Source organism: Carica papaya, chromosome 7 (genome assembly GCF_054855325.1).
Source record: "Carica papaya isolate Zhongbai chromosome 7, ASM5485532v1, whole genome shotgun sequence".
NCBI lineage: Eukaryota > Viridiplantae > Streptophyta > Magnoliopsida > Brassicales > Caricaceae > Carica > Carica papaya.
The window spans coordinates 16,289,847-16,361,935 of NC_142315.1; the positions used below are offsets into that span (position 1 = coordinate 16,289,847).

At 34.5% G+C, this 72,089-nt stretch overlaps 2 protein-coding genes and 1 long non-coding RNA gene across 4 annotated transcripts; 2 read left to right on the forward strand and 1 right to left on the reverse strand.

The window, feature by feature from the left end:
- The first annotated feature begins 2,383 nt into the window (after window positions 1–2,383).
- Window positions 2,384–14,810, forward strand: LOC110811183 (acyl-CoA synthetase family protein). Of its 2 annotated transcripts, none has more exons than XM_022037596.2 (6): window positions 2,384–2,670; window positions 2,764–2,950; window positions 3,155–3,344; window positions 3,619–3,822; window positions 13,310–13,609; window positions 13,713–14,810. In XM_022037596.2, exons 1-6 carry the CDS (start codon window positions 2,458–2,460, stop codon window positions 14,713–14,715), a joined length of 2,097 nt encoding a protein of 698 aa, XP_021893288.1. In that variant the 5' UTR covers window positions 2,384–2,457; the 3' UTR covers window positions 14,716–14,810. The 2 variants fall into 2 exon arrangements, with proteins under 2 accessions (XP_021893288.1, XP_088064143.1); XM_088208017.1 differs by having other exon boundaries at window positions 2,531–2,670; window positions 2,760–2,950.
- Window positions 14,811–15,167: 357 nt separating this feature from the next.
- Window positions 15,168–19,990, reverse strand: LOC110811182 (beta-galactosidase). Its single transcript, XM_022037595.2, has 18 exons — window positions 19,680–19,990; window positions 19,480–19,575; window positions 19,264–19,376; window positions 19,114–19,180; window positions 18,883–18,975; window positions 18,609–18,752; window positions 18,140–18,228; window positions 17,848–17,953; window positions 17,673–17,760; window positions 17,408–17,526; window positions 17,163–17,324; window positions 16,902–17,077; window positions 16,686–16,795; window positions 16,495–16,604; window positions 16,299–16,409; window positions 16,103–16,213; window positions 15,816–16,021; window positions 15,168–15,729 (listed from the first exon to the last, which is right to left on the reverse strand). Exons 1-18 carry the CDS (start codon window positions 19,833–19,835, stop codon window positions 15,621–15,623), a joined length of 2,166 nt encoding a protein of 721 aa, XP_021893287.2. The 5' UTR covers window positions 19,836–19,990; the 3' UTR covers window positions 15,168–15,620.
- Window positions 19,991–41,243: 21,253 nt separating this feature from the next.
- Window positions 41,244–43,377, forward strand: LOC148253006 (uncharacterized). Its single transcript, XR_015813338.1, has 4 exons — window positions 41,244–41,588; window positions 41,798–41,868; window positions 42,091–42,187; window positions 43,156–43,377. It is a non-coding gene; the product is annotated as an uncharacterized LOC148253006 (long non-coding RNA).
- The last annotated feature ends 28,712 nt before the right edge of the window (window positions 43,378–72,089 follow it).

The window sequence follows — 72,089 nt, forward strand, 5'->3', positions numbered from 1 at the left end:
GTCACTTCTTTTACTATGCTATTGGACTCATCAAAGTGTGGGAACAATCATACACTCAAGTTTTGTTGATCCACAGGATCCTCATAAACTTTAGTGGGTAGGTTAACTTGCAGTTCCTCATTTTTTTCCTCATCTGGAGGGGGGGCATGGAAAGAGTGGGTTTCATATGCTCAGTAAAAATAATAATATTTAAATAATATCGTAAGCTTTTAAAGGTGAATTATTCTAACATAAATACTTACTATTTGGTTACTTCGTAGGCCTATCTTATATTATGAAAATAATTTATTTATTAGGAAAACAATATATTAATATAATCAAACAAATATACATCATGCCAAATAATAGAAAAAATTATATAAATCTTGAAATGCTCAGATTTTCGTGTCATGCTTCATGAAGTTGTTATGACTTCTATCTTTGAAGGTAGATACAGATTTCTAACTACTCATATGAAATGACCAAATCATATATAAATAACGGTAATTTACTCAAGCACAATTTCGATTAGCTAAATCATGGTACGATCTACGGCCACGGTCATATCAACCATAGTGGTCTTATCAGATATCTACAGTCACAATAGTACTTAGCCAAAGGAGACCCCTAACAGATATTTGCGTAACCATTCTCGTTAGAGGGTACACCTCATCCACAGATAGCAGTCCTCTTACATCTTTTCAGACCAGATGGGGGAGGAAGAAACAGATACGCTTCAGAGATAAAAAGCTAACGAGACACTTGATGTCTTATGCATGTCAATACAGATATATATTTTAGACCATTCATGCTTCATTCTACTTTTCTCTTTGTCTTTATTTTTTTCAGGTAACAATACCGACTTCATATTATTTTTTTATTACATGAAATTATTAAGTGTCTATAAATCATATAGTATACTTGAAAACAAGAACAGTTCAGCTTATTAGACCTATAAACATAAAAGCATGGAAAACAGAAAAAATCACAATTATCGCATTTAATGATTTTTTTTATTTAAAAATACTCCTAAGATATCGAAAGAAATACTAAATTCCTTACCGAAACTTGATATTTTCTCATTCACCATTTTTCTTTTCTTTCCCTCATTCTCTCTCTCTTTCTCTCTCTAATACTTGAAAAAAGGGAAGAATGGAAGTGTGGAGAAGAATGGGAAGGGAAGACCTATTTATAGAAATCAGGAATCATCATATTCGCCCAAATGGCAAAAATCGATGAAGAAAGAGAAGAAAAAGATGTTCAGCATGAGAAATGAGGGAGAAAAATTTCCTCTGTGTGCAGCGTGCTGCCTGATGCGACGGCGGCGCACTGCTAGAGGCAGCAATATCCCTCCCGACACGCTGTAGGCTAGCGCGTGAACGGCCCACCTATGTGCGATAGGACACGCGCAGGGTCTGACCCCGCGCCGTGCGCGCAAATGGGACGTTCGTACTATGTGTATGTCCCATGCCTGCTATGCTCGCGCGCACAGTGCACAAGCATCCTGCGTGGGCAACTCCCCTTACCCACGAGATTTTTTCGTGGGATTGTTTTCTTGTTTCGCCGTTTGTTTTCTAAAATTTTATTTTATTCTAGTAAAATAAAATAAATAAAATTAATGCAATTAAATTAGAATTAAATAGAAATAATTAAAATTAAATAAAATCAAAATTAATTGAGAATAAGCAAAATTCAGAATTATAATAAATAATATGCAGTGTAAATTAAATGAATTCAATGCAGGCTAAAATCTCAAATAAATAGAATTTTTCAAATTAATTAAGTACAGTGATGGATGGGGTGTTACAATATATATATATATAAGATAAGACTGGTCAAGTATATTACTAAATTTATACTCAGCCCAAAATTCATTTTTGGTTTGGAACCTTTTACCCATACTTGTCTCATAATCCATTAAATTTAGATTTTTGTCTATTCTAAAGATAGATAGCCGGGTAATATATCGGTTCGCCCATTTTTAGGCAAATCATTACTTCAATAAGTAATAAATTTATTTAATGATGACAATTTTTCATCATAAGTGACACGTATATTCTCTTTCTTATGAGTATAGCAATCCTTACTGGCATACAACTATTTCCCTTATCAATAAACTTGTTTATGGTAAGAGAGTATTTTTTTCACAACATTTATAGAATATTCTATATGTCTTGCATAATTCTACTATGCTAATGTGGATAAGAACAATAATTCTCACTGTTACATATTTACCCTGTACACTCTCAAAAACATACCCTGGAAACAATTGATGTCAATGGGCCAAGATTCTATACTCCCAATCCTATCCTAAAATTCAAGCTACTGGGCCTACTTAGGTCAACACAAGCCCACTAAAAATCCTTGGAAACAATTTCTTAAAATGAAAAATTTCCTTAAAAGCAATTTACTTCTGGCGGGAAATCTCGCATCTGTTATATAACCACCCATCAATCAAGCCATCGCCGTCTGACTATCATGACGACCTTACCAGAAATAGCAGATCTCTTCTCTAGGCTTGCTTCCAATCTCCAAACCCTAAAACCCAAATCGATAGTCGATGAAGGGAAAGAAGAAGTATCTCTTAATCTCTCAATTTCAAAGCTCAATCAATCTCTTAACCTTTGCAAAGATTCAAGTGTTAGGGTCTTGGACACTTTACTCTCTCTTATGTGCTTCAAAGCACCCCAGGTCAGTTCTATGATATATTCTTGAAAAGGCTCTATTTTTTCCGAGATATTCTGCTTCTTACCATTTTAATTTTGCAACTTACTTATAAGTTAGGTTTTTGGTTCAACGATTGATTATCTGGTGAAGACGATTGTTACTGTGTTGCATTCTTCCGTTAGCTGCGAGGTGCTCATGTTTGAAAATGAAGAAACTTTACAGATTGGTAGCTCAATTTTGCCTCGTGATTGCCTGAAATTGATAGAAATGTGTAACGCTGTTATACAAAAACTAGAGGGACATGGTGGGTATTTTTTGTGTTCCTTAGAATTTTCATGTAATATTCAATGATATTGAATAGGTTCAAATGAAATCTTTATCATCTGATTCTATTCATTATTTAGCTATTCTTGTCACTTTTCTATTCTGATTTGCTGTTCAAACGCTCTAGTATTGTGTTAAAATGATTGTCTTCATCTTGATTTAATGACTTATATGCGCATTGTAGAGGTACTGGCTAGCTCGCTGTTACATGCTGTTGTAAGAGTAGCAGTTTCCACTTCTTTCTGCCAGTTCTCTTTCCAGTTTCCACCAACTCTTGAAGAAAAAGAAGTTGATGAAAGAAGTGTTGCTTTTTCAAAGCTTCATTGCCATTTGCCAAGAGAATGCTCCCTCCAAAACCATGAAATACCACTGAGGTGTGTGTTGTTAATAACTTCAATAGTTTCCTGTGGAACCTCTGATATATATTTAGCCTTATGTTATGTTGAGTAAAGTAGGAATTGGAAACAAATTCAATAAGAAAGGCCTGTGTGCCTTACCCTTGTTACTCATTCACCAGCACCAGGCCCTTTATTCTAAGATGTATATCTCAGTAATACCCTTCTTCAAGGCATTTCTCAATGGTAAGTTGATTTTATTTCTCTTGTTTCCATAATTTTTAATAATTATTTTTATTTCAATTTTAACCAGGCTGCTGTTCTGGTATCTTGACCCAGCGTCTCTGCAGCATGATATTTCAAAAATTTTGCAAGATGCTGTAACCATGCCTTTCCTTTGCCTGAGTAACGAATTTCACAAGAGGATGGATTGGCGCAACCTGGTTATATGCTTAGCACTTTCTCCTGTTATGTTTATTGAGACCAGAGCTCTCCTACACAACTGGTTTTTGATGACGTGAGTTTCTGTTCCGATTATTTGGATGTTTTAGCTTACTTTTCATTTGATATTATTTATATTGTTTGTCATCATTGTGGGTAATAAAACCACACTTTTATCTGTTTTCCAATACGTGATACCAATTTTTTTTATTAATGCTTGAAAGTTAAAATTTTCTGTTTTTACTTTTACATACATTGGATGTTGACCCACCATGTTATTTATAAATGCTTACTTCCAACAACTTTCATAAATATGCATCTGTATCTCTTTCTCCTAGGAGATACTGCAGCTTGAGTTATTGTTTTATGTTTGTTGCCTTTGTTGATATATAATTACAGTCTTCAAAAAAATTTTCTAGTGTATTTGTCATGTTGCTGATTAGTATATGATTAGTCTGTTATATTTTTTTTTTAAACTTTTTTGCTTCTTTTTTTTCCCTCTTTTTCTTCCTATGGACCATTTACATCATCATATTGTCAACTAATTATTTGCTGCATGTGCCACTATCATATACCTCGTGAATTTAGGCCTTAAACATGAGAACTAGAAGATAAGCATATTGTAGGAATACAACTTCTTGTAGAAGTCCAATTCCTATACAGATTACTCTCTACAGAAAAATTACCTTATAAAGCAGAATTATAGCCGACTTCCATAACTAGAAATTTTACAAGAAAAAAAATAGTTCTTTTGGGGTTCAAAGATCCTACTTTGATACTAGAAAAAATTTTTAATTAAATTTTTCTATTTATTGAATTTTAATTTATGATATTTAATTTACAATAGTTAAAAATATATAAAAGAAGATCAGAGAGAATTTTAGTAGAAACATAAATACAAAAATTACCTTTTTCTCTCTTGCCAATAACAAATATGAAATGATCAACAATAAGAACCAATGACCTCTTTGAAGTCACATCTCAATTTGATGGAATTATTTTCATCAAACAACCCGAATCGAAAGCCACTCAAACTCCAATCACCAGTCACAAGATAAATAAAAGCAACTATATTCATTCATCTTAATTGATCAGGATGTTTATCTGTAGAAGAGAGAGAGAATAATACCTTACTAGAAAAGTCACCTAACCGAGCACTGTAACCCAAAGTTCCAAACTTGGAAGACCGAGAATAATTTGGTCATGTTGTGGCTAATGAACTCCATGAAAAATGTCACCGGTGAGAACTTCTTGTTGTACGGGATAAATATATGAAATTGAGGAAACAACCAATGAGTTTTACTTGAACAAAGAAAACACATCAGAAATTTTTGTCACTAAATCTAGCCTCCACGATTTGTGATAAGGAAATTTATCGATAACATAATACTACAGTATGCTCACCGTTACTGGCAACAACTCAATGTGTTTGAGGCACTTGCATTGACCTATCCAGATGATACAAAATAGAGCAGTGAAATTTTGGAAAAAAAAAAGAACTTTTAAATTTCTCATAGCATTGAATAAAATATAGATGAAATTTAGAAAACAATACTTGAAATGAAACCATTACATACTATCAATGATATAATTTTCAAATTAGAGAAAAAAACAGAAAAATGTGATGTTGGGAGATGGATTCACAAGCTCAACTATTGAGCAAAACTTTACCTTGGCTACTTGGGGCCCTTATCCCAACTCAGACAATCAATGAAGAAAGGGAAGACCTTGGTATGATTATTATAGAAAACCAAGTCACTCTTGAGATAATTGTTGGAAAATTTATGAAAAACAAGCTGATTTGAAGATTACAAAATTAAGTACAGATAAATAAGTATGGGAAATCATGTCTCTATTGATGAAGTTGTCTTCACTAAAGAATCATGCCAATTCAACAAAGAGCAAATAGAAACCCTCCAAAAAATGTTTCTACACCAAACTTCCATCAATAATAACATAGAATTTAGGACAACAGTCTAAGAAAGTAATTTCTTTAATGCTTTTAGTGGTATTTAAGGAAGATAAGATAATTGGATCCATTAACTTAAAGGTATTCGACCACATAACGAGAAATAAAATATTATTCCAAAAATATAATCCATGTAGTGAGAATCTCACCGTAAAATCAGCTAATGGATCTCACTCAACAGTGGGCAGAATAGATAATATTCTCATCTTAAAAGAGTTGACCTTAAAGGGAGTACTTCATATACCTAATTCGGATTGTAACTTCTTATCAGTAAGCAAACTTACTCAAGATCATAACTGTACTACTTAATTTTCCTCAAATTTATGTGAATTTTAAGATTTGGATTTGAGGAAAACGATTAACAATGTTAAGGTGTACTTGGTGTTCTTTCTCTTCAAAGATAATGGATCTTTCAGGATACAATCCCATAATACAATATGTGTTGAATCTCAAGATAGTCCGACTTAGTTAGACGATCGTAATACAATTATGTTATGATATTATTGATTGGACACCCAAATTTTGCATACCTTGAAAAATTGTTTCCTTCTTTATTCAGAAACAAAAATCAGAAAAATTTTCATTGTGATGTATGTAAATTATCAAGGCATACTCGTTTCACATATTTCATGTTACCGAAACAATTTGCTATGATACATAGTGACTTACGGAGATCATCTAGAATCACATTATTACTAGTAATAAATCGTTTATATCTTTTTTAGATGATTATATAAAAATTATATAACTATTCCTCATAAAAGAAAAATCAGAAATTAACCATATATCAGAAAATTCAACATAGTCCAAGCTCAATTGTAAACAAAAAATACAAGTGTTGAAGATAAAAAATGCAAAGAATACTTTCAAAAATAGTCAGTTATGTATCTTAAAAAAGAGAGGATTGTTCATCAAAGTTTATGTGTTGTACCCTTCACAAAATGGGATAGCCAAAAGAAAAAATAAACATCTCTTGGAAGTTGCCCAGTCCTTCATGTTTGCAACTTAAGTTCCAAGATTTTTCTACGAAGAAGTTGTTCTAATTGCAACTTACCTTATCAATAGAATATTTTCTTGGGTCCTTGAGTTTCAAATACCCTACTAAATTATGCTCCAGTATTTTCCTACCACTCGACTTCTGTCTATCATACCTATCAAAGTGTTTGGTTGTTTAGTTTTTATTCACATATACAAGCATCGAGAAGCAAACTAGATCCCAAATCAATAAAATGCATCTTTATTAGATATTCATCAAACCAAAAGGGATATCAGTGTTATTCATTAGTCATTCGAAAGTTCTATAGCTCTATGGATGTTACCGTTCATGAAAATCGATCATACTAAATTGGCATTTAGAGAAAGAAAAATACACAAGAATTCCAATTTTGAGACTCTATACTAAATATAATCATTCTCCTCTAGTTAAACTTATTCAGTCTTCAGAACACATATATCAAGATGAGACACTTGGACTTAAACCTGCTCGCCACACTAAAAAACTTGAACTTCATGTCTACATTCAAAAGGAACAAGAATTAAGAAGAGAAAGAGTCATAACCACCTGATCATAGTTATAAATCCAGAGAAAGAGTCATAACCACTTGATCATAGTTATAAATCCAATTTAGATATAGGATCCAGTATTACCGAATACTTTAGGCAACCCATGTTCAAATCTCTCCCTTGATAATCTGTATAATGATAAACTTATTGCTCTAACAAAGCAATAAAGAGCAATCATTGACCATTCAATTCACAATTTTGTTTCATATAAAGGTTTGTCATCAACTCATTAGGTATTTGTTGGCAATATTGATAAGATACAAATTCTAAGGACGATACTTGGAGCATTAAGAGTACTCAAATGGAAAACTACAATCATGGAGGAAATCCAACTCTTAGAAAAGAATGGGACTTGGAAGCAAAATTACCACATGGGAAATGCTTAGTCAGTTCTAAATGGATGTTTATAATCAAGCATAATGTTGATGGTAGCATCAACAGGTTCAAAGCTCAATTAGTAGTCAAAGACTTTATCAAATCCTATAGAATTGATTATCAGGATTCTTTTGTATTAGTAACAAAACTTAACACATTCTGAATACTAATGTTCTAGCTACCAATTTAGATTGGCTACTATTCCAACTAGATGTGAATAATTCTTTTGTTGATAGAGAACTAGAAGAATAAGCTATATAGAGGTACCACATGGCTTGAAAAGTCAAGTCATTAACAGAAAGGTCTGCATATGCAAAAAATCTCTTTGCAGATTCAAACAATCTTCAAGAGTATAGTTCGACAAATTCACTAAAGTAATCAAGATATTTTAATATAATCAATAACAAATAGATCTTATTATGTTTGTCAAACATGATTCTTTAGAAAAAAGATAATCATTATTATATTAAAGATAATATAATAATTACAGAGGATGACACAAAGGTGATATTCAAATTGAAAAGTCTTAGCTAAAAAATTTGAGATTAAAGACTTACGACATCTCAAATACTTCTTATGGACATAAATTGTTAAGGAAAAAAATCTCAGCTTCTTAGCAACAATGTTTTAGATCCTTTAAAGAGAGTAGAATGTTTGTTTGTAAGCCCGTAAACACACCTATGGATCCCAATAAATTGGGAAGTAAAATTGACAATGCTCTACTTTACAAAGAAATATTTAAAGGTCTAGTGGGAAAATTGATTTACCTCTCACATTTCTTACCAGATATCAAGTTTGTCATTAGTGTGGTAAATTAATTCATAAGTAGCCCAACTAAAGAATTTTGGAGACAGTGTTTTGGCTTCTCAAGTATTTAAAAATGATAATTGGACAATGACTAATTTTCAAGAAAAATATAAACCAAGAAATTGATATATATACTTATGCATATTGGTCTAATTCTATAATTGATATAAGATCCACATATGAATATTGTACATACGTTTGGGTAAACTTAGTTACTTAGAAAAGTAAGAAGCAATTCGTGGTATCAAAGAATAATGTTGAGGCTGATTTTAAAGTTTTAGCACATGGTATCTGTAAAAGAATGCGGCTACATAGGGTATTAGGTGAATTGAGAATTCCCTTTTTAGAGTTTATGAAAGTGTTATGTAACAATCAATCCACAATGAACATAGCAAATAATTCAGTTCATTATTATTTAACTAAGTATTTGGAGATTAATAAACACTTTATTAAAGATAAGATAGAGTGATGTGAGCATGGACATGGAGCATAAAGAGAAGGTCCAATCTAAAGAAATAGGAGGGAATAGGCCAAAAATGAGATCTTATAGTCGGCCCTAAATTTTCATGTCTCCCAATTAATTTGATCATAATTTCTTTTAATTAAAGGGAAAAACTAAATTTATCTTAGTTAGGAAATTAGTTTTTAATTTTTAATTTTTAATTTATTTTATATGTAATTGCAAATCAAATTAAAAAATTTTATTTTCTTTTTATTTACTTAGTTTACCCTATAAATAGGCTACCAAGTCTTCATTGTAAGGTATTCAGAAATTATCTCAATAATATTAAGAGTATTTCTCTTCAAGAGAGATTCTTCTACCATCTTGTTGAGTAAAGAGTAGATCTATTTATTAAGGTACGATCTTGTGACGTTTTTCTATTATATTGTTTTCATTTCCAATGCAAGAACCACCTCTTCATAAGGCAAAAACTCCTTTTATTTTATACTTTTTTTTCAACCAGGTGCATTCACACTTTCACAGTTCATTAAATGTTACACTTTTTTTATATGTAACGCAACGTACATCGGGAATATAATGGTAGGAATATTTTTTGGATTTCCCTTTGGGGCAATACCGAATCTCTACATCTTCTATAAACCGTCAATTTTTTTTTTGTACTCAGTTTTTTTTATTGTTCTAAAGTTCCCTGATACATCTAAGCATCTAAATTGTATCTTAAAGTTTAAGATAATTAATAACACATTACCTCTTCCTTTGCGTGTTACACTCTTACTTCTAGTATCGGTGAGGTATTTGTTATATGGGACTCCTTACGGTGTTTTAAAACAATACTTGAGAATACTTTAATTTAAGAGAATCTATCCGGCACTCAATTTGAAGGTGGGAGATAGAAAGGTAAAAGGTAAAAATGTGTGAAATTATTAGAGAATAAAAGTCAAGTGAGTGAAATAAGAGAGAACTGGTGAAGAATTTTTTTTTTTTTACTAACCCTTTTGCTAGAAATCTTCTTAAAATGTCAAGTGAGCATCAAATCTCCGCCAACATAATGCTCTTAATGGAGGCTATGCATGCAGAATTGGCACGGCTTAATCAAAATGTAGATAACTTGAGTAGTCGTCGAAGTGAAACAAGACACATGACCCCTAATACAAGGCAGTCTAAAACTCAACATCATGAAAATGAGACCGGATCCTATAATGATGAAGAAGATAGGGTGGAGAGGAGAGAAGAAAGGAGGGATGGTAATATCAGCTCCATCAAGATGAAAATACCACCTTTCAATGGTAGGAATGATGTTGAAGCATACTTGGAGTGGGAGAAGAAGGTAGAATTAGTTTTTGATTGTTATAATTACCACGAATAAAAGAAGATCAAACTAGCAGCGGTAGAGTTCACTGACTACGCCTTAGTGTGGTGGGATCAACTATTCCTTAGTGTGGTGGGATCAACTACTCCTCACTAGACGATATAATGTAGAGCAACCAATATCCTCCTGAAGAGAGATGAAAGCAATCATGCGAAAAAGGTTCGTACCATCTTACTACTATAGAGAGATGCATCAAAAGTTACAGCGCTTAATGCAGAGGTGTATGTCCGTTGAGAACTATCACAAGGAGATGGAGATGGCCATGATCAGGGCCAATATAGAAGAAGATCCCAAAGCAACCATGGCGAGATTCCTCAGAGGTCTCAACAGAGACATCGCCAATATGGTAGAATTATAGCACTATATGGAGGTGGAAGACATGGTGCACATGACCATGAAAATCAAGAGACAAATCAAGTCCAAAAAGAGGGGCACATCATATGTCACCCCTACCTACAACTGGGAATGACACAAGAAAAAAGAAAACAAGGGAGCAAACGAGAAGAAGAAAAAGTCAACACCACTTGATACAAAAGGTATGATGCCTAACTCATTTCAAAAGTATAGTACAATTAAATGCTTTAGGTGTCTTGGAACCGGACATCTCGCTTCTAAATGATGTCCTAATAAGAAGATCATGTTATTGAGAGATGATGGTGGAATTGATAGTGCTAGTGATTGCGAGAGCGAAAATAATAATAGCATGCCACCACTAGAGGATGTGAGGAAAGTATTGAATATCCAACTCAGGGGGAAGCTTTAGTTATCAGGAGAGTTTTGAATGTCCAAATCAAACCGGAAGAAAGTAACCAGAGAGAGAATATTTTCCACACTCATTACTTTATAAATGGGAAGGTATGTAGTTTCATTATAGATGGGGGTAGCTGACCAATGTTGCTAGTACTATCCTAGTTGATAAACTTGGGTTGACATGCACGCACCATCCTTACCCTTACAAGTTACAATGGCTGACTGATTGTGGAGAGATGAAAGTGACTAAGCAGGTATTAGTTTCCTTCTCTATTGGGCGATACATTAATAAAATACGTTGTTATTACTCATGCATGCTAGTCACATCCTACTTGGAAGACCCTGCCAGTATGATAAACGTGCAACTTATGATGGCTATAGGACTCGTTATTCCTTTAGCATGAGTGATTAGAATTTTACACTTGCACTGCTATCACTTGAGGAGGTATTCAAATATCAGTAACAGTTCAAAAACTCCATAAAGTTCGGAAGAAATAAAAGATTGAGCAACATGAAAAGAAAATAGTATATGGAACAGGAGCTAAGGAGGTCATCTTTCAAGAAAAAAATTTTAACTCACCTCAAACCTTCTTTTTTTAATAGTGTTGTTTTGTAAGACATTTTCTCAAAAAAAACAGGATTGGTGAAACTCCTGGATAAGAAGTATCCGATTTGAGGACAAATCGTTTTTGAAGGGGGAGGAAATGATGTGAGCATGGACATAGATCATAAAGAGAAGATCCAATCCAAAGAAAGATGAGGGAATAGGCCAAAAAAGAGATCTTATAGTCGGTCCTAAATTTCCATGTCTCCCCATTAATTTGATCACAATCTCTTTTAATTAAAGAGGAATACTAAATTTATCTTAATAAGAAAATTAGTTTTTAATTTTTAATTTTTAATTTATTTTCTATGTAATTGCAAATTAAATTAAAAGATTTTATTTTATTTTTATTTACTTGGCTTAATCTATAAATAGTCTATCAAGTCTTTATTGTAAGGCATTTAGAAATTATCTCAATAATATTAACAGTGTTTCTTTTTAAGAGAGGTTTTTCTACCATCTTATTGAGTAAGAAGTTGATATATTTATTACGATACGATCTTATGGCGTTTTTCTATTCTATTTCTTTCATTTACAATGATCTTAATTTCTATCATTTTTTACAGCGAGTTAAGTAGGAAGGATTTATATAAGATCAATTCTTTTGATGCCTTTAAATGAAATTGTTGAGTTCTTGATCACGTTGGTTGATCTTAGATTCCGCATCATAGAGTCAGGAGTACTATCCTTGTGGCATATTCAATCTTACCATCAAATCGCGGATACTTTCACCAAGGCATTAGATAGGAAGACTTTTAAAGAATGAAATTTCAAGCTTGGTTTGCTCAACATCTTCAAACCAGCTTGAGAGGGAGTATAGGATTCTGATTTCTTAAAGAGAGAAGATAGAGTGAGGAGCACTGTCTTTCTGGCATGTTCAGTCTTGTCATCAAACCGAAGATATTTTCATAAAGGCATTACCTAGAAATATTTTCAGATAATTGAGTTCCAAATTTGGTTTGCTCAACATCTTCAAACTAGCTTGAGGGAGAGTATTGGAATCCGACTTCTTGTAGAAGTCAAATTCCTATACAGCTCGGTATCTTCAAAAAAATCTCCCTATAACGTAAAATCATAGTCAATTTCTATAATTAAATTTTTTTTTGTTTTTATAGGACTAATTTGTATTTAGTTTTCTATTATAACTCTCTCTAATATTCTCTTGTATATATCTTATTATTATAAATTAAGTATTATAGATAAAAGTCAGTAAATAAAAAATTTAATTAGAAATTTTCATGTAATAATAAAATGATATGAAATTCCTACTGAAAAAAGGAACCGGGAACTTCCATATGGTAATAAATTTAGTTTCTTATAGACACTGAGATGTACAAATACCATGTGTGTGCCAGACTTCCTTTTTATTTGGGCTGAAGGGTTTATCCAGTGAGGCATTTATGCCCTTGGATAAAGGGAACTCAACCCCTAGGTCGGTTGAACCTTGGCCTCTCCTCTTAAATGGGGAGACTTTCGCCTGGGTTATCCATGTGTTCCAAAATTTAAAAATTATGGGATTTAAGTTATTTGCGTATCAGATGACTATCAAGTAAATGGAACTTTTTTTACATGGAAATATCAATTACAGATGTGTTGCCACTTAGCATTATGGATAAGCTCCAAGCAATCTTTACTTACTAATAATTTGATTACTTGATAACAGGGGTTTTGCTTTCATACTAGAGTTTCTGGTTGCCTTGATTTCAGTGATACTGGATCTACTTTCAAGACCAACCTGGTGGGGCATACCAATGGATTTGGGATTTAAGCTGCCACTGTCTGATGCATACTTTCCCTGCCAGAGTCATTTGTTGAGGACCTTGGCTGGACCTCTCTTCTCAGAAAAGTTTGTACATTTGGTTCATGTTATTGGCAGTCCCATATCTGGTGCTAGGAAACAATCTGCTTCCAGTTTCAAGCGGACTGGAATAAAGCTCGCAACAATAAATCAGAATTCTTTGTGGTAAAAAATTTCTTGCTTAATGAATCCTGATGAAGATATGTATTTCATCTTCTACCCATTGGCTGCAAGTACTTGAAATTTATTTACAAATATTTTATATCAGGGCTTTGGCAGTCAACTTCCCAGATTGGTTCTATTTTGCATCTATTTTGCTCTTCTCTGGAAAAAGTTTCCAAGATCATTTTCAACCAAAATGCATGATAGGAGCCCCTAAGAATAGAGGACCACATGATTCGGTGCTTCTCTCTCAAGCTGCAGCAAGGTATATTGCTTGGGTCATGAGCCCTTTAAATAAATCCAATCAGGATTTGCTGGTTGGTTGTTTGATTAAGATCTCAGAGGCTTGGACTCGCCAACAGTTTGGCCCAGGTGTACATGATAAGAAAGCTCTCGGTTGTGACAAGCTTAAGAAACACAAATTTCATGGCAGCAAGGACTATAATCTTACAAAAGTAGGTAATTCTAAAATGATTGACCTCTGGCTCAGAGAATTTCAGAGCACATACTTGGATTTTGCTAAAGAAGCTTTTTATGGCTCTGCATCTCGTGAAACAAATGCTTCTTGTGGGCATAGTTTACATGAAGACCTACTGGTAAGGGGAATACCATTAGGTGTCTTGGTTGGATGTCCCAATTCTATAACTGATGATGGATGTGAACTTTTGTTGCATTATGCTGCCACTGGTAGAATTGGTTTAATGGAATCAAAGTTTTCTGGATCAAAGCATGCTGAGCAAATTTCTGAATTCAAGGAAGGGTCAAATACACAAGCAGGCATGTGCAATACTAAAAGGGAGGCTATAGCTGGTGCCTGTCTTGCCTTCAGGTTAACTGATATTGTCCAGAGTATGTCTGCTTCATTCTTTGAGAACCAAGAGATCGGACAGGAGTACATTTACCAGGTGAAACTAAAGGCTAGCAAGTATTTGATCAAGTGTATCAAGAGACTAATCCAGCTGGGTGTGGATGAAGATGGACCCATGCTGCTAATGGGTCTTCATGATAGGTTGCTGCAGTGGAGACATCAAGGGAAAGAAGTAATAGAGGTTAATAAGGATCTGGACGATATCACTAGTGATTTGAGCCACAAATTATCTTTACTGTGAGAATATTTTGAAAATATTTCTTGGTTTCTTCCTTCTCAATTTTTGTAGCATTAACATGTAAGATGAAAGAATATTATTTAATTTTTTTCTCTCAAGCTACAGACAATGAAATTGACTGTTCCATTTTGCAAGTTAAAAATGAAAAATACCAAGTATTTTGACACTTATTTTAGTCTCTCAAATAGCAAGGTCAATCCTTATTTTCAAGAAAAGTAGTAAGGTAAATCCAAACCCACAGGATTCTGTGCAATCATGAAGGGAACTAGGCAGTATCTCAAAGGTACTGGACATCCTTGCACATATCGTAGTCTAAAATTGATGAGTTTTAGATTAAGAAGATTTAGTGATTCAAAGACTAATCAAATTGATCCTTTTAAATTGATAGGAACTCAGCCCTTCAAGACAAGCCAAATTGATAATATAACACGAAGCATGATAGTAAACAAACAAAATGCCATTTAGAAGCTGGTTTTTATTAATAATACTTCCTGATTTGTTCTTACAAATAAGAAGGCATGAGGTTTATTTTCCCTGAATACTTAGATTGGAACCCCAGCTAGCTAGAGGTATGTATATCCTTAATAATTATCAAGATATACTGTGTGTGTGTGTGTGCGTGTGTATATATATTAAAACTATACTCTTCTAGTTGGCCTAATGTATGAGGTATGGAGGTGTAGCAATAGCTTGTCTCTGCACATAAAAATGTTGTGATATTCTACCATATCCATTCCCTTTGGCAATTCTGGGCAATCTGCTTCGTTTAAGCTTGTATCACCCCTAAGGACAAAAAGTCACTTGGATTCTTCCAAACTATTTTCTGTGCTAAATTTGACCTAACTGGGGACTTCATTTATTAGGGTTAAACTATAAACCTTTACCCATTTTAGCTTTCTGAAAACTAACTACACAACTCTTTTCACCAAAGAAATCTTTGTTGGATCACCACCCCATTCTTCAAAAACAACTAATAGGTTCGCAGTTGGGTTGAGCCACGAGCGAGGAACATGGTACCTGAAAATTAGAAAAGCAGCTTTGTTAAACACACAATTTACTAATCATTATGATATTGAAAAACATGAAGCATATCTTTTACGAACCATCTCTGAGAAGCCTTTCCACAGTTACTATGACATTTTTTCTCATCATATATTCCAGCATAGTTGCAAGCACCACAACTTCCACGAGCTTTATATCCAGGCCAGTGGCGTCCAATACTTTGACCATTTATCCATATCTGACCTTTTCCCATACTGTTCATATCTAAAGCTAATGGATCATTACCTACTGGTGCGTTAAAAGTAGTCTGCAAAGCAAAAATATTGGATTCTATTAAATCTTGATTCGATTACAAAATATATATTTTTTGAGATAAGATAATCCTCACCTTGTACCAAATGAGGGGTTGTCTTTGAGCTAGTAATGATCCTTCAACCCACTCAACAGACGAACTGCCACTAACTGTATGAAGGCTCAAGGCTTCGCCTTTCAGACCAATCTGATTAAAAAAATCATCAACTCAATAATAAGCTATTGATCAATGTAGAAGTAAAAAACATAAGGCTGGAGACATAGGACCAGACCTTGTAAGACCATTTCCATTTTGACATATCCCATGTTCCTGAATTCACCCCTTTCAATGTCACTGGACCCAGAACCCCAGCATTCCATGTTTCAAAGTGTAAGCCAACATTCTGAATTCAAAAACATGATGATTCAAACAGGGAAAAAATTTGCAGATTTCCAGAAATTTCATGAAAAAAAGGTCAAGGAACTAACCGGAAGGCCAACAGCGATACTTAGTAAAGAAACCTTGTTGACTCCTGCTCTCAGTTTCACCTTGCCACTAAAGGCTAGTTTGGGATTTTCCAATTGTCCATATACAGTTCCTGAAACAAGAAGTGGGAATTCAGTTATGCTTTAATTCTCTTGTTATTTATGTTAAAAGATTGAGAAACTAGTTGATTTACCTGATAGTTGACCATTCACAAAAACATGCAAAGCATGGCCTGCTGACATGACTGTCAAAATGGGATCTTGCCCATTCTTCAAGAATGCTTCATCAGGACCTATTGTCACACTGAATAGGGAGAAGGTATAACAAGGAATAAGAGAAAAACAATGTAAGTACCATTTGTTTCTTGAAAACTATGTCCAATATAATCCTAGCAATCACAACTACTTACTCTGTCATATACCACAAGTAATCTGTAGCATCTCTGGTGACACTTATCTGTTCCCACAGCCCATCTTTGGTAAATACAGCATCATAATTTGCGGAAGGTGTTTCTTCGTTGTACGACTGCCAAGAGAATGCACTGTTGACAGCAATCATCTTTGCTAGCGAGCCTTGTGAAGCAACCTGTTCATAGATAAAAATCAAACTTTAAACTAAAGATGGGAAATTTTTTGGTAATTCATTGATGAAAAAGAATATTCTCCTTAACCTTTGCAGTGTTGAAAACTACAGTTTTGCAGTCAGGAAGAATGCTGACAGACCAAGGAGGTAGGTCATAAGGCAGGTTTTGAAAGGTGACTCTAACTGAGTACTTCAGATCGTAGTTAGCAAGGAATGCAGCACAAGAGGTTTTTGTCCAAAACACATGAGCCTGGTAATAACAAAATCATTATACAACTGCCATCCAGAAGAAGAAAACTGCAATGTCCATGTAGGTGATTATAAAAATTTTACCTCTTGGTTACTTCCTAACGATGTCACTTTAGGATCAACAGAAACTAAAGATGGTTCACATAATTTGATGGTTTTATGCAAATCCCTCAAGTGCCCCCATTTTGGCTCCCTCCTTAGTCCTACATCAACAAGTGTGTCACATATTTTGCAGAATTCTAGTCTTTTGTCAATTTTATTTTAGTGAAATCGCTTTATTCACTTATCCTATTGAGCAATCATCCCAAATTTTCAGTCAAGATATGTAAATCCTGATCACTATGCATACCATACTCATCAAGAGGGGCATCGTAATCATAGCTAGTAGCAATGAAAGGACCTCCAGCAGTTCTGCCAAAATTTGTTCCTCCATGGTACTAAAGCAAAGGAAATCAAAGCGTTCCATCGTTAAGAAAATAGTTATTATAAGTGATCAGCCAAATAAACAAAGCCAAATTAATCACCATATAATAATTAATGAATGATCCCCTATTCTGAATGAACCTTGCAACGGAGTAAGCCATGTCTTCTGCAGGTCTATAAGGAACTGGACCGCCAAATTCCGTGTACCTGAAGTTTCAGAGATCAAACAACATCAAGAAAAACTTTTCTCAAGGAAAAACTCTAAGATAAAAGGAGAACAATCGCATAATTGGATGTGAAAACGTATGAGAAAAACTTTAAACTTAAATGAGAGAAAACTGTTTAAGGAAAAGAACTAAATCTACTCTACAAAGCAACAGTGGTGTGACTTACCAGCCAGTCCAGGCCTCTGTAAACATTTTTGGTTTGTAGTTGGCGTTTGGCATGAAATTTTCACAATAGAAACCATTGCAAGTGTCAATCTATCACAAGACAAAAGCATGGTCAGACAGAAATTTTTATGCCTAATACCCTGTTACTGAAGTTACTGGTGATTTCTGGAAAATCTGGTGGAAAGAAAATTAAACCCTTTTTTCAATTAACCAGAATCATAGTGATGAAATAATGCAGAGACATTCTCTACGTTACTGAAATGCAAAAACCTAACACCTAAATATTGAAGAAAAGACAACAGAAAACAGATTGCTAGGGTCCCATGAAAACGAATAGGAGAAAATAAGAGCACACCCCAACCCCCAAAATAAGAAAGAAAGAAACATTGAACAAAACCACAAAAATAACCTGCAAATTCTTAAAAAATGAAAAAGAAAAATAGAAAGAAGGAAAATCAAATTTATCTTACAATTGGGTCAGGAGCATCCTCTTGCTTGCACATAATCCATGGGACTCCAGTGCCAAGACCCACTGCCATTTGTGCTGCCCATTTTGTATAAGCTTTCCCCGGTGCTCCAATTTCCCACTCAATAGGTCCATACTCATTCTCTATCTGCACTAAATTCGGAAAATACTCTTTTTAGGGTAGTGGCCCAGAAAATACAGGAAACCAAACCCAAACAAAAATTATTCATAATACAGAAAAAGATGATTAAGACAAGATTGAGTGTTTTTTCAATAACCTGTGACATAATTATTGGACCCCCTTGAGGTTCAAATAACTTTTCTGCCTTCATCATGTTGACTATTTTCTCTGTAAATTTTTGCATTTGTGCCTTCATCACAGTGAAGAGAACCCACCGAGGTTAAATAATCCGTAGAAAAAAATTAAAAGAAAAGGCAGTTAATATAATAAGTAATAAAGACAAAAGGAATATGGAAAAGGGTAATTAAAAAGATTCTAAAAATCCAACCTTGAAAGGTCCATTGTCTGTTCTGAATTGAATACCAGGAACGTATTTGAGCCAAACAGGAAAACCCCTGAACAAAAAACAGAGTATAGAGAAGATTACAAAGCAATTTTTAACAGAGAGAAATGTAAAAGGTTTGAGTTACTGAATTACCCAAAATTCCATTCACCACAAATATAAGGACCTATTCTGAGATGAACATACAGACCAGCTTGATGCACCAACTTGATGAACTTTACAAGATCATACCTGTCTTCAAAATAATACTGCACAACACACATATATATACTATATAAGTGATGAAATGGGTGCGCGAATATTTTCATTTTGGAGACTTGAAAAATGGAAATTAGAATGAATGTGCATTACATTTCCAGGAGAGGGCTCATGTCCGTTCCAAAAAACATAAGTCTGTATGACATCTAACCCTCCTTCTTTAGCATTTTGTATAAGATCAGGCCACATCTGCAACCAGCCAATAAAAAAAAAAACTTAAAAACGAATCTTTTGCAGAGAAAAATTCAAAAGAAAAAAAGAATGCGGAGACTGGGGAAGAAGAGTTTATTTACCTGAGGAGTGCTTCTGGGATAATGAATGGAGCCAGAAATAAGAATCCTTCTGCGGCCATTAATGATTATAGCTTTATGGTCGTAAGACACAGTAGCTTCAACAGACCAAAGCCATGAACAAAACAACAAGAACAAGACCAGGTTTGTCTTCAACATGATAGCAAATGAAAATATCAAATAATTGTTTACTCCTTCAATGCTGTTTAGTAGAAGAGAAGGAAGGAAATTTAGATTTTTGTTAAAGAGGACATTAATGGAGGAGTTGAGTGTGTTTGGTTGAGATCATGGTTGAAGAAGACCAAAACTGCTTCGTATATATATATATAGGATTGAAAACGAAGGACCCAGTATTCCATATAAATAAATATATTACCTTTTATTTTTGTATCATCTTCTAAATTAATAATTTGTTTAAAATTTTTTGAATTTTTTCAAGCCATAATCCATATTCTATAGAGAAAAATATAAAGCACCAATTATCTAATTTTTAAAAAAAGATGATTAATATAATTTTTATTACACTATTAATAGAAATATAATAATATGTATGTATATATATATATATATATATCAAAAACTAATTAGGAAAGTGGCGATAGCAACATGAAATAAACTAATTAGGAGAAGTGGATAAAATTTAAACCGGCGAAATTGCATTTGTCTTTGACCTCCACATCATCTTCTCTTTTGCTACTTCCCCTTTTTAGTTTTTTATGCATAAAAAAAATTGTTCCAATGCAATTAACCTCTCAATATTTTTTAATTAAAGAAAAATGATAATTTATTAGAATTCCAAGGCAACGAAGACAGGTATTAAATAAAATTTTAATTTCTTTTGCCAATTACTTTGAATTTTAGAGAAGAAAAAAACGTGTAGAATAAATAAATTATTAAAGGAAGAGAGAAGATGGTTTCTTTCACTTAAAGGGTATTTCGAATCTCTTGATGGCCACTCACAGACTGCCACGTGTCCAATATATTATTTTTCCAAGCAACCAAGAATGATTAATTTGCTTGTTGTCATAGGAAAGGAAAGGACTATAAACATGATCGTATGAAGATGCAAAATACTAGTATTAACTAAACTATGTAAATTAATTTTATTAATATATATGATTAACAAATCAATTTAAAAAAAAAAAAAAGAAAATTTGTTGAGTGGTAGTTATAATTAGTTGACGTAAGACCTGCCACTCAAATCAAGTTTTAACTAATCAAAATTAGTTTCATCCAATTCAATAATTGATCACCAATTTTACTCAACTATATTATTCTAATTTTATAACTCCTAAGTTGACAATAAGAACCCCACCTCCCCAGTATATACATACGTATGTAAATATTATGAGGAATAATACTTGTACCATTTTAAGTTAAACCCTTTTAAAAAGAATCTCACTTTTATCTTTGAACAAGCTTCGTTTTAATCTTTTATTCAACTTCTCCTACAAATCATGACCCAATTTAAATCTTGCTTAAATAATTAACACCATTTGGTTGTAATGTCTTTACAATACTAATTTTTGTAATTAATATTAATTAAACTTCATTACTTATGTATGCGTAGCTAATTGCGTACATGCACGTTACCCTGTTAAACTTATTTATTTTGTTAATGATTTTCCAGACCAAACTTCAATTATTGATTAATGAATCCACACTTTATATATATATGTTTTAAAGTTCGGAGTCAAAAATAAAAATAAAACACAATTTTTTTTTTTTTTTTTTGTTTATCTTTTCTGTGTTTGAGAATTGGGTCTAATTTTCAAAAGCAGCACAATTAATAACGACATAATTAATTGGATGAATAAATTGTTGGGAGGAAATTCTAAATTTCTAATTTATTATTATCAGCAAGTAAATTTCTAATTCTAGATTTCTTATTTGAAAAAATTTATCTAATTTGCCAATGAGTCAAATTGCTTGAGATAAGAGACCCACTTTAAAATAATAATTTTATTCATCATTTCATATTTATACACATGCACATATTAATATATCCCATCATCATCTCATACTACAATCGTAGGAGACACTCATATATATCAAAGGTGGAGGACAGGGTAGATAAAATCACAATCATAGAAGTGTAAGTGACAAATTTGCATATAACAGCAACCTAACCTTCTCGATTAAAATTGTTTCTCCTAATTCTATCTTTTTTATTTGAAAATATTAGACGATATATCATTACACAAAACCTTAAAAAGGGTCATATCATAATTTCAATATGTAAAAATATATGATTAGGCGTTCTATTATTTTAATTTTGTAGAGGTTTTTTCAATTAACTAGAAAAAATCGAATTTAAATTCTAAAATACAAAACATTATTCATTTTAATTTTATGTCATTGAGTTACAATTTTAAGGGGGAAAAGACAAATGCTTTTAATAATATAACTTAAATGTATAAAAATAGGGTAGTAAGTAGGGGACTTTATGAAAGTGGGGCCCACCGACATATAGGAAGAAAATGTATTACGTGAATAAGTTGGACAATTAAGTGGGTCCCGCAATCTCCATAAAGTTTACAACCACACGTTTTGTTTTATACACGCTACCAAATCCTAATCCAACATTCTAACCCAATCACTTCATATTTGCTCCATAAACTTTCTCAAGCTTGGGCTGTTGATGTGCCATGTTTTTTTAATTGCTTTTAGCTTCTAAACATGTTATTTTAACTCCATACCCCATTCAAACTTAAAATCACATCAAACAAATTAAGCCACTAGACCTCTTAATTCTTTGTCCTCATCTACTATAACTGGGGCCTTTAATTTCATCTACTGCGTCCAACCTAGTAGCCCATACATCCAATAAGACCCCTTCATTATCTCTAAGGAGCACAAGACATACAAGAGTCTCATGCTTAGTAATCATTAGATTTTGTCCCTTCCTTATAAGTTTGTTTATACCTTTACTCTACCACTTATTCACTCAAGTTGTATCTTCTTATCAAAACGTCCTCCACGCTCTAAAATTTTTACTAAATAGTTAGTCTCATCTTTGACCTCACGACTTAAATTTACTCTCTCTACCTCTTATGTAGTTATTATAGTTGTAGTCTTTAATGCTCAAAAAAAGGCTTTAGCGTAAGCCTATCAACCTTTACTTTTTCATAAAGCTTCTAGTCATCAACTCCAAAGGCCTTGCCCAAGCCTCTATAGTAAAAGCCTTATAAGCCCTTGTACAGAGTGTCAAATTTACTCTACTTAGGCCATGCTCCCTAGAACCATTGTCACACATCCCCTTACTACATTTTTATATTACTCTCTTATTCTCATTAACAATAAGATAGAGTTTCTATATGTCATCACAAAAAAGAGACTTTTAGATTTGAAAATGCATGAATTGAAGACCCAACCTGTACACCAATTATCTTTAAGGTTTGTAATCAATATTTTTAAACTCTAAAGTCAATAATTTTGCCAAAAACTTAAACTTACAAGGTGTTCTTTTAAGGAACATTATTCTAATTATTTAGGTACTCTCTAAGCTTCTATAGCCCACACTACAGTTGTTTTAGATGAAATCCAATAACTTTTACCAACCGTTGATAATGTTCGTATAAAAACCTCCATTCAATCTAGATTACAAACTCCTTTAAAGCAAAACAAACTCTATTTGCAATAAAGAGCTAAGGATAAATAGATTAAATAATGAGAATAGAAACACTTCCTATTTCCATCTTAGAGTGACTATTTAGCGAAAGAAAAATCTCGTCTACTTCATCTTTACTGAACAAGGCACTAGAATCATTGACCCTAGTGTCATAGCAGACTATCCAAAACACATTCACTACCATATTCATTATTTTTATACCCACTTTTTCTTCTCCCCTATCTTTATTATACCTAAATTTAATCAATTTTTCCATTAATAAAGCTATCATTATTATTCTAGATGAATTAGAAGTACTCAGTGCCCTCAAGACTATATGACCAAACAAAACTCTTGGATGCAATGATATATCCTCTTTCTTCGACAAATCCTAATTTGGAAAGATCTCATAGCATATATTTAGGAATTTTCTTCACCTTGGTTACCTAGTAAAAGAATTTAACCATAACACTATCACCTTAATCCAAAAAACATCCACATTAGAGAAGTTTTGACATTATAGACTCACCTTTTTATGTAATGTTAGCTATAAATTATTGCCAAAATTCTTGCTAATTGATTTAAACCACATTTAGATCATATTATTTCCTCTTATTAATAAATTTTTATCCTTAATTGATGTATATAAGAGAATATTATTGTCACGTAGGAGCTCTTTCATTCAATGAAAAGGAAAAAATCGATGATTTTCGATTAAATATGATATGAGCAAGACCTATAGAATTGAACAGGTTTTTCTAAACCTAGTACTAACTCTTCTTTGTTTCCCCTAAAAGTCATTCAACTTTTCTCACAGTATTATTCGGCGGTCTCAAATCAAATTCTCATTAATGAACTCCATACTAAAGGTAATTTACCTCAACAAGGATTAAGGCAAGAGATCCATTCTCTTCATATCTCTTTATACTATGCACAGATGTGTTACCTCTAAGGCTCCAAGTTGCTGAGCATCACCAATATATTTAGGGGCTTCGACTCAACAAGGAAGCCCTATTTGTTTCTCATATACTCTATGTAGATGACCTCGTGCTATTTAAATGGCTAATGATTCCAATATCAAACACTTTATTTAATTGCTAAAGACATACTATTTGTGGTAGGAACAAATAATTAACTATAAGAAGTTATATATTTTTTTTGCTGTAATATCACTTATTGTACTCAATGATAATTTATCCTATATGACTGGTATACATAAAAAGAGGAGCCATCTAGGGATCTCACTAGTCCAGATAGGAAATCAACAAAACTTTTCTATTTTCGTTTAGAAAAACTAAGGGCTAAGTTATAAACCTATAAAATAACCTCTTTGTCATATACAATAAGGATAATTTTAACGAAGGCCATATTACTATCTCAACCAATATATATTATGTCTCTATTTAAACTTTTGATATTATTCTTCATAAATTAATTCAAATCGTTCACAATTTTTGATGGGGATATGTGGACACCCAACAATATGGATACTACCTAGTTAGTTGGAGTAATCTTATAATACCTAAAAGTCATAAGGGTTTCACTTTAAAAGATCTTGAGTCCTTTAATCTTGCACTTTTACTAAGTTAACATGGTTATTTCTCCAAAATCCCAACCAATTATAGGTTCATGTTTTATATCAAAAGTATCGATCTTTGTTCCAGTATACCCTAAACCATAAGACTCTGTTTTACAAAGGGATCTTTACTAATAAGGACGTTTTGAATTTTTAGATTTCTAAAGTTAGATGGTCAAGACTTACCTGATGCAGGAGGGTATGGGAAGGATCGAAACTACTACTGAAAACCCACTCAAAATATGCAATATCAAAACAATAACCACCTAGGATAAAACTCATCCCTTTAATTGAATCTACAATCCTAAAAAAAAAAATCGAAAACAAAGACTACGAAAAATAAACAAAGAAAGAAAAAACGTCATGGACTTATCAATAAGTTGATCCCCGATCCTTGGGTTAACAAGACTTCTGAAAACTCATATTTTCCGAAGAACTTGAAGAAACTAATTTTACCAAAATGATAAAAGAAAGAAAAGTTGAAACTCTCAAGAATTCTCTCAAATTTATTCTCAAAAGTTTGTTTTACATCCTAGGAGTAAAGGTCTATTTATAGCATTTTTCGGGCAATTTAGATGAGTACAAAAATGTAACAGCCTCGGTAATTCATAATGGAATTTGTATTATAAATATCAAATGCGGAAGCGAAGTCAAAATTTGAATAACATCCCTTACACCAAAACCAAAAACGTGCTCACAAAATATAAAAGATCAAACTACCTAAGGGAGAAAACTTGAAAGTAAAAACTACGAATGTGACTATGGAGTCTTTAGGCGTCCCCTTCGTCGTCCTCATGCGGAACCGGCTCGGGAACGATGTCCTCTTGATCTGAAATGATTAAATAAGGAATGAGCTACACTAGCCCAGTAAAGACATCACGATATCTCACTGTCACGGAGGTAAAGGTGGGTAGAAAACACAAAAAGACCAATGGAGCATAATTTACAACAAATCCTTTTATCGATAATAAAATCTTTACCATTCACTTACCTCGGTGAAATTCATAAAACAATATATGAAAGCAATAACATCATCATCATCATGAAAACATATATATGAACTGTATAACATAATACCTATCACACTTTTCGTAATTCAATCGTTAACAACATATTTTTCTAATTCACCAGCCCACTAGTATCCATGGGGATCCATAGGGGTCTCGCTACCAATTAATGCTTAACACTTGAAATCATATTCCAGGGCCGTCCCCATACCCCGTCCGGTATGGGCGCCAAACCATAGACCTCATTACCCCGTCCGGTATGAGGGTGAAACGGGCCGTCCCCATACCCCGTCCGGTATGGGCGCCAAAACAATAAACCTCATTACCCCGTCCGGTATGAGGGTGAAACGGGCCGTCCCCATACCCCGTCCGGTATGGGCGCCAAAACACATAAGATCTCCATACCCCGTCCGGTATGGGAGACCACAATCCCGGTAGGGTTCCCTACGGACCCGGTCCGTCCACCATCTCCCAGGATATCTAGTCAGGCTGAACACGTTATACAATTTCCATTCACATAATCTTTCATTCTCCTTTTTCCTTAGTCAGCATTATCAATCACATACAAACAAGCAAAACGATAATTTATGCCAAATAGACAACATACAGCATCAATATCCCGGTCATTCAATCCATAATCAATAAAACAGTAAAATATGCACACGAAACTATAAAATGAAACATCGAACCTCATGCTGCATTTAAAACTGTAAAACAGGCCAAATAACAGTTAACCGACAAACACACTAGACTCGGGCTCCATTAGCGACCTTAAGCAATTTCACACATTCGTTGATTAATGAAATACCGTTTTATCACTTATTGAACTTTAAAACTGTGATAGGAAATAGGGTGAGGGGTCCTTACTCGTTTCGGGGTCTGAACACGGCTTCACAGTGCGCTTGCAGGCTGTCCCTAATTTTTTCTGAATTTTCCTCGGAGAACTGAAATGCACTACTGGTACCTGCACGTGTTCCAAAAAAATCCCAAATTAGGCCCAGGGCCCCTTTCGGCCCAAATCGCAACTCCGGAACGGCGGCGAGTCGCCTCGGGTTGGCTGTTTTCGGCCGTTTCTGGCCGAATTCGGCCACACTCGCATCGATCCTTGCGAGAAAACAACCCTAGGGCCCTTGGGGGGCCAAAAAATTACGGAAAAATGGAGCTTACCGGCGGCGACGCTCTCGGGTTCGGCGGTTCTCCGGCGAGGTTTGTGTTTTGGTGATTCGGCTCCAGTCAACCTGTAGAGAAAAGAATGGTGATCACGGTGATATAAAAATTGCATCAAACGGAGGCCGGGAAGGGCCTCATCGGAGGCAAAAACCGAGAAGGGGCGCGGCGGCGCCGCTGGGCTTCGGCCGTGTATTCCGGCCGTTTGGCCAGGATTTTTGCTCCGATTTGGCCACAGGAGGAATCAGCGTGGAAAAACGAGTCGGGGGTACGAAATTTACCTCGATCGGCGGTCGGAAGTTCCTCCGGTGCGGCGGCGGGTGGCGGCGGCCGGCTTCTGGTTCGTCTTCTCCGGCGAGCGGCAGGCGGCTAGGGTTTGTGGTCTGGTGTGGGGGTTCTATTTATAACCTCTTGCCTTTTGATCTCAGCCGTCCATTTTGATTTAATCTGGGCCGTCCGTTTTTGATTAAATCTGGGCCGTCCGTGCGTTTAAATCTGAGCCGTCCGATCGCACGCTTGATCTGGGCCGTCCGATCGCGCCCATGCGGATCGCCAACGTGGCCCTTTTTGGAACGACGTAGTTTTGCCACGTGGTGAGTCCCGGTTGGCCGGGACTGCTGACCGGACCTGCTGATGTGGCTGCTGACGTGGCTTTTTTTTTTTCTCTCGGTCCGGGCGCTACAAAAAATCTTGAGATAATTAATAAAATATTAATCTAGATAAAATTTTATCTTAATTTAGGATAATTACAAAATAAAGTAATTATTTTATCCTAAATAAATTAATTAAATAATCTTAAGGGATAGATTTATATTAAAATAATAATTAAAATAAAATCCATATTTATCTTGTATGAAATTCATTAAAAAAAATGTGAAAATTAATTTTAAAACATGGGGTATTTAAAAAGTGGGTCTCAAACCTTCTTAAAAGGTTTTAAAATAAAATAAAGATTAAATAATATTTTAAAATAAAAGAAAAGAGGGATCGGCCAGTTGGGCTACCCAAATGGGCCGAGCCGGTCGATCCGTACGAGTTGTGCGGGAAAAAGTCCGCAAGAGTTGCAGGCTAGCAGCTTGGGCCTTTTTGCTGGGTCATCTGCGCGGCCATTCGTACAAGATGTGTGGGTTCAGCCCTTGGGCCTGCGCGCACGCGGTTGGTTTCGTGCGAGCCTAGAGGGTCGCTTGTGTGGGCTCCTCCGAGCGCTCGTGCGCACGGTCCATGCATGTTCGAGGGTCGTGCAGGCTGGGCCGCATGTCCTTGGGCTGTGTGGGCTGGACCGCATGTTCGGTGCACGTGCGAGCCTCCTTACTCGGGCATGGGCTCTCTTACAATTCTTCGAGTCCATTAATCGTACTTGGGCCTCTAGCCTTCTGGCTTGGACGAACTTGGCCCATCTCTCAAAATAATTCCTATTAGGAAAGCGTTCAGGGATGAAAATTGATACAAGATTGTATCTTTGAAACTAATTTTGGATTGTCTAGGATCACATCATTACCATTCATTCGTACATGAATCATTAGATCCCTCATCTTCCATTCCTAATTCCACTACGCAAATGAACATAATAGTTACTATGGTTCACAACTTTATTGACTCATAAACACATAGTTGGAATAAAATGAGGGTCGTATGATAATATCCAATATACTATGTTACTATGATTTTAAATATTCTCTTTTTTGGCTTAACTCGAGCTCCTAATCATTAGAGATAGAGATACATGTCCTCGAAGACTGTCAGATAAGGTTGTCACTTAATTAGTCCAAAGCTTAAATAGCTACTAGCGAGTTTACTCACTGACAGCTATGACAGAAAGTAAAAATAATTCCCTGATATAAGCTTTTTTGGTTGCAAATCCTATATCATTCTCTACCTAGCTTTTTTGTCATTATAATATGTTATCTTCTCTATTTTTTTTTTGTTATTTGGTAATAAACAAACTGACATAGTAGAACATTTACTTTTAGAATGCTTATTAACCAAAGTACTCTAGCTTCTCCATCATTGGGTTTTGAATTATCCTTTCTTCCTAAATTATTGTTCTAAGAGTGCGTAACAATGTTACTAGTAGATGAAACAAAATAACTGTCTCTAAGGCAACTAGATCAATAAATTTTATATCTATGATAGAATCAATGCAAGTTTAAAAGAAAAAAAAAATTATATTATAACAGCTGCGAATAAATCGAAATTATAACAACCATGAGAACATTTTAGAAAACTAAATTAAATATGAAAAATTAAAAATTAGGGATTTAGGGAGCTAAATGAAGAAAAATTAAAATTTTGGTTCCTTCTGTAATTAAAAATGATCAAAATAAATAAAATATACAAAAACGGGGCTTGAGTGAAATTTTAGGAAATTGTGACACCTCAGTAGGTGAGGTGTCAAAATAAGCCAATCAAAGGATGCCATTTAGACCACGCAGATCACATAGGTAGGTAGACATGTGAGATCTATCTGATCTAACAATCAGGAATCATAGAGAAAAACACAGCCATGACCATGAGATGGAGATAAAACAACCCAAATGAAGGGATGTAGTTAGCCCAGGATAATCTTTTTTATTTATAAAAATTATATAAATAATTTATTTTATTTTATTTCAATTTAATTTTAGTGAATTTTTTAGAAAAGTAGATTATGAATGAAATTAAAATTAATTTTGGGGAGAATGGGTGAAATTTTGAATTCGGTGGGTGTTTTTGAAAGAAAAATTGAAAACATGAGGTTAAATCGCAAGAAGAAAAAGTTTAGCTATGTGGGATGACTCAGTCAGCAACCCAACCAAACCAGAGCACGCTACGCGGTTGGCAAGCTTACATCGACACCATGCAGGAAGCCACGCGAGCGATCCGCGTGTTTGGCAATCCGATGGTCTAGACCTCATCCCGCGCACATGAACGACCTAGATCTATTCCCTCTTTAGACGCGAATGGACAGATAAGATGGATCATAATGGACGGTTCGTGTTCGTCCACGCCATCAGCCTAAACGAAAAATCATCGAACAGTCATTCTCACTCCACGTCGACACAAACGGACAACCTGGATCGAAGAGGAGATGAGTATTTAAACTCTTCTTCAAAGGAGAACCTAACCCTAGCCACCCAGCTCTTACTAGAAAAGAAGAACCAGACGCTGGAGAAGGAGGTCAACCCCCAGCTGCCACTGCACCGGAGCCACCACCGACCACCAAAAAAGGTAAAATTTTTCTCTCCCCGCTTTAAATTCAATTATGAGTCTCCTTGTGGCTATATCAATGCAAAAGGGATGACGGGTGAGCTAAAAACTATGGCCAAAGCCCGACGGAGCCACGGCGGCCAAAACCCTAAACCCTCTTCGATGACCTCCTTCCCATTTCTCGTTTCACATGATTCTTTGACCATTATATTCACCGTATCTTTCTGGTGCAGGTTAGCCGAGGAAGAATCCCAACCGCGAAGGAGAACTACGGAGGTGCCACACCCAAAGACCCCCGCTGGTAGGTTTTGTTTTTTTTTTTTATTTTTCTGGCCAATTGAAGCTTCCTAATGTGTTTTTCACAAGGATACGTGTAAAATTAGTCAAAACTGACTAAGTCAAGGTAAACCTCCGATGTGGGCGGCGGAGCCGGCATCGGAGCATGGCGACGACGCCATGATAGAACCCTAAAATTGGCCGAAAGGATTTTTAACACCGATTTTGAATTTTAGGAGTATTTTTGGGTACGTGACTAGTATTTTAATTTATGTAGGAAAAATTAGAGAAATACGAGACCCGTTAGGATGCATAGTAGATAGTACGACGTTTTAAAATACTGATTCATGTAAGAATCACTCACCCTACTCCCTGTTATGGTAAAATGAGGCTTAATAATTAAATATCTTGTGTTTGTAAAAAATCAAAAAATCCCTAAAAATAATTACAGATCATTAGTGGAGTTGAAAATTGATTAGTATATGATTACCCTAACTCGTCTATGTTACCTATTTATTTTTCTGTATTACCTAAATTGCTCATTGTTCCACCGTGTAATTTAAATTATTACTTTTAAATTACTTTCTCATTTATTGATTACTTAATCGTAATTTTTATCTGATTGACTATTTGAAATAAAGTCCCTAATTATGTTCTTAATTTTTAAGGTATGAAATTGTATTATTTGCTTAAACGTCGTTTGATTGATCTGTGAATATAAAATAAGATGTTGGTATATGATTGTGGTTGTTTTGTTGATGGAGATTTATTTATGAAAAGCTTACTGGACACCTTAGGAAAGAGTGAAAGGATCCAGTACATAGAAAACCCTACTGTAGACATTATTTCAATTGGACGAGGATAAGAAGTCCTATACTGGAAGAATTTAGAAGATTTGGTTCACTCTCATACCAGACGGAGTATTGAGGCAATGTTGTGTTTGGAGTCCATTATCGGACGGGGTATAGGGACGGCCCGGTTAATTAACAAATCTATATATTGGGTTCACGAGTAGAGAAATATCTCTATGAACCCCCAGATGTATCAGTAGGCAGGGAATGAGGTGAGTTTATTGTTATTGTTCATGTAAATGTATCATAAGAATGATATTCGAATTTATTGTCTTAATAGATCGTTTTTTGAAAACTCGCAACAGTAAGTATGAAATAAACGATTTTCTTTATGTTAAATGTTTTACTCAAATTAAGGATTCCATTAGTTGTTTTATGATTTTTACAAACTTTTAGTTTTTTGTCTCAGTAATTAGCGTGATATTTTTACTGGACTAGTGTAACTCACTTTTTTATTAATTATTTCATATTAAGAACAAGATTTAGATCCTGATCAGTATGAGGGTTGTGAGTAGATTAACCTTCTAAACCCCATCAAGTGCTAATGGAGGTTAACCTCTAGGACATTTATTTAATTATTTTAAATCACTTATTTATTTCTATTTACGAACTGCTTTAAAAAGGACATTCCCATATCCCTATTAGGCGTTCCAATTTACTATATAAAGAATATAAATCCTAACATTACTGTTTGCTTCTGCATTTAAAATACAAATTCATGTCCTTTAATTTCCGGGCCTTTACAAGGGGTGCGATGAATGGCCCAGATCTTTTGAAAGAAGATTGAATAGTTGGGGGGAAGTGTATATAAGGAAACTTGAATAAGTTTTTTCTAGAGACAGAGAGATGCTCGAAAAAGAAAACAGAGGGAGGAGTCTTGGTTGCTGGGCCCAAGAAAGGGAGAGAGAGATGGCGATCGAAAGAGGGAAGCGAGATGGTGGTTGGGGGAAGAAAGCCGTGCAACCTGTGTGACACGATAATCAAGAAAGAGAAAAGGTGGTATCATATGGCAAGAAGAGAAGAGACTTTAGGGCCAAAGAAAAAGAAGAAGATAAAGATGAAGATGAAGATGAAGATGAAGAAAAAGATGATGATGATGATGAAGGGAGGTGCATGCGAGTTGACAAAAGAAGCAATAACGACGTGATCGCAGGTGATCAAAACCCGAGGAAGTGTCGAATCTGTGTGAATATGCAGATTCGTGCATGATAAAAGAAGAAAACTAGCATGGTGGATCAATGGGGTGGGAATCTGAGAGCGTCGTGTCTAGTAGAGAGAGGAAGAGGAATGAGTATAGTGGTTTGACATAGATCCATTCCAGATCTAAGCTCGCTACTGTCGGTGGTGAGTTCCGAAAAAAGTGCAATAGCACATAGTGGTACCGATATTGGTATGTGCGATAGCTCATCGTGATTTCGATGACATCCATGCAGTGATGTTTGTGTTGGCGCGTGGTATCTTTAGCCAAAAGGGACTGCATGTCCAAGGTAAAATTAATTTCTCTTTTGTTTCATATTGTTTACAAGATTATTCATCATTAATAACACGTGTATTATATTTGTGAATAAGAAAAATATTCAGCTGGTAGTCAAGATTTAGAGACGACCATATCTTGAATTAATAAGGATTCCGACACCTTTCTAATTAAACTATAGGTAAGAATTGAATTAATGTTCTATACAGAGTATATTATTTTTATGTATGTGGATATATGTATAAGTAATATTTTATAACATGTGTGTGTGTGTAGTTGTATAAAATTATGTGTGTATATGTACATATAAGTAAGTTTTGTGTGTGTATATATATGCAGATACGTTATTTAGTGTGTGCATTTAAATATATGTGTGTACATGTATAATCTTTATGTGTCTAACTATATATTATGTGTATATGTATATGTGTGAGGGTATATATCCGTATAGTATTATATGTGTGTGTATTTGTATGTATATACATATGTTGTATGTGTGTGAAATGTGTAACCAGTGTGTGTACATGTGGAATCCGAGTACAATGCATTGTTGTGTGATCTGAAACAGATGTATGATGCACTGTATTTGTTGTGTGATCTGGTATAGTTGCGTGGAAAATCTGAGCATCTTGTACTTGTTATGTGATCTAGTATAGGATGATTTGTGAAGTGGTTTGAAGTGTGTGGCACTAATGTGCATGATGATATTATGTATTGTGTGTGTGTTAATATATTATTTTGTAAGAGTGCATATGTGTAACTAGATGTTGTATGCATGCTTGTTTCAATTGTATATGTAGGAATTAGGAATCTAAGTTAATATGAATGTTAAGTTTTGAAATAAACATTAATAAAACACTTAATTTGTTAGTCGTGAATCAAGAATGAGAAGGTGCATGTGTGACTTAAATTCAATGAGTAATGTGGTTAACCTGCACATGAATCGAGAAGGATAGATATTTATGAGTGTTTAGGTCACCTAACAAAGTATTGTCGTGGCAAATATGAGATTTGTGTATGTTATCTATATGATGGGGATCCTCACTTCTCCTCAATAATAATATAACAACATCATGTGATGTAACCCTAAATAAGCTTTAAAAGACTAAATACTGAGATATGTGAACCCGTGTATATGTGTGCTTAGGAATAAGACTTTAGAAATGATATGTGAACGTGTGTTGATGTTTTATCATGTATTTTTTTTATGAAGTTTTGTTTGATATTTTCTTTAGTTTATAAATTTTTATTATGTTTTACATATTTTGTGTGAATGTGTGTATGTAAGTTTTCGTTATAAAATCATCTTTCTTACTAAACTCGTGAAAGTTACTCTAATTCACACCTGATTCTAGATCTAGGAAGATCAAGAGGAAGTCATAATCAATAAGAAACACTAAAAGAAACCTTTTAACTTTTTGGATTTAAATTTATACGGTAAATAGGAATTTCTTTAAGTTTAGCATTTTGCAATTAATTTTGCAATGTCTCACATATTTTAGTATGTAATTATTATTCTATTACAAAATATGTGTAATAATATATAGTATTTACATGTTCATTAGTTTTATTAATTATAAATAGTTTGTAACGTCCGTACCTACCGATATTGGGATCAGACTGTTACATATATGCACAATAATGGCATAGACATATTCTATCCATCTATCAATATCAACAACTATTACTACTATAACTGAGATAGGAAGTAAATTGCGACATATATTAGCAAATACAAAGCATTAGTCCTTACATTGCCTTTACAACAATCTTGACATATTATAGATTTATTCTCTATGTGGTTCTATAAATTACAGACCAACTCCAAATGTCAATCTTCTCTTTGCATCACCTGACACCTCAAGTAACCCTAGTAGAGGCTCGTGAAAGTATAACCACACATCTATATATGTTCGGATTTTCTTGAGCCTATTTATATGGTGACTTGAGACTATGTGAGACATTTTTGACTGGAAACTTAGCCAAATTTTCTAGTGTATCTTTTGTTAATAAATTAGGCCAAGGTGATGCTCTAAGTTTAAAACCTTTTGAATGGGTCGTTAAGAATCTATTTAGTCCCGATTAGCCTATCAGTTTCTTAGGTGGGGTTTAGCATTACATGTACCGGCCCCGTAAATATTAAAATGAAATGAGTATTTAAATATATCAAATGCGGAAGCGAGATCAAAATTTCAGTTAACATCCCTTACACGAAAAACCAGAAACGTACTTAAAATATAAAAGATTAAACTAACTAAGAGAGAAACTCGAAAATAAAACTATGAGTATGACTACAGAGTCTCTAGGTATCCCCTTCGTCGTCCTCCTGCGGAACGGGCTCGGGAACCATGTCTTCCTGATCTGAAATGGTTAAATAAGGAGTGAGCTACACTAGCCCAGTAAGAACATCACGATATCTCACCGTCACGGAGGTAAAGGTGGGTAGAAAAACACAAAAAGACCAATGGAGCATAATTTACAATAAACTCGTTTATTAACATGAAAACCTTTACCATCCACTTACCTTGGTGGAATTTATGAAAACAATATGAGAAAAACAATAACATCATCATAATCATTGAATAATCTAAGCTGTAAAACATAACACTTATCACGCCTCTTGTAATTCAATCATTGTACAACATATCCTTTTTTCTCATTTACCAGCCTACTAGTATCCGTGGGGGTCCATAGGGGTTCCGCTACCCGTTAACCTTTAACATTCATAATCAGTTTCCAGGGCCGTCCCCATACCCCGTCCGGTATGGGCGCCAAAACCATGAACCTCAATACCCCGTCCGGTATGAGGGTGAAACGGGCCGTCCCCATACCCCGTCCGGTATGGGCGCCAAAACCATAAACCTCAATACCCCGTCCGGTATGAGGGTGAAACGGGCCGTCCCCATACCCCGTCCGGTATGGGCGCCAAAACCATAAGATCTCCATACCCCGTCCGGCATGTGAGACCACAATCCCGGTAGGGTTCCCTACGGACCCGGTCCGTCCACCATCTCCCAGGATATCTAGTCAGGCTGACCCCCATAATACAATTATCAGTCTATACAATCTTTCATTTTCCTTTTCCTCAATCAACATCATCAATTCACATTTAAACAAGCAAATCGTAATTCATACCAACAGACAACATACAATATCAGTTTTTCAGTCATTCAACCCATAATTAATAAAAACGTAGTACATGCACACAAATCTGTAAAATGAACACATCAAACCTCACTTTGCATTTAAAGCTGTAAACAGGCCAAATAACAGTACATCATCAATCACACTAGACTCAGGCTCCATTAGCAACCTTCAGCAATTTCACACATGCGTTAATTCAAGAAATACCGTTTTATCATTTTGAACTTTAATACCGTGATAGGAAATAGGGTGAGGGGTCCTTACTTGTTTTCGAGATCCGAATACGATTCACAGTGCGCCTGCAGGCTGTCCCTAATTTTCCCTGAATTTTTCCCGGGGAACTGAAACACACTAACAGTACCTGCACGTGTTCCAAAAAAAATTCAAATTAGGCCCAGGGCCTCTTTCGGCCCAAATCGCAACTCCGGCACGGCGGCTCCGCCGTGCTCCGGCGACGGCGCCGCCGCTGGCGGCGGCGAGTCGCCTCGGGTTGACTGTTTTCGGCCGTTTTCGGCCGAATTCGGCCACACTCGCATTGGTCCTTGTCAGAAAACAACCCTAGGGCCCTCGGGGGGCCAAAAAATCACGGAAAAACGGAGCTTACCGGCGGCGGCGCTCTCGGGTGCAGCGGCTCTCCGGCGAGGTTCGTGTTTTGGTGATTCGGCTCCGGTCAACCTGTAGAGAAAAGAATGGTGATCACGGTGATATAAAAATTGCATCGAACGGAGGCCGGGAAGGGCCTCGTCGGAGGCAAAAACCGAGAGGGGGCGCGGCGGCGCCGCTGGGCTTCGGCCGCGTATTCCGGCCGTTTGGCCGGGATTTCGGCTTCGATTTGGCCATAGGAGGAATCAGTGGGGAAAAACGAGTCGGGGGTATGAAATTTACCTCGATCGGCGGTCGGAAATTTCCCCGGTGCGGCGGCGAGTGGCGGCGGGTGGCGGCGGTCGGCCTCTGGTTCGTCTTCTCCGGCGAGCGGCTGGCGGCTAGGGTTTGTGGTCTGGTGTGGGGGTTCTATTTATAACCCCTTGCCTTTTGATCACAGCCGTTCATTTTGTTTTAATCTGGGCCGTTCGTTTTTGATTGAATCTGGGCCGTCCGTGCGATTGAATCTGGGCCGTCCGATCGCGTGATTGATCTGGGCCGTCGGATCGCACCCACGCGGATCGCCAACGTGGCTCCTTTTGGAGTGACGCGGTCTTGCCACGTGGCAGGCCCTGGTTGGCCGGGACTGCTGACGTGGCTGTTGACGCGGCTGCTGACGTGGCCCCCCCCCCCTTTTTTTTTTTTTTTTTTTTTTTTTTTTTTTTTTTTCCTCCTCCTTTCCGGGTGCTACATTACATGTCAAGGTCAAGTGTTGTAAATATTTATTATTTAAGTTTTAGTATATACTATCAAGTTTTAAAAACAAAGTCTAACCTAATCAACTTTTTTAGTATTATTTTTTCAACAATTCCACACGTCAATCTTACATTATTGAAAAATTACAAAGATAAACATTTTTAACAATATATTTTGTACTTTCTTTTTTTTTTAAAAAAAAAAAAAGATTTTATCTTTCTTGCTCATTTATTTATTTTAAATTTTTAATAAAACATAAAAGTAGGTGCAATAATTATTGAGTTTGCTAGTTAAATAATTACCTGAATTTTGAATGTTAAACCGTGGCTACAAAATTTTATAATTCTTTTTAGAAACTTGTAATTTAATGTGAATAATGGGAGTTTTGATTACTAAATTAATCAAATACATGTAATTCGAGTAATTTACATAATAAACAAAAGAATGTTAACGAAATAATTAATTAGTGATAATTTATAATAAAATGGCGAGATTTATTTATGATTGATAAGAAATGGATGAGAGTGCCGCGTCAGTTTATATAAAGTTGAAGAAAATAATCCATACCGAATGGGACCCATTGATTAAGCAAGCTGACTAGGAATCCTCGTGAACCGTTGCTGACAATTTGCGGGTGGGTCCTACCTTCTCCAATTCAACAACACCTCAAATTGTGTATTAGATATAGATGTGTTTAGCTCGACTCACTCACACCTAAACTGGGTTATTGCAACTAAATCTGAATCTTCAAATTAATAGAAAGAAATTCTCATTATTTGAAAAAAATTAGTAATTTATTTTATTTATAATTTTAATTCAAAGACAAGATATCTCCAAAATTAGATTTTTTTTAATTTTTAAATTAATTTAAGATTAAAAAAATCATAAAATTAACATTATTTCTTATAAAAATAACGATTTCATAAATAATTAATGCAAAAACAAGAAACATTAGAAGTTATATCAATAAAATAAAAGCTTGTAGGTTGAAAATCTTATATCAATATAAGATGAGAATAACTCATAAATCAGATTACCAAGAATAATTGTTCCTCAAAATTCATAAATATGATGAAGATGCTTTATGTTGTTATGACCTTCAAATAAAAGAGTTTCTTCTAACGAAAAGAGTCTTCACAAGGGGTGATGTTCAACAAATGAATAAGTAATTTTATTATAAAGTATGTCAATATAGGATACTCATTAAATTCTCAAATCTTCTGTGTCAAAGTTAACTATAAAAATATGTTTTTTTCTTTGATACCACTAGAAGTAGTTGATATGAGTTTATCAATCTTACGTTAAATTTTCTTTTAGGAACAAGAACCCTCACAATTCACTTTACTTGGGTGGGTAATAACTTCTTCTAGCTTACAAAGGGGAGCTTCATAAATCAACCAATCTCTTCACAATTAACATCTTACAATTACTCATCATCTATTTCAAACTCTTGTTCAGATCACATATACTCTTGAAGATACTCTTCTAAATAAATAAATCCCACGATTTCGATTTAATTTGAATGATATCTCAAACCTTTCAAACTTTATTTAATCATCATTCTAACTAACCAATCGAATCAATCCTTTTACTCTCCCTCCTCCCCAGCGTTAGGAATATAATTGTTATGCTCAACATCCAATTATTCATGTAATATATTAAATATATTTTTATTTGACAATTTATTTTAATATATGAAAATAATATTTTTATTATCATATTTATTATCTTATTATTTAATTTATATGTTAAAGTCATTGATTAATTAGAGACTTTATATCAAAATAGAGATCTTAATAATGAGAGTAAAATCTTTTATGATTTAGTCTAAAATGTTCTTCGTCATTGGATCATCAAAATAAAACATTAATAATTCAGTAAGACCAATATATATGTTATGGTCTGTATTAGATAAAGATTTGTTAATTTCATTAATTAAATCACATATATATATATAATGCATATATAGATATGACCATTGAACAGACTCAATTGAGAATTTTTAATGGTTAATATTACCTTAAATTGTCAATATGATATTCTCTTAAAATGATGAGATGTAATAAATTCTTTTGACCTAAGATCATCATAATAATTAACAAATCATTTATTATATTTTAATTCTGAACACTTATAGTCATAAAAATTATAATTAAAAATGTATTGGTTGTGATTAAATACGTGTAAAATTAATGATTGATCAAGACGAAATCTGTCAATTTTGTTAATAAATTTAAATACTATATTGTTATTTATTATAACGACTATAATAAGACATTTGTTAGGATAATTGAATGAAAGAATAAATGAGTTTCTTATGTAATTCATTAGTCAGTTATAATTGACATAAACATAATTTGTTACTTATTGAGATTTGATAGTTAAGTTATGTCTCAGGATTAACTTGAATAATAATGATAGAAAAAAATACTATATTATTTTTTAGCATGTTTTTAAAAGTAATTGTACATTTTATACTATCTGGTTGTTAAGGAGTGTTGTTACACGTCAATCTTAATTATTAAATTGGTTTAACCAATTTGTTACTAGTTTAGTATTGAACTTATGGGTCGCGAACTGACGAGTATTCTTATTTTTGCTAAATAAATTAATTATTTTAATTATTTAATAATTTAATTAGAAAATTTAATTTAGTTAAATAAATAAAATTTTTGATTTAAATAGAATATTATTATATTTTTTATTAACACAAAAAATATAATTAATATTGGAGACAAATTGACTTTTTTTATTTTAAAAATAAAATATTAATATTTATATTTCTTGATTATTATATTATTAGTATAATAATATAATATATGTGAGTATTATAATAATGAAGATTATTGTAAAATTTAATTTAGAATTGAATTAATTTATAAAATATTTTATTAAAAAATATAAAAAAAAAACCTAGTACGCTTATAAGAAGGCAGCCGACATATATATATGGCGTGCTAATATATATATATATATATATATATATATATATATATATGTATATGAGATATACATACATATAATGTGGGTACTAAAGAAAAAATTAATAAAATAAAATAAAAAATAAAAGACAGCTGCACAATTAAGTTTTTATCCATATATATATATAAATTGAATTGGGGTGATGAGAAACAAGGTGAGACGCATACTCAAAATTAAGAAAAGATTGAGGGAATTTTTTTTTTCCAATTTGTTAAAATTTTGTGAGAAAATTTTAATATAAATATTTTTAAATTTGTTAGCATAGATCAAAGAGTTGACTAACAAAAATCAGTTTTAATATGGATATACGTAGAGTTTTCGTATTTTTGAAAAATTTTAATTTGAGAATGTACTATCAGGTATATTTTAGATTTGATTTTTAATATGCAATATAATTTTGTAAGCATAAATATATCAGATTGGATTATTTTATATCTTCCGTTGCGTGTTCTGAATACATTACAATCCTTGACCCCCTTCCCCACCCTCTCTTCAATAAATGCTTATAAGTTTGTGAAGCTTATTATAAAACTCTCTAAGAATGAAGTTTTTATATATAATGTAGTTTAGAATGTCTATGGTCATAACTTTAATAAGAGAAGCTTTCCTAACCTAGTTCAATAGTGTAATTTCTAGGAAATAAATCTATTAGAGATTTTACTAATCATGCCTTAAAAAGTAAGCTTTGCAAGTCTCTTTGCAATAATATTCAGCCCCAAACATCTTCCAAAATCATTTATGAATTAAATATAATATGAATTTCAAATGTCATTCTCCACCTACTTCTTATCACCAAGGAACTATACACCTAAGACTTTTTGAAGTTGGTCCTTTATATAAAAAAAATCAAAGAACACTTGAACCATCTTCATCATACTCAACTTATTTGCCATGATGTAGCGCCCGGACCGAGGAGGAAAAAAAAAAAAAGCCACGTCGGCAGCCACGTCAGCAGGCCCGGTCAGCAGTCCCGGCCAACCGGGACCTGCCACGTGGAAAAACCACGTCGTGCCAAAAAGGGCCACGTTGGCGATCCGCGTGGGCGCGATCGGACGGCCCAGATCAAGCGTGCGATCGAACGGCCCAGATTTAAACGCACGGACGGCCCAGATTTAATCAAAAACGGACGGCCCAGATTAAAACAAAATGGACGGCTGAGATCAAAAGGCAAGGGGTTATAAATAGAACCCCCACACTAGACCACAAACCCTAGCCGCCTGCCACTCGCCGGAGAAGACGAACCAGAAGCCGGCCGCCGCCACCCGCCGCCGCACCGGAGGAACTTCCGACCGCCGATCGAGGTAAATTTCGTACCCCCGACTCATTTTTCCACGCTGATTCCTCCTGTGTCCAAATCGGAGCCAAAATCTCGGCCAAACGGCCGGAATGCACGGCCGAAGCCCAGCGGCGCCGCCGCGCCCTTCTCGGTTTTTGCCTCCGATGAGGCCCTTCCCGGCCTCCGTTTGATGCAATTTTTATATCACCGTGATCACCACTCTTTTCTCTACAGGTTGACCGGAGCCGAATCACCAAAAAACGAACCTCGCCGGAGAGCCGCCGTACCCGAGAGCGTCGCCGCCGGTAAGCTCCGTTTTTCCGTGATTTTTTGGCCCCCCGAGGGCCCTAGGGTTGTTTTCTCGCAAGGACCGATGCGAGTGTGGCCGAAAACAGCCAACCCGAGGTGAATCGCCGCTGCCAGCGGCGGTGCCATCGCCGGAGCACGGCGGAGCCGCCGTGCTGGAGTTGCGATTTGGGCCGAAATGGGCCCTGGGCCTAATTTGGAATTTTTTGGAACACGTGCAGGTACCAGTAGTGCGTTTCAGTTCCCCGAGAAAAATTTAGGAAAAATTAGGGACAGCCTGCAAGTGCACTGTGAAGCCGTGTTCGGACCCCGAAACGAGTAAGGACCCCTCACCCTATTTCCTATCACGGTTTTAAAGTACAATAAATGATAAAACGGTATTTCATGAATCAACGAATGTGTGAAATTGCTTAAGGTCGCTAATGGAGCCCGAGTCTAGTGTGTTTGTTGGTTAACTGTTATTTGGCATGTTTTACAGTTTTGAATACAGCATGAGGTTCGATGTTTTCATTTTATAGTTTCGTGTGCATATTTCACTGTTTTATTGATTATGGATTGAATGACCGGGATATTGATGCTATATGTTGTCTGTTTGGCATAAATTATCGTTTTGCTTGTTTGTATGTGATTGATAATGCTGACTGAGGGAAAAGGAGAATGAAAGATTATGTGAATGGAAATTGTATAATGTGTTCAGCCCGACTAGATATCCTCGGAGATGGTGGACGGACCGGGTCCGTAGGGAACCCTACCGGGATTGTGGTATCCCATACCGGACGGGGTATGGAGATCTTGTGTGTTTTGGCGCCCATACTGGACGGGGTATGGGGACGGCCCGTTTCACCCTCATACCGGACGGGGTATTGAGGTTTATGGTTTTGGCGCCCATACCGGACGGGGTATGGGGACGGCCCTGGAATTCGATGACGAATGTTAAAGGTTAACGGGTAGCGGGACCCCTATGGACCCCCACGGATACTAGTAGGCTGGTAAATAAGGAAAAGATATGTTGTATAATGATTGAATTACAAAAGGCGTGATAAATGTTATGTTTTACAGTTTATATGATTTCATGATTATGATAATGTTATTGCTTTCGTATATTGTTTTATAAATTCCACCGAGGTAAGTGGATGATAAAGGTTTTATTATTAATAAAAGGATTTGTCGTAAATCATGCTCCATTGGTCTTTTGTGTTTTCTACCCACCTTTACCTCCGTGACGGTGAGATATCGTGGTGTCTTTACTGGGCTAGTGTAGCTCATTTCTTATTTAATCATTTCAGATCAAGAGGACATCGTTCCCGAGCCGGTTCCGCAGGAGGACGACGAAGGGGACGCCTAAGGACTCCATAGTCACATTCGTAGTTTTTACTTTCAAGTTTCCCCTTTAGGTAGTTTAATCTTTTATATTTTGTGAGCACGTTTTTTGTTTTAGTGTAAGGGATGTTAATCAATTTTGTTTTCGCTTCCGCATTTGATATTTATAATATAATTTCCATTATGAATTACCGGGGCTGTTACACATGAGCTATTACAAACACAATTAGATCATAAACAATGTAAGATAGATCCATGCCTTTATTACTCTTGTTAATAGGTTTCTAGCTATCATTGTTAACTTTTTCTAGTGATTATATATGGTTTAAACAAGTGATTAGTATAAAAAATATATAAGTATAGCAAGATTAGATCTCTTAGTCTTATACTAGGTTTAAAGTGCGGAAGAACCTTTATATTTCTACTGCGTACATGCTCGTAGATTCAAATAAATATATGATAAAAATGGTCATCCAATTAAGAACCATAATTAGTTAAGACTCTTCTCTAAAGTAGCTCACCCTGTCATATCTTTTACCAAAATCCAATTTGATAAATACATGAATCCTCCAAGCCATAATGATTATTTCCTTAGTATGGATTATAAGTCCATTATGCTCCAACCAAGAATAAAATTAATATGATAGGGATTAATAATATCACTCAACGGAGATTTAATGTGATTCTCAATAACCTTCAATATTATATTATAAATCACGTTATAAAGACTACTGGTTCCAAATTGAGACATATTGATCAGTTTTGATATCTTAATGTTAATGCAGTATGAGTTTGATTAAGATCTAGGAAAATAATCATGTAGCCTGTAACACCCTGAAAACCTTTATGCTTAATTGTGTTTAAACCCCTAATTATTCAGGTTTTTAGGCCATTTGAACTCCTTAAATTTTCATGCTTTAATTTTTGGATGAAATTTAATTTATGAGTCTTCGTATTTATTGGTTATTTAATTAAAATAATTGTTTAAATTTTATTTTAAATATTTGTTAAAGTTTAATTTTGATTTAACTTAAAAAAAGTTTCAGGAAAAGCAGAGAAGGAAAAGGTAGAAAATTCCGGCAGAAAATGCCCGTGAGAAAACCTCATTGCCTGCACTAGCCCTGCGTTCTATAGGCGTCGCCTGCGCCTAGCAGGCCTAAGCGTGTGACAAACTAGGGCAGCGTGCGCTGCCTAGGACAGGGCGCACTGCCCCATGAGGGGTGCGTACCATCGATTGGGCAGCGTGCCGCTGTCATTTGGGTGGCATACCTCTAATTTTCACACCGCTGTCATGATATCGTTTCATGTCGACCATCCATCAGTCATGTCCGTCAGTCGTCGCGTCACTTAATATCATTTTTTACTTTCCTCTCTTCTTACAAGATTTTACTACTTGACGCAAATCTAACAATCCCTATTTTATATAAATAGGGACCTCTCTTCACTATTTTCTCACCACTCCAACTTCATTCTTCCATCGACCAAAGAGTTATAGAGAGTGTGTGAGCTAGAGAGAGAAGGGGATGAATTAGAAGAAAGAAAGACGTAGGAAAACTCCAAGATTTTGATAAGGAGTATAGTATTTATTTTTACACACTAAGGAGTATTTACAGATAAAATTAATGAAATTTTGATTGATTGGTTATACGCTTAATTTTATATGCTTTAGTATACTTAATATGTGTTAAGGCATATTTATATGAATGTATATAAATCAGTTAATTGCATGTTTAACTATAATGATTATTGTGCATGTGATAAATGTTAATGCATATGACGAGATGAAGTAATAATGCATGATGTTAAGCATAAGAGATATGTATTGATATCAGCATGCATGATTTATAAATGACATGTTTCGCTAGCCTTTTTATCTTTGAGGGATTTTTGTTTTTTCTCCATCTAGTTTGAAAAGACGTGAGAGGACTGCTCCCTGTGGATGACGGCGTACTCTCTAACGAGAGTGGTGACCCGATATGATTGTAGGGGTCAACTTTGGTAAAGTACAGTCGTGCCCATACTTTACATGTAGGACCACTGTAGTTAGCATGACCGTAGTCATAGATCGTGTCATGATTTGGTAAGCCATAAATATATTGTTGGTTTAGCAAACCACAAATTTCTAATATAATATGAAATGTATTGGTCATTCCACATGGGTAGTCGAGAATCTGTATTGCCCTCAGCAAATAGAAGTCGTAACGATTTTGTGTGAAAAATAAAATAAAATAAAGAGCATGTCATGATTTATCGGTGGGCCAAAAAATTATAGAAAACTGAGGCTTACCAGCGGTAGGGCTCTCGGGTGCGGCGGCTCCTCCGGCGCGAGTTCTGGTTTGGTGTTTTGCTCTGGTCAACCTGTAGAGAAAATGACGGTGGTCATGGTGGTATAAAAATTACATCGAACGGGAACTAGGAAGGGCCTCATCGGAAGAAAAAATCGAAAAAATATGCGGCAGTGCCGCTGGGCTTCGGCGGTATTTTTCGACCAATTGGCTGGTGGTTTGGCTTCGATTTAGCCACAGGGAGGTTCAGCATCGAAAAACGAGCCAATGGAAGAAATTTTACCTCGTTTGGTGGCCAAAAAATCCTCCGGTGCGGCGGCGGGTAGTGGCGGCCGGTTCCTCCAGTGGCTTGGTTGTCTTCTCCGGCGAGGGTTTTGGCTGCTAGGGTTTGGGTTTGGGTGTGGATGCGATTATTTATAACCCTCCCCTTTTAATCTGAGCCGTCCATCATGATTTAATATGGGCCGTCGATCATGATTAAATTAGAAATAATTCTGGACCGTCCGTGCGTGATCAAATCTGGACCGTTCGCACGCGTGAGATCTGGGTCGTCCATGCGCGCCTTTGATCTGGGCCGTCCATACGCGCGGGAATGGATCTGGGCCGTCTGATCGCACACACGCGGATCGCCCATGTGTCTCCGTCCCGCGTGGCTTCCCGCGTTAGCGTCCCTGCCAAGCGGCGTGTCGTGGTTGGCCGGGACTACTTAGCGGACTGCTGACGAGGCGCTATTTTTTTAAATTACGTTTTGACCCCCGATTTTTTATTTTCTTTTCAAAAACACCCCCATAATCTAAATTTTCACCCCTTTTTTTCAAATTCAAATTCAATTAAATTTCAAAAATAATTTTATCCCATTTTATTATTATTATTATTATTATTTCTATTAAATTAAATTAAATTAAATTACAATCTTATAAATTAATTATTAAAATAAAATAAAATAAACAAAATTCTAAATTAAATTAAAATAAGATAAAAAATAAAAATAAAAAAAAAATCTTTGGGTGTTACAATATTATTTAGCCTCTCATATTCTATCAACAAAACTAGCTGAATTATTTAGCCTCTCATATTCTATCAACAAAACTAGCTCTTTCAGCCTTATTTTTGCCATTAGAGGAGCTTGAATATTGACATTTATAAAGAATCTAATAAACTATTTCTTATTCTAATTGTTTTATTCACATTAAACCTTATAGTTTTACCTGTAACTTCTAGCCACATCTAATATTAGTTCATCGATTCATAGCCATATCAACATGCTCTTATTTTAATTGATAGGCGTCAAAAATTAGGGACCAATCTTGAAAGTAAATACAATTAGTAGTATTAGTTGTATGTTTTTTGAGCTAAGACCCATAAATTCTATCTACCAAGACTATCTTATCTTGAGGTTCTGTAAACTATGCATATATTAATATATGTTATAATATTCAATAGGTAATTCATCGATTCATAGCCATATCAACATGCTCTTGATTTTAATTGATATGGATTAAATATCAGGGAACAATCTTGAAAGTAAATACAATTAGTAATATAAGCCAAGGTTTCCTCTATGAAATCCTTAGTTGTATGTTCTTTGAGATAGGACCTATAAATTATATCTACCAAGACCATCTTATCTTGAGGTTCCGTAAACTATGCATATACTAATATACGTTAAAAACTATTTATCACTCGATATTCATTAACAAACTCTTAGAGTTTGATGAGCTATGTTTCTCTTTATGACCATTAGATTCTATGTAGATGAGTATACTTTCCTTTACAATAATCATAAATCTTTGAAAAAATTCATATCATTCTAGTTCTTACTAATATACTTTCAGAAACGTTGTTGGGTCGGTCTTAATCTTCTTTTGTGTAATAAAATTGATATTTTTGAGAAACACAAAAAATTAACTCTGATTTTTTTTTTTTGTTTTGTTTTTTCAATGGATGTTTATTTTATGTAAAAGTTTCAGATATATAATAATATTTTATAAAATAGACTTGAAAGTGAAATGATTAATTAGAAGATAGATGAGAAATAAATTAATATTGTATAAATAGTAAGAATAAATATGAAGATTTTAAATTCATGAAAATTATAGTATATATGCAAGTAAAATGGACAGTTAATTTTTGAGAGAATACTTGAATTTGCTTGAATTTGTCTATTAACACACCACATGTATATAATAATTTAATTATTATTGGTCCGTCCGTCCAATTATTAATTTTGTTATAGTGCATATCATGAATGAATAATAATGACACCTGTCCATTCATCTACTAATTTTTTAGTATTATAATATATATTTTTTTAAAATTACTTATTGTGGTCTAAATTTAAGTTTAATAAAATAAGAAGATTTAAGAAAAAATTAAATTTTGTTTTTGAGCAATATGAGGGAATGAGATAAGGGGGATTAATTTTTAAATGGTGCATGCATAATAAATAATTGTATATACCACCCATTTCGTATGAAATAGAAACTCATCCGTCATAAATTAATTTAATTTTTTCTTAATCTTTCCACTAATTTATTTGCATGAGTTAAGCATTGGCTTCAATTATATGCCATTGACTATATACTAATTGTTTTATATATTAGTATCTAGTCTTTGAAATTACATCACATGGAATATATTAATTTATGAATGATGTGGGTTAGTCTTTTTTAAATATATATATATATATATCCAACTCAGTTTCATGCTATATTTTCTGTTAATATCAATACATAATGATTTTATATATCAACCTCGTGATTATTGAACTTTTTTTATATTAATTTTTCTCTTATAATTGAAGGACCACAGGGATCCTATCAGGGATTATGCATGGTAAGATGATGTCATAATCCATGCACGTCAATTTTTATCAACTTCACACTTATGATAAACATATACATATATATCATAATTCGTACGCATGTGTTTGTTTGTTGTATAATAAATTAATTATATTTAAGATATTAGTTGATAAAAGAAAAGAATAATTAAAATTAAAGGGTGAGTTTGATGAAGTAAGGACTTATCCAATTGGATGTTGGTGAGGTGACATGTCCATTCTCATTTTTATAATTAATAATTACTGGTGATTATTTTATCATATGATTGTGTGTCTGTATGAAAGATATATATATATATATATATATATATATATATATATAATAAGACTAATTAGTTTCCAGTATTAATACTAATAAATATTAATGACGAGACTGAAATTTGTCAAAAGAAGTTCATAGGCTTTGATTTTGAGAAATTTAGCTTCAGTTTGATGGATGAAAACAATTTTTTTTTTTAATTTTAAAATTCATATTTTTTAAAATTTATGTATTTTAATTTTGTAAAGTAATACAAATTAATTAAGAACAACAAAAATAATAATGAAAAAAAAATTAAAATAATCTTTTTAATTTTCGAAAAAATTATTTTCTTCATACTTTAATTTTTATATTATAGTGTAAAATATATATTCTTTAAATAAATATATACGTGTATAAAATTAGAATTAAAAATTGAAAATGTTTTTATATTTCATAAATTGACTGAAAAAACATACAAAAAGAAAAAAAAAAAAAAAAAAAAAAAAAACAAGGGAGTGAAGAAGAAAGCAACCTCCTCCACACACACACACACGTACACGTTTTCTTCTTATCTCCATGATTCATTCATCTAATAATTATTTTCTCCGTAGCCAAATTATAATCACTGACTTTAATTGTTCTCTTTCCCTCAATAGTTTTTAAATAAATAGATTATAATAGAGTCTGGAATCTCTAAAAAAAATATTACAACTTAAAAAGTAAAAGAATATTTATCAAAATTTTGAAGAATTGTAATTGACATTTAAATGAAATTTGATAATTTATAAAATAATTTTTTAAAAAAATTTTGAAAAAAATATTAAATGAGAGTTCATAAAGTATTAACTGTTTATATAATTTACAATATAATGACGTAACACAATTTTTATATATATTAAAATTTTCATAAGGTATTCTTACAATCAAAACTTGGTCAATTTGTATTAGCACTTTTTTTTTTTTTAAATTTTTTTTTATTTATATATATAATATATAAACCCACTAAGATTTCAATATATTCAATTATGGCTTCTATGTTGTTTAAAATATTATATTCTTTTAGAAGAATCTTTGTATGTTTTAGAAATTAAAAAATAAAAAAAAAAGTTTAGAATTGTGATTTAATATACCTTAATATATTAAACATAATTAAATCACAAAAAAATGGCAGATAATAACAAAAGTTTTAGTAATGGATGTGATTTGCATTATTAAAATATGCCAATACAAACAGATATGACTTGTTTCTATAAACTAATATACTTCCTTTTCCCACCTATTGTTACTCATGGATACGACTTGTAAGGAAAAATCATCTTATACAAATGAACAAATATTCGTTAGTAAAAATTAATTTATACAAACAAGGTTTGTTTGTATAAGATGATTGTTTTAACATGATAAAACTATTAGATTACAAATACGACAAAATATAAAATCTAAAGCACATAATGTTCAATTATTTGAACGAATTAGAAAAACTTGTCACCTTCCGTCTTCAGAACCAAAAGTTTTTATTTTGTTCAAATTTCAGTGCTGTAGTCGTAATTCTTTAGATATTTTCTTTATTGGTCTTTTTATGTTAGCAATATTTCCTTTCTTTTTATATAAAACATAAGCGAAAATGAATACATATTCTGTACAAGGAGAGAGAGGTTTGTAGGATTCTTATTTTAAAGATAATGATACAAGAGGGAGGGAGTGCGTGCCAATTGCTTGTTAAGATGAATATTTATCTTCATTCTCTTGTGTTGGATGTGATCAACCATTTAAGTATTTGAGGTGAGAAAACAAAGATTTATTATACACAATGATGGAAAAAGGTCTATTAATAGATAGTTTCTCAGATTTTTTCAAATCTACTTCACGTATAATTAATTAGATACCATATTTTTCAATATATACATTATGGTAATAATTCTTTATTTAACTAATTATATTATTCCGCTAGCTCTTGATGTTGATGTTGGTAATTGACCAAACTGTAGTTTATTTAAAGATTAGAATTTTATATATTAAGAAACCTCAATTTTTAGAGCTTCCAAATAATTTTTTTTAAAAGTTCAAATTTTAAGCTAATGGAAATCTATGTTACGTCAAAAATTATATATATATATATATATATATATATATATATATTGCTATTGTGAAACATACTACGTGAACTTTATATATCTGGGACCATCCCAAATTACAATTTTAAATGAGTTTGATTCTTTGTGATGTTGTCACTATTAGGAGTAAAGAAGGAGACTTATTTGACAATTAGTTTTAGTGGTTATAGCTTGGCAGGGAGACTGCATTACTTTTCCATTTATGTTCATTTGATTTTATGTGTTGCTTGATCGGAATTAAGAATATGTTTCTCATATATCCTATGTTTTTTAATTTTATAATTTAACTAAAAAATTTTAGAATTTTTTGACGCATCATAGAAGCACATCTTATAAAAATAAATTGACTCTCGTACTTATTTCACTTGATAAAATTTGAATAAATAAATACAATTTAAAATTTGCATTAAAGTTTTTCAAGCTCAACTACAAACTTATGGACTTTTGATTTTTTCTAGGTATATATAGGTCCATTTATGTTAATATAATTTTATATGTTGCTTGATCGGACACAAGATTTTGTTTCTCATATACATCATGTTTTTCGATCTTATAATTTAACTCGAAAAGGTTTGAAATTTTTGAAGTGTTATAGAAGTACACCTTGTAAGAGTAAACTGACTTTTACATTTAATTTTACTTGATAAAATTTATAACACTCATGTCTGAAAATTTAGTTCGGAATAATTTTTTAATTTATAAAAATTATATAAATAATTAAATTTTTATTTTTATTTAATTTTTGTTAATTTTTTGAGAAAAAATAAATTAAAGACAAAATTGAAAATAATTCTAAAAAAAAAATTGGGTGAAATTATGAATAAAGAGTGTATTTTTGAAAGAAAATTTAAAAACATGAGGTAAAATCACAAAAAGAAAAAGTTTCGCCACGTGGGACGGCCCGGTCAGTAGCCACGACGAGTCAAAACACACCACGTGGCAGACAAGCTGACATCGGCTCCACGCGGGTGATTCGCATGCCTGGGCGATCCGACGGCTCAAATCGCATTCCACACGCGCGAACAGCCCAGATGCATTTCTTTTTCAGACGCAATCAAATATATGAGATTGATCGCAATGGACGACCTAGAATTGCCCACACAATTGGCCTAAATAGGCAACGATCAGACACCTCTCCTTACTTCACGTCGACGCGGATGAACGACCATGATAAAAAAGAAGAGAGGTATTTAAACCTCTTTTTAATCGGCCCCAAAACCCTAGTCGACATCTAATCGGAGAAGAAAAAAAAGGAGGGCAGCTGGAGAGAACACCAGCTGCTAGAGGGACATTGTTGTCGCTGCACCTGAGTCACCGCCGACCATCGAGAGAGGTAAAAATTTCTCATTTTCGCTCGAAATGTGATCTCAAGTTTTGTATGGCCATATCGGAGCCAAAGGGACGATGAGAGAGCTGAAAACTATAGGCAAAACCCGGCCGAGTTGCTGTGGCCAAAATCCCAAAAGTCTCTCTGATAACCTCCTTCCCGTTTTCCGTTTCGTGTGATTTTTTGTCATTATATTCTCCGTCCTTTCCTGATACAAATTAGCTGAAAGGGAGCTTCAGCCGCGAAGGAGGACCGGCGGAGCTGCCGCACTTGGAGACCGTCTATTGGTAGGATTTTGATTTTTTGCTTTTCCAGCCAATCGATGCCTCATAATTTGGTTTTTTGCAAGTTTACGTGAAAAATCGATAAAAATCAGCCAAAATCGGCTGAAACTGGCTACCCTGAGGCAAACTGCCACTGCGGGCGGCGAAGCTAGCGCTGGAGCACGGCAGCGGTGCCGTGCCAGAACCCTAAATTTGGCTAGAATGATTTTAAAATGCCTATTTTGGCCTTTTGAGTTATTTTTGGATACGTGGCGAGTGTTTTAATTTTTGTAGAAAAATCCAGAAAATTCGGGGACCATCAAGATGCACAGTAAAAAGTACAGTGTTTTGAATACCGATTCGGGATAAAAATCTCTCACCATTTTCCCTCATACGGTACATTGAAGCTTAATAATAAATAACGCTGTATTTTGTGAAAATTAAAAAATCCTAAAATTAATTACAGGTTACTAGTGGATGCGAAACCAGTCAGTGCATATTCGTCCTAGTTTACTATTTATTTTCTCCTATACTGCCTAAATCCTTACTATTATGTTGTGTGCGTTAAATTGCTAATTCCCATTACTTTCTTAGTTATTTAGTTTACCTAACTACATAGCCTCATTTGTGGTTTATTTTGTAATAAATGTCTCAACTATGTTGTCTTGATTTATGTACTGTCTTTTTGTATGACTTATTGTTGATTGGTAAATTTAGGATGTTGATATGTAATTGAGAATTGGTTGATAATGTGAATTTATGTATGAAAGCTTACTGGGTATCTTGAAAAATGGTGGATGGACCCGGTATATAGGAAAAACTCTACCGTGAACATTACCTCAGTAGGACGGGACTAGGAAGTCTAAAACCGGAAGGGTTTAGGAGATATGGTTCACTCTTATATCGAACAGGTTATCGAGGTGATGGTGTAACACCCCATAATTAATTGTATGTAATTTAAAATTTATAAATATAATTTTTATAATTTATTTTTCATTTAATTTAGAGTAAAAATGAAGTAAAATTGATTGAGGATTAAATTGAAAATAATTTTGGGAAAATTGGGTAAAAATTTGGATTTTAAGGGTATTTTTGAAAGAAAAATCAGAAAACAATGGCCAAAATATAATTTTAAAAAGTTTCACCATGTCAGACGCCTAGTCGGCAAGCTCGATGAATTAAGACGAGCCGCGTGGCAGCGGACACTGATGCGGTGCCACGCGGGAGGACATGCGGGCGATCTGCATGCCCGCGATCGAACGGCCCAGATCCATTCCCGCGTGCATGGACGGCCCAGATGTGTTTTCTCCACAAATGCGATCGGACGGTCAGATTTAAACGCGATCGGACAACCCATAGTGGATCGCGATGGATGGCCCAGATTGGATCACGATGAACGACCCAAATTCACTCTCTATTTTATCGCGATCGGATGGTCCAGATCAAACGCGATGAACGACCCAGATCAAAAGTGGACGGATATAAATAACCCACATCCGCACTAAACCCTAACCTTAGCCGCAAGAAACACTGGAGAAGAAGACCTGGCCACCAGGAAGGAGCCGCCGCCACCCACCGCCGCATCGGAACCCTTTCTAACTGCCAAAAAAGGTAAAAACTTTCCCTTTTGCTCGAAATTCAATTTTAAGCTCACCCATGACCAAATTGGAGCAAAAAGACTAGTTAATTGGTCGAAAAACACGGGCGAAGCCCAACGGCACCACCGCAAAAAATTTCACAAGACGCCTCTGATGAGGCCCTTCCTGATTCCCGTTCTATGTAATTTTTTCACCGTTGTGATCACCATGTCCTTTTCTATAGGTTGACTGGAGCAAAACACCCAACCACAATGTGAGCTGGTGGAACCGCCGCACCGGAGAGCCTCGCCGCCGGCGAATTTCAATTTTTTGTGTTTTTTGGGCCAACCGAGGCCCTTTAACGTGTTTTCTCGCAGGGATCGATGCAAAATCGGCTGAATTCGGCCAAAAACAGTCGAAAACAACTGACCCAAGGCGGACCACCGCCGCGGACGGCGACACCGTTGCTAGAGCACGGCGAAGCCACTGTGTCAGAATTCTGAAATTGGCCAAGTGGGCTCCGAAACTGATTTTGGGTTTGTGTGGGACATTTGTAGGTACTATTAACATGTATTAATTCTAAAAAAAAAAATTAGAAATTTTGAGAATTGCCCGAAGGCGCAGTCGAACAGCTTAGCTTTTCGGACATCAAATGGAGTAATGATTCCTCACCTTATTTTCTATCATAGAATTGAAGTCTAAATAAATAATAATATGGTATTTGTGTAAATTAAATAAATGTGCATAATTTATTACGGATTGCTAATGGAGCCCGAATTGAAAATTGTTCTCTGTTGATTTATTTTACAGTCTAATAGCGTGATGGTATCTTGTTTATCAATTTTATGGTTTGAATGCTTGAATTGTTGCCTTACGTTACTACTGTTTGATTGACAAATTGAGATATGGTTGTATTCCTTGATGCATGTTTATTTACTTATGTGATCATGGTTGATTTGAAAAATGGAGACTAAAGGAAAACGGGAAAGTTGTGTGATTAAATAAACTGATGGAACAACAACCTTATTAGATATCTCAGGAGATGGTAGACGGACCGGTTACATAGAAAATCCTACCGTGAACGTTGTCTTATACCGGACGAGGTATGGAGACTTGATAATTTGGCACTCATACCGGACGGGATATGGGGACGGCTCGCTTCACCCTCATACTGGACGAGATATTGAGGTTTGATAATTTGGTGCTCATACCGAACGGGGTATGAGGACGGCCCATAATTGAGATTGTTAAAGGAAATAGGTCATGTGTAGCGGGAATATCCCTATGAACCCCCATGGATATTAGTAGGTTGGTGAAAAGGTGATAGTTATTGTTTGATTATTTGACGATGTGTATAGATTTATGATATGTGCTATGTTACTGATCTTACATGAAAATTATGATCCGTAAGATATTATTGTCTACATAGGTTGTTTTCATAAATTCCATTGTGGTAAGTGAACGGTAAATGATTTTATGATTGATAAATGAATTTGCTAAATTTAATGCTCCATTAGTTATTTTTGTTTTTATACCCATCTTTATTTATGTGTCAGTGATATAGTGTGATATTCTTACTGGGCTAGTGTGACTCATTCCTTATTTAACCATTTCAGATCAAGAGGACCAGGTTCTAGAGCCCGATCCGCAAGAAGATTGCGAGTAGATGCTAGATATTTTTTCTTTTCCGTTTATTTTCTTATTTCTTGTGTTTCTTTCAAAAGGGTGAATTCTGTAATTCTTTTTAGTACTTTTAAGTTATTGTGTAAAGAATATAAATCTTAATCCTTTTATTTCGCTTCCGTACTTAAGTTATTATTTATTTCCTTTGGATTTCTGGGGTCGTTACAATTAGTATCAGAGCTGGGTTCCTCGGACCCATTCATTACACAATAATCCTTAGGGAACACTAAAACAGTTACTTATCATTCAACCATTCTTTATGAAATGCAGGTACAGAGAGATGAAGAGAGGACTAAACCAAGCCGCCTAGGATGGTTTGTTTAGGAAAGATGTTGACTGGATATCTGAAATACTGGAGAGACTCATTGCTGCCCAGCAGGGCCGAGAGAAAAGGAGGGAGCTACCTGACCCTCCCCCACTGCCACAGGTTGAGCCACTCCGGTACGACGTTGCTCCTCACAGTACCACCGACACCACCACAGTATGATCCGGTGCCCCAGCCACAGTACCACTTGGCACCGCCACAGTACAATTCGGTGCCCCCATCATATTAGTAGTACCACCGTAGGGCCACCCAATCCATCCTCAGCATGGCCTAGTCCCTCTTCCACGGGACCCAGCTCCTCCTATGATTGACCCAGGCTACATAGAGAGGTATAACAGATTAAACCCATCTACTTTTGCAGGGGGATCCTCTTTTGAAAATGTCGAGTACTGGTTAGCAGAGACAGAGAAGACCTTCAAGACTCTTGGAGTGACTCCTAAACAGAAAGTCACCCTTACTACCTACATGCTAATGGGAGAAGCAAACCGCTGGTGGGAACTCAAATAGACCACTATATCTGTTCCAGTTACTTGGGAATAATTCCTGGTGGTTTTTTGTGCAGAATACCTTCCAGAGCATCTCTGACATTTGAAGGAGATGGAGTTTGTATAGTTGGTCTAGGGGAATAGGACTGTGTCAGAATATGCTTGCAAGTTTCTAGAGTTGGGGCGATATTCCCCTGAGACATTGTTGGATGAAGGCAGGAAGGCTAGAAGGTTTGAGTGGGGTCTCCGCCCAAAGATCAAACAACATTTATTTGTGCTGAAGCTCAGGATTTATTCGACCATTCTGGTCAAGGCACAGCTAGTGGAGAAGAGCTTCTGCACCCTCTCTCAGGCAGCAGGAAACCTCAGACCCTCAGCTCTACCCCGCAGACCAGCACCTACTGTGCCTATTTAACATAACAAGAGGCCTAGGCCAGTGATCCAAGCTCCCCCTCAGGCTCCACTGGCAGGAGCGATAAGATCTATCAGCATTGTGGCAGGAATCATGGGGATCGACCCTGCTATCACCTCAACAACACCTGTCCCATATGTGGTAATGGCTAACATTATACGAGGGAATGTCGAAGGAAACAGAATCAGGGTAAACCTCCTATCCATGGTAGAGCTTACAATCTCACCCAGCAGGATGCAGAAGCCAACCCAGACGTGGTACAGGGTATGTACACTATCTGTAACCATCTTGCTCATGTTTTGAATGATACTGGTACATCACATTCATTTGTTTCACCTATTTTTGCGTCAAAATTTAAAGTATTACCTGATAAACTTAATTCTGTATTGTTTGTGTCTACTGTTGGGAGTATGACACTATGGGAAGAAGTTGTATACAGAGCCTATGTCATAGATATAACAGATAAGAAATTGAGTGTGAGCTTAATAGAATTAGACTTATGGGACTTTGATGTAATTTTAGAAATAAATTGGCTAGCTGCGTATCACGCAACCATAGATTTTTATAGTAAGAATGTTGTAGTCAATCCTCCTAATGAGGAGCCATTTACAAATTAATAAAATCATTTAGCATTTTTTTCCCTCACGAAAAATTTTCTTATTATCAAATACTTTTTAACCCTACTGTTTTCTCTAACTAGGCAAACTCAAGAAAGAGATTTGTATTCAAGGGATTGTGATAGTCCGAGACTTTCCAGATGTGTTTTCGAATAAATTACTCGGACTGCCAGTAGACAAAGAGGCCGAATTCACCATAGACCTTCAGCCATGCCCCAACCCATTTCGGTCGCTCGTTACCGTATGAGCCGTGTTGAGATGGAGGAACTGAGGAAACAAATCACTGAATTGCAGGACAGTGAGTTTATCCGACATAATGTGTCCCTTTGGGGCACTGGAGTCACCTTTTCCAGAAAAGGAGATGGGATGTTGAGGTTATGTATTGATTACAGAGGTCTGAACAGAGTCACAATCAAGAACAAGTATCCCTTCCCTAGGATTGATGACCTCTTTAATCAGTTATAGGGTGCGTAGATCTTCTCCAAAATAGACATGCATTCAGGTTACCATCAGGTAAAAATAAGGGCAGAAGACATCCCGAAAACAACTTTTCGAACCAGGTACGAACATTATGAGTTCCTGGTCATGCCATTTGGACTAACCAATGGCCCAGCCATTTTCATGTACTTGATGAACAGAGTTTTCAGACAATTCCTAGATCAGTTTGTTATTGTATTCATCGACGACTTTCTAGTTTATTTAAAAAGTAGAGAAGAACACGCTTATCATTTGACTCAGGTTTTGCAGGTTCTCAAAGAGAAAAAGCTGTATGTAAAGCTGAGTAAGTGTGGATTCTGGCTTGAGCAGACCACCTTCCTGCGACACATCATATCAAAGGATGAAGTGTTAGTGAATCCTTAAAAGGTTGAAGCAGTGCTCATCTAGGAAAAATTGACATCAGTTAAGGAGATTCGTAGCTTTCTGGAGATGGCGGGTTATTACCGCAGGTTTATGGAAGGGTTTTCTAGTCTAGCTACTCCCCTGACTCGGCTCACAAAGAAGAATGTCAAGTTTGAGCGGAACGAGTACTGTGAAAGAAGTTTTTTAGAGCTAAAGAAGTGGCTGACTACTGCACCTGTGTTGGCCTTGCCGAGTGGATCGGGAAGATATATAGTTTACAGTGATGCCTCCTACCTAAGCCTGAGTTGTGTTTTGATGCAGCATAGGAAGGTCATAGCCTATGGGTTTAGACAGTTGAAGAATCATGAGAAAAACTATCCCATCTATGACTTAGAGCTTGCCGCAATCATACATACCTTGAAGACTTGACGCCATTATTTGTATGGGGAGACCTTTCAGATCTATACCGATCACAAGAGTTTGAAACACATATTCACTCAAAAGGATCTCAACATGTGTCAGAGAAGGTGGATAGAACTTCTTAAGGAATATGATTGTGACATCTTATATCATCTGGGTAAGGGCAACGTGGTAGCCGATGCACTCACCAGAAAAAGTGTAGATACATTAGCCCATTTGATGGTTTCAGAATGCAAGCAGATTGAGCCCACACAACAAGTACGGCTTCAAGACGTGAGGAGAGTCATATGTTTGGATCACTTGACCGTTTAGCTTGAGTTAATCCAGAGAATAAGGGAAGCTCAGTTCGCCAACTCCACCCTAACAGCCCTCAAGAAAGATGCAGAACAGGGAGCTAACTAAAAATTTCAAGTCTCCGCCGATGGGTTACTCAGATTTCAAGACAGGATGTATGTTCCAGGTGACAGTGAGTTAAAGAAGGACATTATGAGGGAGGCCCATAGCTCAAAATTTGCCATGCATCCCGGAAGCACTAAGATGTACCAAAGTATGCGATCCCGATTTTAGTTGAACATGATGAAAAGAGATATAACTGACTTTATTTCTAAGTATTTGGTATGTCAGTAGGTCAAGGCAGAGCATCAATGCCCAGGCGGGCTACTTCAGGCATTGCCAATCCCGGAATAAAAGTGGGAACATATCACCATAGACTTCGTGATAAGATTACTTAAGGCACACTCAGGACATTATGTCATCGGGGTAATTGTTGACCGGCGCACAAAATCTTCCCACTTATTAGCCATCAAGATAATCGATCCCATAGCCAAATTAGCAGAAATGTATATCCGAAAAATAGTCAGATTACATGGAGTGCCAGTGACAGTAGTATCCGACAGGGACCCCAGGTTCACTTCTCGATTTTGGTATAGCTTTCAGCAAGCCATGGGAACAAAGCTGTCCCTTAGTACTACATTCCACCCTCAGACCAATGGACAGTAAGAAAGGACGATCCATACATTTGAGGATATATTTTGAGCTTGTGTTCTTAACTTTGGGGTCATTGGGATGACCATCTACCCCTAATAGAGTTTGCTTACAATAACAGTTACCAAGTAAGTATTGGCATGGCTCTGTATGAAGCGTTATATGGGCGCCCATGCAGATCGCTGATTTGTTGGAAAGAAGTGGGTGATAGAAAACTGTTCGGCCCAGATCTGATAGAGGAGACTACATCTAAAATAGTTAGGATCAGGAAGAACATCCAGACAGCTCAGAATAGGCAGAAAAGTTATGCAGACACCCGGATGAGGGATTTAGAATTTGAGAAAGATGATCAAGTGTTCTTTAAGGTCACTCCTTTTAAGAAAATCAGTAGGTTCGGCAAGAGGGAGAAACTGAACTTCTGATTTATTGGACTATTTGAAATCTTAGACAAAATTGGTACCGCTGCCTACAGACTAGCACTGCCTCCAGACCTTTTTAAGGTCCATAATGTGTTTCATGTATCCATGTTACGCAAGTACAACCTGAACCCCTCTCATGTCATGGCCCATGATCCTCTTCCACTCTAGAAGGATATGTCCTACGAGGAAGTACCGGTCGACATTGTGGATTGAAAGAGCAGATTATCCGCAACCGAGAGATTCTCTTTGTAAAGGTCATATGGCAGAACCACACACCGAGGGAGGCTACGTGAAAGCTAAAATTAGACTTCAGAATCCAATATCCCTAACTGTTTGATTGAGAGTGAGAGATAAATTTGAGGGACCAAATTTTTTTTAAGGGGGGAGAGTTATAACACCCCAAAATTAATTGTATGTAATTTAAAATTTATAAATATAATTTTTATAATTTATTTTTTATTTAATTTAGAGTAAAAATAAAATAAAATTGATTGAGGATTAAGTTGAGAATAATTTTAGGAAAAATTGGTGAAAATTTGGATTCTGATGATATTTTTGAAAGAAAAATAAAGAAAAAGGGGTCAAAATACAATTTTAGAAAATTTTACCACGTCAAACGCCCAGTCAGCAGGCCTGGTGAATCAGAACGCGTCGCATGGCAGTGGACGCTGACGCGGTTCCCTTTGTAAAGGTCATATGGCAGAACCACCATACACCGAGGGAGGCTACGTGAGAGCTAAAATCAGACTTTAGAGTCCAATATCCCCAACAGTTTGATTGAGAGTGAAAGACAAATTTGAGGAACCAAATTTCCTTTGGGGAGAGTTGTAACACCCCAAAATTAATTGTATGTAATTTAAAATTTATAAATATAATTTTTATAATTTATTTTTTATTTAATTTAGAGTAAAAATGAAGTAAAATTGATTGATGATTAAATTGAGAACAATTTTGAGAAAAATGTGTGAAAATTTGGGTTCTTGAGGTATTTTTGAAAGAAAAAATAAAAAATAGGGGCCAAAATATAATTTTAGAAAGTTTTACCACGTCAAACGCTCAGTTAGTAAGCCTGGTGAATCAGGACGTGTCGCGTGTCAGCGGACGCTGACGCGGTGCCACGTGGGTGATCTACGTGTCTGCGATCGAACGGCCTAGACCCGTTTCTGTGCGAACGGACGGCCCAGATGTGTTCCCTCTCCAAACGCGATCAGACAGTCAGATTTGAACGCGATCAGATGGCCCAGAGTGGGTCGCAATGAACGGCCCAGATTGGATCGCGATATAGGTCCAGATTCACTTCCTATTTAATCGCGATCGGACGGTCCAGATCAAATACGATGGACAGTCCATCCACACTAAACCCTAACCTTAGCCGCCAGAACCCCTCGCTGGAAAAGAAGACCTCGCCACCAAGAAGGAGCCGCCGCCACCCACTGCCGCACCGAAACTCTTTCCAACCGCCAAAAAAGGTAAAAAAAAATTTTTTTGCTCGGAATTCAATTTTAAGCTCACCCATGGTCAAATCAAAGCAAAAAGACAAGCCAATTAGCCAAAAAATGCTGGCGAAGCCGCCGTGGGAAATTTTACAAAATGCCTCCAATAAGGCCCTTCCTGATTCCTATTATGTGTAATTTTTTCACCGTATCCTTCTCTACAGGTTGACCGGAGTAAAACACCCAACCACAACATGAGCCAGAAGAGTCGCCACACTAGAGAGCCCCACCGCCAGTGAGTTTTTATTTTTTCTATTTTTTCGGCCAACCGAGACCTTTCAACGTATTTTCTCGCAATGATCGATGCAAAATCGGTCGAATTCGGCCAAAAATGACCGAAAACAGTCGATCCTAGGCAGACAGTCGCCCTCATACGGTGGTGCCGTTGTCGTAGCACGGCGGAGCCGTCGTGTCGAAATTTTAAAATTTTCCAAGTGGGCCACAGGACTGATTTTTGGTTTGTTTAGGATATTTGTAAGTACTATTAGCGTGTTTTAATTCCCGAAGAAAAATTCAGGGAACCCGAGAATCGCCCGTAGGCACAGTCGAACAACTTAGATTTTCAGACATCAAATCGAGTAAGGATCCCTGACCCTATTTCCTATTGTAGAATTGAAGTCTAAATAAATAATAATATGATATTTGTACAAATTAAATAAATATACATAATTAATTACGGATTGCTAATGGAACCCGAACTGGAAATTATTCTCTGTTGATTTCTGTTGATTTATTTTACAATTTAAAAGCATGACGGTATCTGGTTTATCAATTTTAAAGTTTGAATGTATGAATTACTGCCTTACGTGACTACTGTTTGATTAGAAAATTGAGATATGGTTGCATTCTCTGATCCATGTTTGTTTGCTTATGTGATAATGGTTGATTTAAAAAATAGAGACTAAAGAAAAATGAAAAAGTTGTGTGATTAAATAAATAAATGGAATGACAGCCTTATTAGATATTCTGGGAGATGGTGGACGGACCGGGTACATAGGGAACCCTAACGTGAACGTTGTCTCATACTGGACGAGATATGGAGACTTGATAATTTGGCGCTCATACCGGACGGGGTATGAGGATGACTCGCTTCACCCTCATACCAGACAGGGTATTGAGGTTTGATAATTTGGTGCTCATACTAGACGGAGTATGTAAACGGCCCGTAATTAAGATTGTTAAAGGAAATGAGTCACGTGTAGCGGGGACATCTCTATAAAACCCCATAGATACTAGTAGGCTGGTGAAAAGGTGACAGTTATTATTTGGTTATTTGACGATGTGTATAGATTTATTATATGTGCTATGTTGCTGATCTTATATGAAAATTATGATCCCTATGATATTATTTTCTGCATAGGTTATTTCCATAAATTCCACTGTGGTAAGTGAACGGTAAATAATTTTATAATTGATAAATAGATTTGCTAAATTTAGTGCTCCATTAGTTGTTTTTGTTTTTATACCCATATTTATTTCTGTGTCGGTGATATAGTGTAATATTGTTACTGGGTTAGTGTAGCTCATTCCTTATTTAACTATTTTAGATCAAGAGGATTAGGTTTCAGAGCCTGATCGGCAAGAAAATTGCGAGTAGATGCTAAATATTTTCTCTTTTCCCTTTATTTCCTTATTTCTTGTGTTTCTTTCAAAAGGGTGAATTCCATAATGTTGTTTAGTACTTTTAAGTTATTGTGTAAAGAATGTAAATCTTAATCTTTTTATTTTTCTTCCGCACTTAAGTTATTATCTATTTTCTTTGGATTTCCGGGGTCATTACAGATGATATGTTTAGCGTCCATTACTGGATGGGGTATGAAGATAGCTGATTGATTAACAAATTTGGATATTAGGTTTACACGTAGGGGGACATCTCTATGGACCTCTAGAGGTACCGGTAAACAAATGAAAAGGTAAGTTGTTATTTATACTCATTTGGAGATAAAATTATAATGTTATCTGAGTTATTGTCTTCATAAGTCGATTTTTGAGAACCCATAACTGTAAGTATAAAATAAACGATTTTATGTTAAATGAATTTACCTAAATTAATAGTTTCATTAGTTATTTTAAAATTTTTACCAACTTTCGATTTTCCGTGTCAGTTATTAGTGTGATATTCTTATTAGGTTAGTGTAACTCATCCCCCTATTTAACAATTTCAGATCAAGAAGACCAAGATCCAAAGTTTGAACAGCAGGAGGGTTGCGAGTAAATGTTACCTCCCGGACCCTATCAAATTTGCTAATGGAGGTTAACTCCGTAGGATTTTAGTTTCATTTTTGTTTATGTTATTTTAATTTTTTTTAAAAGTGACATTCTTATAGTCATATTGGACACTCTAATTTACTGTATAAGAAATATAAACTCTAAATTACTATTTGCTTATGTTATTTTAATATATATATTCATTTTCTTAAGATTTCAGGCTTTTACAAAATTTGAATAAATATATAATTTAAAACTTATGTTAAAGTTCATCAATCTTAAGAACGAACTTATAAACTTTTAATTTTTCTGGTAATTAAACTTGAAGCTGTGTTCTATAGATTATGGACTTTGGAGGCCTACTTTTAAGTAGCTTTTGGTTTTAGTTTTACATTTTACAAGCAATCATGGAATTAGATAGAAAGACTATAATTTGTAATTTTTAGAAAATAAGAGTTAAAAAATATTATAATTTTTTTTTTTTTAAAAAAAATATATATATATATATAAAGAGGGTGTGTTTAATATAAATAATTTTTGAGATTTTAAGTATAATAACTTTTAATTAAAAATAGTTTTTGTGATTATTTATTTAAACTTACTTATAAAATTCACAACACAATTTACAGCAATTCCAAATATTTTATTAAAAGAGTTTATACTTCTTTGCAAATGAATTAACAATATAGAATAATGATCATTTTATTGATCCAGATTTTTTAACTCTTTTTAGAAGCAATTCAGCTTGAAGTTGCTTTTCAGTATTGTGAATTTTTCAAGTGATATTGTAGATACTTAGAAAGCGTCTATGAATTGTTGTTTATGTGTGAATGAAAATTTTAAATTGAAGTTCACATTTTACAAATTTTATAATTATAGCATCTTGAATGCATTTAAAACAATAATATTAGTGTTATTTTAGAATTTCATAATTTTTACAAATAAATGACTCAATAGTAATAGCTTTATATGTTATTTTTCTTAAAGAACAAACATGAAATTTTATTTTATTTTTTTTAAAATTAATGTATCCAATTGTAAAATTAACATAAAATTCAAAATCTAACCTCGTATAAGTTACATATTTGAAAAAGATGACATAATTTTTGTTAAAAAGCAAAACATATATGGTACGTAATATATCTATATGTATCAATACAAGTTGGTGGATCATTTCCTGATTTGAATGACCAAAAATTCTTTTGCTTTAGCCAACTGAATTGAGGTGATTAAAAATGAATTTTTAAGGATAAGAATAAGTCCATGGAACACTTGCAAATATAGGAAGATATACATGATGCATATTTGTATATATATATATATATACAGTTACTTATAAAGTTGGAAGACATAAAACCATATCCAAATCAATAAACATGGTTGGCTCCACATGCCCGGCTATAATTATCCTTTTTCATAGTTCTACTCTCTAGCATAAAGTCAAAAATTTAACATCATAAATAATTATTGGTTTAAGGTCAGTTAATTATATATAAATTATAAATCAATTCAAACACCTATTATTCTTTATAGTTATTTTTTTTTAATAATTATAATGTATTATATTAAAAATAATTGTAAGCATTAAACAACAAGAGAAGGTATACCTTTTAAGATCTAGAATATGTAACAATTTATTACTTCTACTTTTATTTATTTATTTAAATTTAATATATTATATACTTTATAATATTAAAATATGTAAATACGATCTCTGATTAGACTAATGCGTGATTCACTTTTTATTTATTAGAAAAACCCAAATACTTTTTTCGGATGCGAGAAATAACTTTTATTTTTAGAATATTCAATAATAAAACAATAAATCTATTGATATTGGAAGATTTAAAAGATTTTTTTAATATATTATTTATAGGTTCAATGGGATTCCTGGGATCAGGAAGAAATCCTGTTAAATAGAGGTTTTTTTTTTTTTTTAAATTTTATTTCGATTGTTAATATAATATATAAAAATCGTTATTATAAATAGTATTACACTATCAATCGTGAAATATTTATTATTTTTGAACCTTAGTGAATTTTGTAAAAAAAGGACACTCAAAATTTGAGGATATAAGAATTTTATAAAAGTGGAAAAAAATGTGAAGCTCCAACATATAAGTTTTCTTATTGATATTCCATCTACTTGTGATTCTAACTCTAATAATTCATCGTTACAAAAGGAAAAAAAAAAAAAAACAGATAAAGAAAAATGAGAGGATATTTAAGCTACTGTTGAGCAATTCAAGTCGATTTAAGCCCAAAGCGATTTAAGCCCATTAAGCTCAGCCCAACAAGTTTATGTTCAGGCTTCTTACACTGCAGCCAGCCCAAGCTTCGGAACGACGTCGTTTGAGAAGCGAAAGCAATAAAATAGACGAGAAGAGACTGGAAAGACCTGAAGGAGAGGAGAAAATCTACTAGAAGCCAAACATTTTTTTTGAAATAATACTACAAGCCAAACATAAAGGAGAAGGGGCTGATGAAGATACTCGTGACCGTTCGACACTGGTAAGTAAAAGAAGAGCACGATCTTAATGACATTTTGAGTTTTTGAGACAGATTTGATTTTTTTATTTTTTTTATTTAAGATTTCTGTATTCTGCTGTTGTATTTGGATGAGTTAAGAGTTTCGATTTTCATTGTGTAGTTCAAAATGATGGATTTTGTATATATTCTAGATGATTAAGTACATGAGAACCAGGGATCGATTTCCTGCTGATTAGTAAACTCTCGTGAATGCTTTTTAGCTTTTTTGTTTTTGTTTTTTTGTAACCTTTTCTTAGATCAATTAATGTCATTTTGAGTTTAGTGTTGTCTCTCTTTTTCTGATGAAGAAAGTGTAGGTATAAATTTAATGTATTTTGCTCAGTTTGTTTTGCTCAATTTCCTAACCCTTTTCGGCATACTAAGGGTAGTATCAATGAGAATGAATTCCTATCATTTAGGTTGACTTGTTTTTTTTCTGGAAACTTGTTTTTTCTTTTCAATTTTTGTATGATTGCATTAAGGAGGGAATAAATCTCCAATAATTGTTTGTTCCAGTTAATTTCCTGATGGTTGAATGGGTTCCTTTTCCAAATTATATTATTCTAGTTGGTTTGTGCATTTTTGGGCTTGTCTAAATAATATGATGACATTGGTTCCGTCCTGTTTGCAAATGGGAGATAATTGGGCCTTATACTATGTATAAATGCTGTTGTTTATACTTAGGATGTGTCAACTTAGGTATGACGTTCATGTCCTTTACAAAAGGCAGGTTTTGAGATAGATTGAATTCCCATGCCAGATTAATTGACTCTCTGATATTTGTCATTTTTTCTTCTTACGTATTCTTACTTTCTTTTAAAGGTAGTGAGTTTTTTTCTAACACCATTTCTTTTCTTTTTCTTTTTAAGAAAATTCTTTGCTTAGCTATAGCTCTTTAGTTTCTTTAGCTATGATCTCTCTCTGATTTATTGTTAGATACAGCATGGTTATGGAACATTCTAATCATGTATGCTGTTATGTTCGTTTCGCTAGTATTTGTGAAGTTTCATTTTAAATGTTTTAGTTTAAATGGTGATCTCTTTATTTTATGTACAATAAAATTAAAATAAGTAATTGAAGATTGATACTGTTGGGTTGCTGGTCTTGACAATCTGTTTCTCTGACAAGAACATGGGGGCATAAGAACCTCTAATGATGATGTGCTAGTGGTAATGACAACAAAGTGTATAGAATGGTAAATGATAGAAGTTCAGACTAAACCCTCACATGGAAACTTTTGATGAAATGGACATAATGACAAAATGTTTATAAATATCCCTTCACCTACTAGTAGGAATTACAGTGTAGGGAGAAGGCTCTAGATCTCTCCCCTTACGATACACAAATCCAAAAACAAGCTATAATCCATTTAGAGTTCTAGTTGTAAGAATTTAGTCAGTGAATAGCAGTATCCTAAGGTGGCAAACCTTGTATGATTCAACCATAGTGGTATGCGTAACAATGATAACACTTAGGCATTCTGAAAAAATATTAAATCATTTGGAAAAATAAGCAGAGTACATGGTAATTAGGTGTAAGGTATTCATCTTGTGGTTTAGACTAAATGTTTAAGGTCTAAATTCACATACAGTTACTATCTCCTTGTAATTGCCCAAGTATGTGAAAGTAACATTCACCCTCAATATCACTAGGTTATAGAGTTAAACTACATGAAAAGTCAAACCGTAGACCTTTGTATAGACTCACAAGTAGCTATGTCACCATCGGTTATCTTTAGGATAAATTTTCATACAATGGTTCGAAAAATAGTATTATTACTCTGAAATAGATGTATCATTAAACTCTAGTTTTTAGTCGAAAGCTCGTAGGTGGGTTGTGTGCATCCATTGGTAAAATGACTCTACCAAACAAATCATAGAATTTTATTAGTGGAAGTTTCACGCTAGTTATAAACTAAATTTTCTTTTCAGAATGGAGTATAGGTTTTTCATGACATTCCTCGAATCGGGTTTATGGGAGTCAATGTAAAGTTTAAGGGGACTTTTGAGGGAATGCTTCATAAATGTGTTCTTAATTGCACGATACTTATAATGAATCTTCATATTTCACTTGATAATTGCTATAAAAGTTCACCTATCTCATGAAGATTGCTTGTATAGTTTTTCATATTGAATAACTATCTTGTATGATCTTATATAGAAATCGTCATAACTTGTACTAAATTGTCAAACAAACTCAGGAACTAAGTTGGAAGGTTATTAGCATACCAGGTGGCTATGTTGCCTATCACCTTTTGTAATCGTGTATATAGAGATTGTTATAGTCTGTAGTAAATCATCAAACAGACTCTAGCGATTTGTAGGAAACCAAGCAGCATATCAGATGGGAAATAAGGGGATATAGGACCGAATACCTTAAAAAATTTTTGTATATGTTCTCCTATTTATATAGTACCAATCATTTGTGCAAAAGGGCAACAGAGCTAAGGACAACTGTCATAAGCTGTATAAGAATGTACCTTAGCATGATTCCAATAACAGAAATCCATATCAGAAACTATAATCTTAATTCAAATAACCCTAATTTATTCCTACCCACGTAGTTCCTAACGATCTCTTAATAGGGATCTTTGCTTTTTACTGTTGGATCCTCTTCAAACACCTCAATCCCTTTTGAGGATACACCCACTACATCAGAAAATTGTGAAGTCTATAAAACTCTCCCAGATGGGTAGATGGTATCTAAAATGAGTATTATGAGAAAGAGTGATTCTCATGTCTTGGAAGGACTATCCCACGACAAGGAGAAGGTTACGATTTCAGCATTTTCACGTTCTGTCATAGGAGGATCAATTCTTTGATTTACGTACTTGGCTAGAAGATGAAGCTTAGACAATTGAAATATTGGGAGTATACAGTTCTTTAGGACCTTCATGAGCCTTTCTCCAGTTTACCTAATCTCCAAGGTTTTATCTGAATAGCCACTAACTTTGCCTTGATAACAAGGATAGTTGCATCCATATTTCCGTATCTACAAAAACTTATTGTTGTTGCTTTGCACGGATCTAATGGAAGAGGTTTGTTCTTCGACAGGGAAGACTAGAATCACCATCTAAGCCTATATGACTGAATTCTCTAAAAAGAAAGCTTATTTTCCTAACTGTTACTTTGTGACTTCACCCAGTGGAACTTGGAACCATTTCTAGCCAGAAATGGTGGAACCAAGATTCTTTTTATCCTTCTACACTGGTTATAAAAGAGGTTCAAAGACATGGTTAGTTGATAACTGTCAAAATCAATTACTAAGTAGGGGTTGTGCCTCAGTGGGATCACTTGTAAGCTGACAAGAACTGTTTTACAGTGGCTGCAAACATTCTACTAATTTTGGCATGTGAATCGTAAGAAATACCTCTAAAAAGACTTGGTACATGCAAACTTAATTTTGGTCAATGACGTCTGTCTGATCTTGACTTTGTATTATCTGATAGGATGTTATGACAATATTGATGTGGCAGATGTGCTGAGATTTACAAGAAAAAATAGAAGAAATCATATCAGCATAAGGAGGAATATCAGAATTGTTTTCAAGAAAGAAATAAAAGACATTCCGAGAGGAGAAAAGGCGATTAACTGGAGTATAGGAAGATGAATTTTGTTGTTCACAACTGGTAAAATGGTATTTGAGCAGCTTGAGAAAGTTAAAAAGAGGGAAAATGATATTCCTACTCTAAACTCGCTTTAAAAAGTCATCTGACTCTTGCTTACTCCAAACTTGCTCTCATTTAGGTTTGCATTCTTAAATAGAAAGGAGCAGGGTAAGTATTGATTTGCCCTTTTATGGCTGTGCTTAGCAAAGCCTAGCCTAACATATATGGCGTTAGCCCAACATGAGGGAAAGGCTTTCCCTATGGCGTATTATTTTACCATACTCTTTTTCTTCGCTGTATTAACTTGATTACTTTACAAGAGTTAGTATTAAAGTTACTATGCTAGGGAAACCTCTTTTAACTTCTGTTTCTCAGATTTCCATTTCCTTGTATTGTTTAGAGAAGACTCTTGGTTTCAAAATCACCCTCTGAGAAAATCTAAAGACCATACTTCCTCTATGAAAGGGTACAAGTTATATGGTGGGTATAGATAGGGGTAGGAAGGTCAAAACATGGATGATGCAAGACAATAATTAATTATTCTAAAAAATAAAAAGAGTTGTGATTAATTAATTAATTTACACAGTAAATCATCCGATATTAAGGTCTTTTTTTTTAAAAAAAAAAAAGAAAATGATATCAAACAGGAAGCATGTTTAATTTATGTTAACAAATTCTTCCCACTAAGTTAGAAAAAAAAAAAGTAAGGAAAATAAAATATTCTTAATTGATAATCAACCCATGTTTTACAGGAGGAGGCAAACATAGCTGCTAACATCCTTCAATTCTCCAAAACACAATAGACAACAATGATACATTCATTTAGCAGCATCACTTAAATTAATTTCCTTTTGTTTTTTCAGTTTTCTGCTTGCGTTGTCAATTCCTCATTTGTTTTCTTTTTTCATGATTTTTTGGCATAATAATTACCGCAAAAAAACATAAATCAAAGTTTTCTACTTTTTTCTCGTATCCAACAAATTAGTGATTAATACTAATAACTAAAATGATACAGAATTGGAACACAGTATATTCAACCTTATATTTTTTTTTATTTATGTCTCAAATTATTTATTAAATTTAGGTCGTACTTGATCGAAAAGAATATATATTTTCTATTCAAGAATAATTTCAACTAACTCAACATGTACAAAACTTTATTTTAACTTTTTAAAAAAGATATGAAAAAAATTTAAGGAAAACTAATTTAAATATATATTTTTTAATTTTCTACGACTACTCAACGTTGAGCTTTCATTTTCTAAAAATATAAATTTATGTAAAAGAAAAATATAGTTAATTTCGTTAGTAATAACACCTCCATATATATATATATATGTATGGGGGCAATCACGCCGTGATTAAGATATATATATATGTGTGTGTGTGTGTGTGTGTGTGTATACGAATACATCCTCCTTTGGTCTCTTCCAGACCTGCTCATGAAAATCTGGTGCCAGCCACCACCGGTATCATGCATTTCCATATGTATCGACAGATTTATAGATACAATGGAGAGAGAGAAAGTGAAATGGGTCATTGTAATTAGAGGTATATATGTATGTATATATGTATTATAGTAGATTTAGAAGTGTATCAGGTACGGCAAAGGCGATTCCCCCTCCCCCCCCAGATTTGCAATTAGCGGAGTGAAAAGTACGTAAGCTTGGACATACCCTTCTCCATCCCCATCCCCATCCCATTTATTCACCACGTCTCCATCAACCTCGCTTCCTCTATTCCTCTCTGCAGGAGTGATTTCTAAGCTGTATACGTAGCCCATCTCCCCATCCTAATTATTACTATTATTTCTTTGTTTCTTTAATATATATACATACATACATATATTCTACATTTTCTCTCTTAAAATTTAAATTTCATGATCTGCACTCTACTCTTATTTACTAGCTAATCATCCTTTCAGAAATTTATGTATATACGTGGATATTATCGTATTTTTTAAAGTATATAATCGTGATAATAATTGTTGAAAAAATTCATTTCTAACAAGCAAACAATCACAATAAAACAGAACACAAATAAGAAAAAAAAAATTACAAGATTTAATATATTTCGTCAAGCATGCCCACATTAATGAGCAACACTGAAAAGAAATCTTTCTATAATGATAATTTAAGAGTATTCACCAATAGAGTTGTAGCTTATTTGTATAAAAAAATTATAGAAGTTTTTCTCCTAAAAATTTTTCTAGTATGTGCATAAAATATT

Bases quoted from the DNA above. Each gene is read 5' to 3' on its own strand.
- LOC110811183 (XM_022037596.2), top strand. From the start codon at position 2,458: ATGACGACCTTACCAGAAATAGCAGATCTCTTCTCTAGGCTTGCTTCC. The intron at 3,823-13,309 runs GTGAGTTTCTGT...ACTTGATAACAG, and splicing joins CACAACTGGTTTTTGATGAC to GGGTTTTGCTTTCATACTAG. The intron at 13,610-13,712 runs GTAAAAAATTTC...ATTTTATATCAG, and splicing joins ATAAATCAGAATTCTTTGTG to GGCTTTGGCAGTCAACTTCC.
- LOC110811182 (XM_022037595.2), bottom strand. From the start codon at position 19,835: ATGTTGAAGACAAACCTGGTCTTGTTCTTGTTGTTTTGTTCATGGCTT. The intron at 18,976-19,113 runs GTTGGATTTTTA...ACTGTGATGAAG, and splicing joins CAGACAATGGACCTTTCAAG to GCACAAATGCAAAAATTTAC. The intron at 18,753-18,882 runs GTTATTGAAAAA...AATTTAGTGCAG, and splicing joins GTCCAATAATTATGTCACAG to ATAGAGAATGAGTATGGACC.